This window comes from Megalobrama amblycephala, linkage group LG1 (genome assembly GCF_018812025.1).
Source record: "Megalobrama amblycephala isolate DHTTF-2021 linkage group LG1, ASM1881202v1, whole genome shotgun sequence".
NCBI classification, from domain to species: Eukaryota; Metazoa; Chordata; class Actinopteri; order Cypriniformes; family Xenocyprididae; genus Megalobrama; species Megalobrama amblycephala.
Window position 1 is genome coordinate 55,006,819 of NC_063044.1, and position 72,089 is coordinate 55,078,907.

A 72,089-nucleotide genomic window follows, 5' to 3' on the forward strand; every position below is an offset into this window, starting at 1 on the left:
GCAGCTTCAAAGGGCTTTAAACGATACCAGACGATGAATAAGGGTCTTATCTAGCGAAACGATCGGTCATTTTTTTTAAAAATAAAAAAGTTTATGTTTTATAAGCACAAATGCTGGCCTTGCTCTGTTCAGTGATGCGTGCTCGTGACGTCACGTAATAAGCAATTACGTTGAAAAGGTCACGCTTCGCGTAGGCGGAAGTACCGAATCAGTGTTTACAAATCGTGCGGAAGGAGGACCATATACACGTATTCAAATCGCTTTATGTCAGTTCATCGTTTAAAATGCCCATTTCGTGTGCGTATCCTGGGTGTTCTAATATTAGAAAGCCTAAAAGAAAATTTTCGTCAGGACAGAAATTTGTGTCTTTTCATCGATTTCCTATACAAAATCCTGAGCAATTGAAACTGTGGTTGCTCGCGCTGCACTTGGATATCAACACACCCGAACATGCTCTAATATGTAAGAGAGTGTGCAGTGATCACTTTTTCGACGATGATTTCAAACCCTCCCAGCAAGGAGATCGCCGTTTTCTGAAAGCGTCTGCTGTGCCCAATACGTTTTTACAGGAAACGGAGGTATGGATGTTTTTTTTAATATATTAGATGCATTGACGGTTTTTTTCCCTCGTCAATGTGTTTCATAACGTGTGCATGTTTATCACTAATATCTTCCTATTACTATAGACGTGTTAAAATGTTTTTTTTTACTCCCAAGTATCCGTCTCGTGGAAATATAGAGTCCCTAGCAAAAGACAATAGCGCGGAGCTGGAGGTCCAGGAAGCAGAAGTGTTTTTAGCTAATGTTCCACAGTCAACACCAGTAAAGCAACAGGACTCTGATCCAGGAACTACCACGAGGCAGTTTTCAGATGCTCAGTCTAAACTTCGTTTAGTGCTCACAAGTCCTGAAAGTGTTGGACACAGGAAAACACCCTCATCATCTGGGATATATTTTGCCCTCCCTGCAATTCACTCTCACCAGTCTGTAAGTACCATCATTTGTGACCAGTTTACAATGTGAAATTATGTTCAATTATGATTTTGTGTTAGACATTGGGAAAACATGAATTTCTAAAAATGTAGTATTTAATAATTTGGCGATGTTGCATCATTAAAAATACACAGATATACTGTACTAAATGTATTAAATCTACTATTTATATTACTAATTTATATTCAGTTATATTAAAAACCAACTTTAATTATCTAATTTCACAGCCCCCTGTGTATAATCAACCAGAACAGACGGAAGAGCAATTGGAAGAAAGTTTGGAGCTTGATGTCAGCCTGCTTTCCATAGATCCTCCATCAGACAAGAAAGATGTTAGTTTTCAGCCACTAAGTTCAACATCAACGTCTACCCCAAGCACAGAAGAGGAGGAATGTGAAGTTCATTGGAAACAGAAAAAATGGACTGTCAATGAGCCCAATGTCATGGAGCTGTTCAAAAGATGTCAAGAATGTGGATCAGTAATAAAAAAGACCACAAAAGCAACTGTGGGAAGTGGTCTCCGTGTTCACTGGGAATGTGAAAAAAAACCACAAGGGAAAGTGGAGTTCATGCAGTGATGTTAGGGGAATGCCAGCTAATAATCTTCTTGTTTCTGCATGCACACTATTCACTGGAGCAACATATACAGACGTTGCTGATTGGGCCACTTTGCTCAACCTTCAAATACCCCATAAAACCACTTACTTTGATATTCAGTCTTCCTACCTTATTCCAGTCATTGATGAAGAATATCAAGAACAACAGAAAGCAGCAATTAATGACTTACATTTGCAAACTGCACTCTGTAATCCAGTTCATTTGTCCAGAGATGGAAGGTCAGACAGGCAAGTAAATGTAGTTGTTATTATTATTATTTTTTTATTATTATTAATTTTTTTTTGGACAATTTTAGAAAATTTTAACAACACTGAAATGTTTTGTACTTGTGTTTCTTTTAGCCCTGGATTTTCGGCAAAATACAACACATACAGTTTAATGGATGACACAACAGACAAGATTGTTCACTTTGAATTGGTGCAGGTCAGTTTACATGACATAATTCTACATCCCGTATGTTATTAAATTTAATTAACCTTAGTAGGTGTTCAGTATTTTAAAGTGAAGTGCAGTAAAATTACTGGCAGTTTTTGCTATGTTATGATCAATATAAAATGGTTTTAATATTACAAAATAAAATATTTTGGTTGTTTTGAACATCAATGAAAATACACACACAAACACACCTTGTTTATCTAGCATGGTATTGCATTTCAGGTTACAGAAGCATCTAGCTCTGTGGCCATGGAGCCAGTAGGATTCAAGAGGGCTGTGAACACAATACAAGAACAAGGAATCAAAATAGACGTGCTGACCACAGACAGATCACCATCTATTAGAAAGATTATGCGTGTAGAATATCCCAGCATTCACCACGAATTTGATATTTGGCATGTAGTCAAAGGTAACTGTCTCACAAGAGACTGAGAGAGAGATATTAATTATGAATTATCCAAAAAGCAGCACAGTCCAAAGCTTATTTATTCTTATGTAGTAATATACAATGTGTTGTTTGCATGTATCCAAAGATTGCTACAATAAACCGTCAAGTAAATCATTAACCATGGTATTCACTGTATTGTCAATCCTTTTTAATTATTTTATAATTAAAATGATTGTTTTTCAGGACTTTCCAAAAAATTGTGCTCCATGTCAAGATAAAAGGACAATCGAGAGCTGCAACCATGGACACGAAGTATTTGCAACCATTTATGGTATTGCTCTGCAACTTGTGGCGGTGACCCTGACGTAAGTTCTTTAATGTTTTAATATTAAGTTTAATTTCTTTATGCACACACACACTGGTGTTATCTTTTTGGGGGGCGTTACATAGACTTAGCCTTTATATTGTACTGATGTTATATATGAGTCCCTGAACCACAACAAGACACACTCTGCATTTTTCTTATTTAAAAAAATAAGTACTATTTGTTCAAAATTGACTGTTCTTTAGAGGAAGCTAAACTGTGTTCTTGTAAGATTTTAATATTGTGGTTGCTGGACCATAAACATCTATTTTTCTATGTTTATAATTTATACATTTGTATAATAATGACTTTTTTGCGTATTTATGTATTTATACAGGAACTGATCGAGAATTGGAAGTCCATACTTCATCACATTACAGGTGTGCACAGTTGGTTTGAAGAAGGAAAGCCGAAAAAATGTGGACACCATGATCTCAGTCCGGAACAGCAACGCAGAAAAAAATGGCTTGGAAAAGACTCACGTGCCTTCCACACACTGCAGAGTCTTGTTCTGGACAAAGGACTTCAAAAGGATTTGAGGCAAATGGCTCTTTTCAAACACACTGGTAAGTTAGTTATATACACAGTAATGTACATACACGTTCATGTAGGTACACCGGATACAAATTTTTCCTTTATCTTTAGGACAACTGGAGGTGTTTCATTCTGTCCTGCTGAAATACTGCTCAAAGAACCTGCATTTTCATTATGCGTCCATGGTTGCAAGAACACAACTAGCTATCCTTGACCATAATGAAAATGTAGGTCGTCAGCAAGCAACCACTACTGGTAAGTGGGAAAACAACATATTGTGCCTAACTACTAAAAAATGTTCAATATGTAGGGTGATGACAATAGATTCTTCATCAAGTTGAGAATCAAATGTGAATATTCAATAATAGTAATGTAATCACTACAAATAGTGTAATTTATTATGTTTTCTTTTTTTTTTCTTTTATCATAGGTTTACCTCGGTACAACGTGGTTTTCCCCAAACATACCAAAGAGTGGGTAGCCAAAGCTATTTTTGAACCAACAACTCAAAAATTCAGAGAGACTCTGGTTGAGAAAGTTGTACAGCGGCGGCTGGACACCAACATTGTTTACAAGGACAGTTCTTCTCATTTGACTCATCGCCCATTGCCGCAGAACATAGCCATTACACCACGGCCTGACAAGGAAGTAGTAATTGCAAAGCAATTATCACGATTTGGACACTAATTTACTTTAAAATTGTTACAGTCTAATGTACAATTATTATTATTACTCGAGTTGTTTTATAGTTTTTAGGTTTTTCTTATTGAGTTGAAAACAGAATACACTATTGGTGAAAAAAAAAAATCTTGTGTTAGTGTGAATATATGGTCTTTACTGATGGTACTCATTTGTAATTAGTTGTAATTAAACATCGATGACTGTAGTTCTGAAATTTGTTTTATTCTTCCAAAATAAACATTTGTGTGAGACATCAATAAGTATGTAGTGTTGATGTATATACAACAACAAATAACACTGACTATGAAAATAACAAAACTACAGTAAGTAACAAATTCAAATTATTATTCCTACAAAAGACCAAAAGCCTCTTCTGCTTCTCTGAAGCCTACATACGGTCCTGATGGAGAAGGGTATGACAGTCTGATGGCACTGACAACACAGGATGGAAGAACCCTCCTGTTGCGTCTTCCCAACCTCTCCCCTTTCAGCATCCATTCCAGAACTATCCTGTATGCCACCAGCCTGTATTGACTGTAAAATAAAAGAAATGTGTGCAGTCAATCACTAAATAAATATATAACTTTATATAAAATATGTATTCATAATACACGAGATACTTACTCTACTGTTAGGGTGCCACCAGGTCCTTGGGGCCTCGGACGGCGTCTCCAGTTAATTTTGGGCAAACTAAAAAACACCTCTAAAACGCTGTTGCTCAGTAACGGTGGAAATCCATTTTGTTCGGTAATGCAGCGAGATGGAAACAGAGTCTCACCAGTTGACTCACTGACTGATTCTAACGGCGGGATTGAAATGGTCCAGTCATGGCAGCATTGAGATTCTTCATCTGTTGGCAATGGTGATCTTCGTCTGCCCGATGCTTGAGAGGTGTGTGTCGCCGCAGCAGTCTCTTCCATCTGTCTAATTTCTTCATCCGTATATTCCGGTTCAAAAAGGTAGGGCAATGCGAAAAACTCCATCTTATCTTCTCCTCGAAGTTCAAAATCGTCCGACATTGTTGTTTTACCTTTTTTTGTAAACGGCGTTTGACTTAGTATTTGCACGTTCGATTTGTAAACACTGATTCGGTACTTCCGCTTACGCAAAGCGTGACCTTTTCAACGTAATTGCGTATTGCGTGACGTCACGAGCGCGCATCACTGAACAGAGCAAGGCCAGCATTTGTGCTTATAAAACATAAACTTTTTTATTTTTTAAAAAAATGACCGATCGTTTCGCTAGATAAGACCCTTATTCATCGTCTGGTATCGTTTAAAGCCCTTTGAAGCTGCACTGAAACTGTCAATTGACCTTCAACCGTTTGGTGCCCATTCAAGTCCACTGTAAAGAGAATAATCCTGGAATGTTTTCCTCAAAAACCTTAATTTCTTTTCGACTGAAGAAAGAAAGACATGGACATCTTGGATGACATGGGGGTGAGTAATTTATCAGCAAAAGTTTATTTAAAGGTGAACTAATCCTTTAAACAAAGATCATGCTACCTTGCTTATAATCATAATCATAATCATAATTAATAATCATAATAACAAATATTATTGCTGCTGATCACAGAATAATAATTTGTCCAGAATTGGTAAAATTACTGTAATCTCAATTTTTCGGTGGACGAATAATTGATAAAGTAGTAAAATATTGATTCTGAATCATTCAAGGTTAATCTGGTTCTTATTCAGTGTAATTTAATTACACTTTTGATTAACTATTTGGGTTGATTCCCACAGAGCATAGCCTCAAACTCATTCAGAATGTAAATGTAAACATCAAAATAAATACTTTACTCACATAATTCGAAGCATGCATACAGCATGCATGACGAACATCTTGTAAAGATCCATTTGATCTGTGTGAACTTTGTAAATGCACTGTAATATAGTCGAGAGCTCGTGTGGCAGGGAGCATGCGATTTAAAGGGGCAGCGTGCTGCCAAAATCAGTGTATAGTTAGTGATGCCCCAAAATAGGCAGTTAAAAAAATTAATCTATGGGGTATTTTGAGCTGAAACTTCACAGACACATTCACAGAGACACCTTAGACTTGTATTACATCTTGTGAAAAAGCATTCTAGGGCACCTTTAACCCTTTAAGACCTGAAGGCTTTTTTAGAGTTTTTTTTTTTTTTCTGAGCGACACACACAAAAGTAAAGACTCATAACTCCAAAACTCTAGCAAGGAGAGTCAAAAGGTAGGTATCATTGAAAACATTTTAAATTTTAAGAAAAAATTTTTTAAAATAATTTTTCTTTTTTTTATTTGACATGGAATAATTCAGGAACACAATAAGATCGATAAAAAAAATCTTTTTTGGTGATGCTCTCCTATATGTGAGCTGCATCTGGTTCAAATTTCGTGGTGATAGCATAAAGAATAGTTGTTGTTCATTTTTTCCGCAGCCAGGTGGCACCAACGGGCGGTAAACTCCGGTTTAGAGTTGCTTCTCAGCACTCATTAGGAGTTTTTCAAAATGGTTAGATGCATTAAAAAGATGAGATTCTAAGCTTTAAAATTATATCTATTTTATGTTATTCCACGTTGGAAAATGAACATGGATGGGTCCGGGAACATTGGATACACACTGCATCCCGGAGAGATGAGAGACATGTTTTTAGCCAAGTATGTTAAATCATTCCGTGAGTAATATCTTGTGATCGCAATATATTATGTTGATTTTGGATTCATTTTAATTTTGAGAATCTGCTTTAAATATTGATGTGCCATTTTTTATGATCTGTGCATTTTTTATGAAGTTATGAGCACGTGAAATATACATACTTGTATTCAGTTAGCGGCTGTGCTATTTTTGTTATAAACGCATATTACTCAGACTCATTAGAGGGTGAAAACAACACAACAGAAGCATGTTGGAGGCTTGATATGAAAGCTTAAAGTCTCTGGTTTTGTATGCAAAAAGAATTTTTGTGCTATCTATATGGATTCAATTTTTATTGGCTTTTAAAGAGAGACGCGCAAATGGGAGCACAGATGCTCCATCCTGTCTTAAGGGGTTAACATGTACAGTATTGCATTAAAATAAAGTAATGAGAGGATAGCGAAGTATCGTACCCATATAGCGAAGTAAAAGTACAGATTTTTCATTACAAATGTTCTCAAGTTCAAGTAAAAGTACCCACATTTAAATCTACTCTAAAAAGTAAAACTTTTTATAAAAAAACTACTCAAGTAAATGTTACCTCTGGCTGATTTCTACATCAGTATAGATCTGCTATGGAAGCAGTGCAGTGATATGATGAACAGGTCAGAGTTTCTCCATCATTAATATAACACAACTGGAACACTTTTATAATCATATTTTGACACAAGGTCTGTCATATACACTGCTGCTGTTTCACTGAAAGACTCTGTGTTACTCACCACAGATGATAAGCCTGAAGAGTCTGAATGTTGAATAATCTCTGGTCTTGATCTCTAGTTTATATAATCCAGAGTGTTCAGGTCTGGTTTGTTGAATGATGAGAGATCCAGTCAGAGGGTTCAGCTTCATTTGGTCTCTGAATTCATCAGACCATTGAGGTTTCTTACGGTTCTCTCCAGTCATTTCAGCTATGAGTTTCTCTCCAAACTTCCACTGTATTTTATCATCCTTCTGTATTTCAGTATAATAGTTCGGAATGACAGGACGTCCCTTCAGCACTGATTTTATCTCTTGAAGTCCTGCAGCAGCACAGAAACAGAGAAATATAGATCAGAAATCAGAAACAGAAACTAACAACATCAGACAACAAAGCATTACTGATCAATTGTTTAACATCTCAAATCTATCATTCACTCAGTTTATAAAATAAGGTAAAAGAAGCAAATAGAGGGGGGAAAATGTGTGAAAAATTTTGAAATCATGTCAAACAACCAATAATTTGCTCAAAGAGCATCTGGCCTGTTCCTCTGCTCATTCCCAAATGCCAGAAAAACATTCATTGTTGATCACAGGACAGATAACAAGCAAACATCAGCCTGTTTCACACTAGACGAGTGAGTGAAGCGTATAAAATCTTGCAGGAACAGGATGTGAGTGAGTTAAATGATCAGAGAAGAGCTGCATTCATCACCAGAGAGAAGTCAGTTTTTTGGTTATGGCATTTTGATTAAAAATTACAAGAAATTATGGTCAAGAAATAAATAAATAAATTAAACATATGCATGGATAAAATATTGACAGAATCTTGTGATCAATAAAAGTCTTGTGGGTTTGGGACGACATAAGGACATTTTTGTCTGAACTATCCATTAAGAACAACACAATACTGATCTAAAATAAAATCATAATTACAATGAAAGTAAATATTTCACTCACCAGAAACAATAACACTGAATATCTTGAATGAGGATTTGCCATTTCTGATGATCTTTAGTTTGTATTTTCCAGTGAAGTCAGTTCTGATTGTCTTGATGGTGAGATCTCCAGTCTGATGATTCAGATCCACAATGGGTTTAAATCTAGAATCACTGAACTCAGACTCTTCTTCACACTTCTCTTCTGTGTTTTTAGCTAGGAGACAGTTGTCATCTCCAAACATCCAAAATATCTTATCTCTTGTCTGTATTTTGGCACGCAGACTCACATCCGCCCCCTTCGTCACTGGCACTGACTTCTCTTCATCTGTCAAAGAAACAAAAATACAGAAGAGAAATCAGAACCAGAAAACCAACAGCAGCAGAAATAAACAGAAGAAACATTGTCATATCACACCTGACATACTGGATCACAAACATATCATTTACTCTATTTTAAGATGAAAAGAGCTCAACTTGTCATTGTAGAAATCTGAATGTAAGTATAAATCTCTACAGCTCATGTGTGTTTGACTGATGAAACTGTGTTGAACTCCAGTCTGTGTTTCTAAGAGTAAAAATCCAGTGCAGTGATATGGTGAACAGGTCAACAGTTCTACATCATTAATATAATTCAATACAATTCACATTTATTTGTATAGCGCTTTTCAAGATGCATAACATTTCAAAGCAGCTTTACAGAGAATGCAAATCAACATCACAATTTAGAGAATGCAGTTAGCTAATAATGTAATAATTTAGGCAATTTATTTTACAATCACTGTTAGCAGATTAATTGAAGGTAGAAACAATGAGCTCCTGGAAATAATCTATTACATATTAACAATAATTAGGATATATAGAAATTTGGGAATGTGCATGTTGATCCAGTTGTTGCGTCATCTGAAGTCATCGCTGGAGTTGGCGCTGTTTCTTCAAGTTGTAATATAACACAACTGAACACTTTTATAATCATATTTTGACACAAGGTCTGTCATATACACTGCTGCTGTTTCACTGAAAGACTTTGTGTTACTCACCAAAGACGATAAGCCTGAAGAGTCTGAATGTTGAATAATAACTGCTGATGATCTCTAGTTTATATAATCCAGAGTGTTCAGGTCTGGTTTGTTGAATGGTGAGAGATCCAGTCTGAGGGTCCAGCTTCATTTGGTCTCTGAATTCATCATCAGTCCATTGAGGTTTCTCACGGTTCTCTCCAGTCATTTCAGCGATGAGTTTCTCTTCAAACTTCCACTGTATTTTATCACCCTTCTGTATTTCAGTATAATAGTTCAGAGCGACAGAACGTCCCTTCAGCACTGATTCATTCACTTGAGCTGCATCATCACAGAAACAGAGAAATAGAGATCAGAAATCAGAAACAGAAAACTAACATCATCAGACAACAAAGCATTACTGATCAATTGTTCAACATCTCAAATGTTTCATTCACTCAGTTTATAAATATCAGTAAAGAACTCAGCTTTCTCTGATTCTCTCTCCAAAGATTTATAATAGTAGTGAATTGGGTGTGTAATGCATCCATCCATCATAAATATAATCCATACGACTGGGTTAACAAAAGCCTTCTGAAGCGAGGTGATGGGTTTTTGTAAGAAAAATATCCAAATTAAAAATTTATATTCTAAAATAACTGGTCAGGTCATATCCTGAAGTTGTAGTGTATTTAAAGTTAAATTTGAGTATATATTTTTAAGTTTACTTATTCATCCTTGGAATTAATTTGATCACTTGTGCTTATTCATTTCAGTATGACTAATGCATTAAAAGTCCATTTAATATATGCGAGTATATAATATGAGTAAATTTGTTTAATAAGTTTACACTGGCAGAATCATTTTACAATCGTACACACAAATCTATATTAAACAACACACCAGCAGCAACAGTAACGTTACATGCAAAAAAATATGTTGAGTGGTTAAACTTGAGACTTTGGAATTCAAATGTCTATTCAACTTGGTCTGTAACCAATCAGATTTTGTTGCTCACTGCCTTCAGCCAATCAGAGATGCTGACGTCACGGTACTCGTCTGAATCACCCTCGTTCAGGTCATAGTCGCCAGGGTCGCAGTTTTCCCGCACAATTGGGCTATTTTGGAAATGCCCTTGAAATGGATACCTGGCAATCCAAGGACGGAGGAAAGACGGTATGGGGGTACATTTGATGTCACCACAAAGCGTGTCGCTTATAAGTCTGCATGTTTTGCGTGTCGCTGTGTGAATGAACAGCTTAGTTACTACACAAACTCAAACATATGTGAGATGCTTACAGTGTTTTCAACACCTGCCTTCTCAATAAATGAGGACATGAACTTTATCTCCAGAACTGCTTTGAGGCACTTCAGAGATTTTTTCACCGTTTCATTTGGAAAAAAAAACTTAATGACAAACCACCAAAATAAAAGTTTGCTTTAACTTAGGACACATTTTAACAGAAATATATTACTATAAATTAGTAAAATGTACTGCTCAAAGTAATAATAAGATTACCATTGTTTGTAAGGAATACAACCAAGATATTTTCCATCCATGTTTTAATATTAAACAGATCTGTCATGCAGCATCTTATTTGACAAAAAATAAAAATGCAATGTTTTGTTGTAAATTAATTGTTATATTTTCATTTAAGATTGATTAATTGATAATTAATTGTTACAGTTTAATTAATTGATTTCATTAAACACTATTGTTGATGGCAAATTTGTATTAAATCATAAAACACAGGCAAAATAAAATAGATTTAATGGGGTCCTAAATTAAAAGGTGGCTTAATGCAGTTTAATTGTGAGCAAACAGGCTATGTTTACATTCATTTTCAAGGTCTAACAAACACGTGGAGAGCATATCCTTCCCCATTAATGGTAAATTAATATTGTGATAAAAATCAATATCATATGATATTAAAAAAAATAATATTGTCATAATATTTCTGGTCATATTGCCCAGCCCTAATTTTGAAATTTATCATGAAAAATGCTGGAAATTAAAAAGAAAGAGTTCAAGAACAAATAAAAAGTAGTGAATGAAGAGGAATAAAATACAGATAAAATAATGTGCATATGTTACATATAAAGAAGTCTAGCTAAAATTATCAAAATAAAATTTAAAACAGAACAAATAAAAATAGTTTACTAAAGGCGCATTATGAGAATAACGTCTCTGGTTACTACACGTAACCCCAGTTCCCTGAGAGGTAGAACGAGACATTGCTTCATAGCAAAGGTGGAAACTCCCTTTTTCTTAGAATACTAAAGCCCTATTGAATAGCTGTGCACGCATCACGCCGGCCAATGACGTTCAAGCACACAAAAAAAAGGGCAGGCAAACGCACTATATAAAGCCACCGCTGTCGTCATTGCATCAGAATCTTTTGACTGAGTGAAGCGTAGGTGACCATGCTCCCAGACGCTGAGCGTAGTGTAACACGGCAACTCACACAATGTCTGGTTTCCTCCTCACAGGGAACCAGGGGTTACGTGTATTAACCAAAGACATTCCCTTTCGAGTGACATTGACATTGAGTCATAGCTGATGCTAAGGGGACCATATAACATCACGCTGTGTTACTAGCGAAGTCCACTCAGTTGAGGCGGAGCATCAACAAAAAAAATGTTAAAACAGCTCGAGACAGATAAAGGCGCAAGCTTAGCAACGCGGCGATAAATGCATGTTAATATAACATGGCAAAAAGCCAAACATGCTAGACTGTGAACATAAGCATCTGCTAACATACCCTGCAATGCACAACTGATTGGTGATGACACAGAGCAGGTGGGTGGGGATAAGGATGCAGTAACAGACTGCCCTTAACAGACCAGCAGCAGACCTGGTTGAACACAGTGTTCGCCAGTTCATATGAACGGGGGAGGGACCAAGAGGGCCCATTTACTGAAGTCATTCTCATGGCACAAACCAGCGCCGTTGCTCATAAAGATGACAGCAGTGGTCACGTTAAAACTTATCATGAGTTAAAACAATGATGGAACAATTCATCAGAATCATTTACATGCACAAGCAAGCAAGTTACACAAGCACAAGTCACGCTGGTATTACGGGCATGGCAGTGAGTTCATAAATCTATGAGACAGTCAGTAAGTAAAACAAAAATAGGCAGTGGCTTCACCGGCACCGTCACTCGCATATATATACAACCTAGTGGAAGCCACCCAGCAGTCTAATCAGTTGACGCTAAGATGGAGGTTGGGTTTCCAATTCAGATGTACTCTGCATTTGCACAGACAATACAAACGGTGCAAACGAAGGAACATTCAGGTTATAAAATCTGGCGAATGTATTTGGTGATGACCAGCCAGCTGCCAGACAAATGTCCTATAGAAAATAGAAATTCCCATGAGGATGCCATGCCTCTGGTAGAATGAGCTTGCAGTCCGCCCAGGCATTTCTTGACCTGCAATGTATAAGACAGGGCTATCGCGTCCACAATCCAGTGAGACAGTCTTTGTTTAGAGAGAGGCAATCCCTTAGAACGGTCCCCAAAGCATACAAACAGTTGTTCCGGCAGCCTAAAACAGCTAGAGCCCTCAATATAAAGTCACAGCACGCGCACAGGGCAAAGCACCTGGTGGGTACGCGAGCTTTCAGTGCTCATATTATGAACAACACGAATAGAGAGGAGATTTCATTCAGCCCACAGAAGGAGATTCCTCGCTAGTTTGTGAAGCATGCGTGAGCACACGCCGCTCTGGTGATTTATGTAAGCCACCACTGCTGTATTATCTCTTTAAATAAGCACATGGTGATGGCGAATATGTGGGAGGAAGCATTCTAATGCCAGCTGAACTGCTTTCAATTCCAGACAGTTTATGTGACATGTTTTCTCTACATCTGTCCAGATACCAGAAGCCGGTCTGCCATTTCATAGGGCACCCCAGCCCCTGCTTGATGCCTCTGTAGTGACAGCATTCCTCCTGACAACTTGCCCCATCATCACTCCATGGCTGTACATTTTGTAGCTGAAACAAGGTTTCAGTGCGTCTCTGCAGTTGTGGGTGACTTTGACGCGCAACTTGCTGCTCTGCCATGCCTGACGCGGAACGCAAGCTTTCAACCAGAGCTGAAGAGGACGCATGTGCAACAGCCCCAAGTGGCACAATCTTGACACTGCTGCCATTAACCCCAGTGTCTTTTGGAAACACTTCAGGGGTGGTGATCTCCCCAGCTTGAACATAGTGAGAGAACTGATTATAGCACGAGAGCGTTGTCGAGAGAGGCAAGCTTGCATTGACAGTGAATCCAACTCTATTCCTAAAAATGAAATGGTCTGACTGGGTTGCAACATGTTCTTCTGCACATTGACAGAAAGCCCTAGGCACTGCAAGTGGTGAAGGAGCTTTGATTTGTGACTGTTTGGCACATTCTCGGAATGGGCCAGAATTAACCAGTCATCAAGATGTTTGATCAATGATTGTTGTTTGATTTACATGAAAACAGCAGGTATTTATAGGTTTGTTGTATATTTCCCAGTAATAAACTTCACTACTGCCAAGTAATCTGCTCACGCCGTTTATTTACATACTTCACATACACTTTCTCATACACTTCTTCATGTGAACTCATCCTCGTGTCTTCTATGTAGCTGATAGACTATAGCGCCATCTACTGTTAATGCCTGTATCTCAATATACCACATATTCCCTTTTCTAGAGCAGAAGACTTGGATTCTAACTTAAATTAAACAAAGCACAGAACACAAGAAACAACAGTTATGAATGTCAACACAGCATAGTACTATAACACTGCATATTCCAAAACGCATAATTGTATAACTCAAATTCTTTATCTACTTCAGTTGTAAAGAAAAGGAGAATAATTAACTTTTCTTTTTCTTTCTTTTTTTTTTTTTTTTCAAAACCCCCCTTTTTTTTCTGTCTCCCTCCCCTGATAAGTTACTGAGTATGCCCCTTTATGTAACATAGTCCTTAGACCACACTGGAGCGCGACACATTCTACAAGGGCGTGAGGTAGTGGGGGAAGAGATTGACATTTGAGATGTCTGCGGTGCTTCAAGCGGTTTGAAGGAGTCCTCTGCTAGAGAGACTGTATCAGATGTGGTGACACACGGTGAAGTCGGAGCCAGGTGAATAGCATTCCAAGCTCTTCCATCCGCAAGGAGATATGTTGCTGGGCCTTTCTGAGCCACAACCTTCAGAGGCGGAGTAAACTTGGAATGTCCTTTCTTAACCCTCTGGAGTCTGAGGCTGATTTGGGGCCTGGAGAAGTTTTGACATGCCCTGACATTTGTGCTTTTTTCAGTTGTTCATAAACATATTAATGGAAAAAGTGTCATTACACTGTATTCAGCACAAACTAGGCTACAATAATATGTGAGGAACATGTATGTACATGTTTGTGTTTTTGAAGGAATAACATTTATGCGTGGTTATCGAAAAAACAAAAAACTTAAGTCACTGAAATAAGGCCAAAAAAAGTATAGTAAATCTGTGTTTACAATACTTTAGGGTATTGGAGGTTGTAGACTAGAGTTTTTGCTTCAAAATTATGTAAAAATTATGCTGCCTACTCCTTCATATAAAACAATATATTGATTTAGTTTTTGTAAGACACTTTTTGCCAAGAAACACAGTATGAGTGGAGGCGTGAATCACCACTGAATAATGGGCCATTCTCACCTGAGAAGACAAAAGAATTGGATAGTAATGAGCTGAAATGACTTGCATATTAATGAGGCATTTCAGTCAGGTAGGCTGTGAAAAAAACCTTCTGTGATGTCTCAAGCTCATCATGCTATATGAAACATACAGAAAAATATTATTACAATATAAAGTAATGGTTTTATATTATACTTTAAATATAATGTATTTCTGTGATGCAAAGAGTCTGAATATAGGCTTTTAGTTTAAAAGCATGCACATTTGGAGAAATATTGGATTCTCATATGCTTATGTCAATTTTCTATACAGAGGAGTTATATTTATTTCATATTCATTGTCATTACTATGAGCGCTGGTGTTTTCAATTCATCCTTGAAGTCGGAGGGTGCTCTCTGTGCATTTTTAGTCCACAAATTCATCTAAAAGAAGAAGAGGCTATTCCATGAATGGAGTTTCCAATTCATACTGCAGCCGGAGGGCGCTAAAGAAACAAAAACTCATCTAAAATTAATCTATAGAAGAAAAGAAAACAGGAACTAACTGCATGTCTTCTAGAGCTCGCTAACCATGACTTTTACATCCAGATAAACACTTTTCAAGACAATAAATACACGATTGAGACGATGAATGCATGTATTGCCTCTGAATTTGCGTCTGAATAGCACTCCCTCCGTGGGCGTGGCCGCATTAGCAGATAATGAGCTGAATCACGGACTTCTGACATGGCTCTCTTTTCATACAGATTACATAAACACAGAAGGTTTGTTTTCGATTTGACTTACATGATTTAAAACCTGACATCTTAATGTTTTTTTAGACATAAGTTTAATTTTTCTGTGATTAGTATTCACTAAGTTACAGTTCATTTTCTGAGAACTATCAGATTGGACTTCGTTCAGAGGGAGAGGAGAAATCACGCATCATGTTAGTTTTCTTTATTTTACAAAAGGCACAACATTGTGTTTTTACTCTGAGTGTACACAAATAAAAGAAGATATTCTATAGTTTCAATTGATATATTACTTATGTCTCTATGACAAAAATGACGGAGTATTTTAAGTCTGTTTTGCTGCAATGTGAAAAAAAACCTGCAAAACGCGCCGGCGCGTTTTCAGACCTCAGAGTGTTAATGATTCCAGGCTTCCTGATACGCACAAATGAACCAACTGGAATCTTTGGTGATTTTGCATGGCGTTGCCGATCCGTATACTCTTTCATTTTGTTCTGGGATTGTTGGATGATTTCTTTCAAGTTCTTTTGATCCTTTGGTGGGGCTACACATGGAAGACCACCCACATGCAATTTTGTCTTAATTTGTCGACCATGCAGAAGCTCAGCAGGTGACAGTTTTGTCACAGCATGTGGAGTTGCTCTGTATGTATGTAGGAATTCGGTCACAAAAGCTTTCCACTCTTTACCCTCAATGCTAGCGGTCTGTAAACAGTCTTTAAAAACCCTGTTAAAGCGCTCGATCTCACCATTCGCTTGTGGGTAATAGACAGAGCTACGGTAGTGTTTAATATCTCTGTCTGCAAGGAACGCCTCGAACTCACCCGAAACGAAATGTGAGCCATTGTCAGTTATAAGTTCAAGTGGATTCCCTTCACGACTGAATACAGCAGACAAGAACTTCCCAACAGTCGCAGACGTAATGTCAGGGGCAAACGCAATCTCGGGTAATTTACCATTTACTGTAGTAATCAATGAGTGTCAGAGCAAAGCGACAACCTGGAGGAGCATTATTTAGGGGCCCAACAATATCAATAGCCAGCTTTTCCCAAGCTGTAGTTGGAGTCGGCACAGGACAGAGTGGAGCTACATGAGTATTGGCAGTTTTATCATGCTGGAGGCAGGTGGAACAGGATTTGATGGCATTTTCTACTTGACAGTCCATACCAGGCCACCAGTACAAATCTCTCAACCTCTGCTTTGTGCGCACCATCCCTTGATGAGTGGCATGGGCCAGCTGGATGAACTTTGATTGCAATGCTTCTGGAATGATCACTCGATGTGTGCCACGAATTATGTAGCCAGCATGTACAGACAGCTCATTCCGAAGACGATGGTAAGGGGCAATAACCGACAGGCATCACACTTAGACTTAAGCTCCTGTAAAGTAACAGCGGCAAATTCAGGAGACAGTACAGCTACCAACTCAGGCTCCTGCTCTTGGTTATGCTCAGAATCTGGAAGCGGAAGTCTGGACAGGCAATCAGCTGTCACATTGTCTTTGCCAGGCTTGTATTTCATACTGTAATTGAAACATAAGAGGCGTGCAGACCATCTAGCAATCCTCATGCCTGCTCGTCCAAGGCCTTTAGTAGAAAGCAGCGTAGACAAAGGGCTGTGGTCGGTGCAGAGAGTAAAGTGGCGGCCCCAAAGGTAAGTACGCCATTTTTTCGTCGCCCATACACATGCCAAAGCCTCTTTTTCTGTTGTCGAGTACTTTCTTTCACAGTCTGACAACGTTCTAGATGCAAAAGCAACTGTTCTTTCTGTAGTGTCATGACACTGGGTAAGCACAGCACCAATGCCGTAATCTGAAGCATCCGTAGTGACTGTTGTCGGTAAAGAAGGATCAAATAAAGCAAGAGCTGGGCTAGCAGTGATTAGATGTTTCAGATGGCTGAAATGTTCCTGGGCTTAATCAGTCCAGCAAAAGTCTGTCGACTTTCGAAGCAGTGCACGGAGCGGTTCCACTAATGTAGCGTAATTGGGGATGAATTTGGAATACCATCCTGCAAGTCCAAGAAAGGAACGCAATGACTGTGCATCATGAGGAGGAGGTGCTTGTTGTAATAGCTATAACATGATCAGGATTCGGGTGCAGACCTGAAGCAGAAATAACATGGCCAAGAAATGGGAGCTCAGTTTGTCTGAAACGGCACTTCTCTACGTTAAGTTTCAAACCACAGCTTTGCAACCGTTGTAAGACGGCTTGAAGTCGTTTCTCATGTACCTCTGGGTTCTCACCATAGACAATGATGTCATCTAGATAACACTGTACGCCATCCTGACCAGACAGAATTTTAGACATCATTCTTTGAAATGCACTTGGTGCTGAGGACAGCCCATAAGGGAACCCGTGTGAAACGATAAAGTCCATCATGGGTGATGAAAGCAGTCAGATCCCTACTATCCTCATGCAGGGTCACTTGGTGGTATACATTCTGGAGGTCTATTGTAGAGAACATAGAAGCTCCACGCAATTCTGTAAAAACCTCCTCGATGTGCGGCAAAGGGTGACTGTCGATAACAACAGCTTTGTTCGGTTCTCTTAAATCAACACAAAGTCGAATGCCTCCAGTTTTCTTTTGGATGACTACTACCGGCGACACCCAAGGGGATGACTCCACTTTTTCTATGATCCCTTCAGATTCCAGCCTCTTTAACTCCTGTGAAACTGCATCTCTCACAGAAAACGGCAATCTGCGCAATTTCTGTTGTATTGGTAGTACATCTGAACGTACATTTACTTTATGTACGAAGCCAGCAGCCAAACCCAAAGGCTCAGTGAAGTTTACAGCAACTTGCCCGTTCTTTGCAGAAGATACAACTGATCCATTCCTTATATCCAGATGCAAAGCAGTGAAGAGATCCATGCCAAGTAATGGTGTTCCGCCTGGCACAATGAAGAATGAAACCTGCGTACAGTGGCATTGAAAACTGGCAGTAAGTGGTAAGGCACCCTAAAACTGGAATAGTCTTTTGCATGTATGTCACCAAACGAACATTAGGCACAGTAAGGGAAATATCCGAGAAGTACTGTCGGTACAGATGCTCTGGGAGGATAGAAACAGCTGAGCCAGTATCCACAAGCAGTTCAGTGTCAATTTCCATCCACAGTATGTAAAGAAACAGTACATTTAAGATTATGCTTCCGTTTTGCAGGCAGTGGCATTTCAATGCTTAAGACCGTTAACTCCGGCACATCAACTTCTTGTACAACGCATGTAGATGCAGAACTCCGACAAACTCTAGCAAAATGTCCAACTTTACCACACTGTCTGCATTTTGACTGTTTAGCTGGGCATTTGGGGTAGTTTGCTAAATGCGATTTAGTGCCACAACGGTAGCATGTCTTTGCATCCATTTTTTTCTGTGTTTCATTTGATGTTCTCTGATGAGAAACTGTGGACTTACGTGAAGCAGGTCTCTGTTGCCATCGCTGTTTTGCTCCGTCACGTGAGCCAGTATGCACCATGTTTACTGAAGTGTCAGTGCGCTCCATAGCTTTAGCTTCAGCTACCGCAGACTCGATTTGTCCTGCGATAGTAATCGCCTTTTGCAGAGTAAGATCCGTTTCCAACAACAGACGTTCCCGTATGCGAGGGGTGCATGTCTTCTCAACGATCTGATCTCTAATCATATCATCCGTGAGCGTGCCAAAGTCACAGTTCACAAGCAGTTCACGCAAAGCTGCAACATATTGCACGATAGACTCACCAGGTCTCTGAGCGCGCTGGCGAAATTTATTTCTCTCAGCAACTACGTTCACTTTCTGAACAAAAAATGCTCGCAAAGCAGTCAACGCAGTCTCATAATTGTCATCAGCCACCGTGAGGGTATAAAAAATCCTCTGTCCCTCCGTACCTAAGCAATGAATAAGTAAAGCACGCTTCCTTTTTTCTGGAATGTCCTCCGCCGACAGTGCAGTCACGTAGTTATCAAACATACGAATCCATGAATTAAACAGTATAGTCGGCTCACCCGGAGTATCCAAAAAAACAGGAGGGGGCGAGAGCGCAAGCATGGCCATCCTCGTCGCCAATATGTTGTATAATTCCCAGTAATAAACTTCACTACTGCCAAGTAATCTGCTCACGCCGTTTATTTACATACTTCACATACACTTTCTCATACACTTCTTCATGTGAACTCATCCTCGTGTCTTCTATGTAGCTGATAGACTATAGCGCCATCTACTGTTAATGCCTGTATCTCAATATACCACAAGGTTGCTGTCACTGCAAGCACACATCCGAGAGATACACATCCGATTTGTCGCCTCGTTCACTTAAGACATAACCGAATGTGTTTACAAGAATATTTGCTGAGAGGAGTATTTTAACTGACATAATGCGTGAATGTGTCCATCCAAGTGCATGAGGATGCGAAAGAGAAATCAATTTGGAGTTCGCGAGTGATCTGAAATGCACCTCTCTCTGTGTGTGCGTGCAAGCTTTGCGTCTGTGCGCACTGATAACAGCATGGCGCGGGATACTAAATTAAGTCCTCTTTTGTCTCTTCTAGCGCTGGAATGGTTTTATATCTATTTAAAATGTGTACTAGCTAGACAAAACACGTGCAAATGATAACCTTTCCCTCTATTCCGGAGGGAAAATGCAATCAATCCGTGAATCACATGCGTGCCAAACAGTGGGGCTTGGTCCGTACTGATCACAGATCAACAACGATCCGTTTAACCACTAATTTAAATTGTAGCACAATTGTAATACTGTATTGTGTAAGATTATGTAATTCAAAGTACAGTAGTCAACTTTTAAAGTGGATCAAAAAAAAAAAAAGTTCAGCAAAGTTGTCCTAAGAAGAAGGTCTATGGACCACTTTTATTAAAGGTTTTTATCCACTTCAAATGTTGACTATATTATACAAAGTATATTGTTATTGACTGCAAATACTTGTTACTGAGCATACAGTATTACTGTAAAATAATCTGTAAAATAATATATTCATAGTATATTGCTTGTGTGTTCGGAAGACACTTGTAATTATTTTTTAATGTACTTATAACACAAAGTATATTTATAACACAAAATATAATTATAACACAAACAAAGTATACTTATAACACAAATTAAATACACTTTAATATCACTGATCAAGAATGTAATTAGTCTCTACACAGGCATATTGTTACAACAGAGGGCACGGAGGCAGATGTAAAAGTCACAGTAGATGTTTTATTAACAATTTCAGCAGAGAAACAGGTGAGTTCGTTGTCAATGCAGAATATAGTGATATTAAGCAGAGAGATAATACTGTCCTTTCGTTGTTTGTAGAATGGAGTGGAAACACAGACGTTGGAGACTGGAGACGAGGAGCACTCACACACACTGAGGTAATCACACGAGGAAGACTTGGAATCACTGGAGACGTTGGAGGTAAGTAGCGAACAAGAGTCCTTGAGGTAAGCATACGGAGCGTATAGCAAACGAGACCGGACAGTGAGTGTGTGTGAGTGCGGGTGTGATATAGTCCATGTGATTAGTGCAGTAATGATGTGCAGGTGGCGGTGATTAATAGTCCGGGGATTGTGAGCGCGGGTATTGGAGGGTGAACCTGATGTGTCTGTGACAGTACCCCCCCTCCCACGGCCTGCTCCTGAGGGCCGAGGACCCCGACGTCGTGGTGGCCATCCTCTAGGTCGTGGGGCAGGTCTGTCTGGATGGTTGGCATGGAAGATCTGGAGCAGACTGGGATCGAGGATGTCATTTCTGGGGACCCATGAACATTCCTCGGGACGTAACCTTCCCAATCCACCAGGTACTTCAACAGACCACCACGGCGCCGGGAGTCCAGAATCTCACGAACCTCGTAGGCTGCACCGTCATCCAGGAGAAGTGGAAGGGGGGGCTCGGCGGCTGCCACGTCAGGTTCTGTGGAGGGAAGAACAGAAGGGTGGTAAGGTTTGACTAAGGAAACATGGAAAACTGGATGAATTTTGTATGAGGGTGGAAGCTGTAGACGGTAGGTGACAGGGTTTATCTGTTCGGTGATGGTGAACGGGCCAATGAAGCGGAGACTCAGCTTCTTGCAGGGCAGATGCAGGTAGATGTCCCGGGTGGAAAGCCAGACCTTCTGTCCCGGTTGATAGTTGGGAGCGTTGGAGCGACGATGGTCAGCTGTGATCCTGTGTCTGCGCAGGGCTCTCTGCAGATGGTGATGTGCTGAGTCCCACACCCTCTCGCTCTCCCGGAACCAGTAGTCGACAGCGGGAACATTGGAGGGTGCTCCATCCCAGAGGAACAGAGGTGGTTGGTAGCCGAGTACACACTGGAAAGGTGTTAAACCGGTGGAAGGCTGTCGCAGGGAGTTCTGTGCGTACTCTGCCCACCCTAGGTACTGGTTCCAGGAGTCCTGGTGGCCGTGACAGAAGGTACGCAGGAAGCGGCCGATCTCCTGGATCTTCCTTTCCGTCTGCCCGTTCGACTGAGGGTGGTATCCGGACGTCAGGCTGATGGTCACACCCAGGAGTGAAAGGAACGCCTTCCATACTCGAGAGATGAATTGTGGTCCTCGATCTGAGACGATGTCCTTGGGAATTCCATAATATCTGAAGATATGGTTAAACATGAGTTCTGATGTGATCATAGCAGTGGGTAGACCTCTCAGGGTAATTAGACGGCAGGCTTTGGAGAACCGATCTACCACCACTAGAACACATGTGTGACCGTCAGATTCTGGGAGGTCGGTGATGAAATCCACCCCCAGGTGTGACCATGGTCGCTCAGGAACGGGCAGAGGATTGAGCTTGCCGGCTGGCAGATGACGAGGGCTCTTGGAGATGGCGCACTCCCTGCAGCCCTGCACGTACCTTCTGACATCGCTGGCCATGTTGGGCCACCAGAAGCGCTCCTTGAGCAGCGAGAGGGTCTCACTGACCCCCGGGTGACCAGTGCCAAGTGATGTAAAGAGTGGACGAGTGGAGTGCGTCGTGTCCGTTGGATATACGTGCGGTCTGGAGGACAACCCGGCGGAGTGTTTGAGGAGGCATTGGTGGAGGGTAGAGTCTCCTCAGACCACTGGATAGGGCTCACAAAGAGTGATTCAGGCAGAATAGTAGAAGGGATTTCATTATTTTCCTCTGGAGCATGGATACGGGAGAGAGCATCCGCTTTGAGGTTTTTTGATCCTGGACGGTAGGAGATTGTGAAATTGAATCTGGAAAAGAACATTGCCCAACGGGCCTGACGAGGATTGAGTCTTTTTGCAGCTTTGAGGTATTTCAAGTTCTTATGGTCGGTGAGTACTTGGAAAGGATGGTTAGCTCCCTCCAACCAATGCCTCCATTCCTCCAGCACAAGCTTGATGGCTAGTAGTTTGCGGTCACCGATGTCATAGTTGACCTCCGCCGGGTTGAGTTTCCAGGAGAAGAAGGCACAAGGATGGCGTCTACTTGGTGTCCCCTGTTGCTGAGATAAGACCGCTCCCACTCCTGTGGTGGAAGCGTCCACCTCGACAATAAATGGAAGTTCAGGATCTGGGTGGACGAGGAGGGGAGCGGTGGTGAAAGCAGTCTTGAGAGCTTCAAACGCATTGGTGGCTTTGAGTGGCCAGGACAGAGACTTGGGCTTATCCTTTAACAGGTTGGTGAGTGGATGAACGATGGAGCTGTAACCTTTTATGAAGCGGCGGTAGAAGTTGGCGAAGCCAAGGAATCTCTGTAATTCTTTCATGGTGGATGGAGTGGGCCAGGATCTGATGGCTTCTACCTTTCCCTCGTCCATCCGAGTGCCACTGTGGTCAATTACATATCCCAGGAACTGTACAGATGACTGATGGAAAGAGCATTTCTCTGCCTTGAGGAATAGATGGAACTGCCGTAAGAGTTGAAGGACCTCCGCAACGTGGTGGCGATGTTCGGCCAGGCTCAGGGGGTATATCAGGATGTCATCGATGTATACCAGAACAGTCTTGTGGAGAAACTCCCGGAGCACCTCATGGATGAAGTCCTGGAATACGGAGGGGGCGTTGGCCAGGCCATACGGCATGACAAGATATTCATAGTGGCCGGTAGGTGTCACAAAGGTGGTCTTCCACTCGTCCCCCTCGCGTATCCGGATGAGGTTGTACGCGCTGCGGAGGTCCAGCTTTGTGAACACAGTGGCACCACGGAGATGTTCCAAAGCCGCTGGGACGAGGGGAAGTAGATAGCGGAACTTGACGGTGATTTTGTTGAGTGAGCGATAGTCTATGCATGGCCGCAAGCCTCCGTCCTTCTTGGCCATGAAGAAAAAACTCGAAGCAGCAGGGGAAGTAGACGGGCGGATGTATCCTTGGTTAAGGGCCTCTTCTATGTATTCCTCCATGGCCTTCTCCTCCGGCACTGACAGGGGGTATATCCGTCCCCGAGGCCCATTATGTTTAAGAGTTTCTCCTAAATTGGCAAGTTAGGAGCTACTTTTAGCCTTAACACTCTCGGGTCGGCGGTCACGCCGGCGTGATCACCGCTTTTTTTTCTAACCAGTGTGAAAGAGACTCAAAATACTCTGTCAATGTTGCACATACAAGAGAGCTATACACCATTTTAATCTGTGGAATATCTTCTTTTATTTGTGTACACTCAGAGTAACAACAAAATGTTGTGCTTTTTGTAAAATAAAGAAAACTAACATGATGCGTGATCTCTCGTCTCCCTCTGAACGAAGTCCAATCTGATAGTTCTCAGAAAATGAACTGTAACTTATGAATACTAATGACAAAATAAATGACACTTACGTCTAAAGAAACGTTGAAATGTCAGGTTTTAAATCGTGTAAGTCAAATCGAAAACAAACATTCTGAGTTTATGTAATCTGTATGAAAAGAGAGCCATGTCAGAAGTCCGTGATTCAGCTCATTATCCGCTAATGCGGCCACGCCCACGGAGCCAGCGCTATTCAGACGCAAATTCAGAGACAATGCATGCATTCATCGTCTCAATCAAGTGTTTTGAATAGCCATAGTTAGCGATCTCTGGCCTCTGTTAGTTCAGTTATTTCCTGGATTGCCTATTCTTCTTTAGTGCTCAGGCATTTGTGGACTAAAGGTGTACAGAGCACCCTCCGGCTGCAAGTTCAAAACACAGTATCCAGCACTCATAGTAATGACAATAAATCCTGAATAAATATTACTCCTCTGTATAGAAAATTGACAAACATATGAGAATCCATCAGTATTTCTCCAAATGTGCATGCTTTTAAGCTAAAAGTCTATATGAAATGCCATAGAGGTAACATAATTGTTCAGACACTTTGTATCATAGAAATGCATTATATTTTAAAGAATATAATAGAATACCATTATTTTAAATTGTAATAATATTTCACAGTATTGCTATTTTTTCTGTATGTTTGATTTACACCATGATGAGATTTGAATCATGATCACAGAGGGTTTTTTCACAGCCTACCTGACTGAAAGAGCTCATTATTTATGCAGCTCATTAGAGCTCTTTATGGAATTCTTTTGTCTTTTCAGGTGAGAATCACCCATTATACATGAGGATTCACACCTCCACGCATACTGTGTTTCTTGACCAAAGATGTTTTAGAAAATTTAAATCTCTCTATTGTTTTATATGAACAAGCAGGCAGCATAATTTTTACCTCATTTTGAAGCAAAAACTCTAGTCTACAACCTCAAATACCCAGAAGTCTTGTGAACAAAGATTTAAAATATATTTTTTGGCCTTATTTCAGTGACTTAAATTTTTTGTTTTTTCAATAACCACGCATAAACGTTATTCCTTCAAAAACACAAACATGTACATACATGTTCCTCACATATTATGGTAGCCTAGTTTGTGCTGAATACAGTGTAATGGCACTTTTTCCATTAATATGTTTATGAACAACTGAAAAAAGCACAAATGTCAGGGCATGTCAAAACTTCGCCAAGGCCCCAAAAATCCTCAGACCCCTGAGGGTTAAGATGTTTTGTGAATAAGACCCCAGGGGCCATTATTCACAAAACATTTTATCTTACCACTAAGAGTTCTCCTAAATAGCAGTAAAAGTTCTTAGCTAAGAGTTTTCTCTTAAAACCTATTCACAAAGCTGCTGAGACAAACTTTTACTACAGAATAGACTGAAGCCTTGAGCTAAGAGTAAGGGCGGGGTTGACCTCGTTGCTATGGAGTAAACAGACAGTGATTGGCTGATAGGGGAGGAGTCAGTGATTTAATCATAGAAATATTGTAGAATGAGGTGTCATGTTTCCATATTAAAATAAAGGTTTTAAAAATACAAATGTTGCCCTATTCAAATAAATATTTTAATAAAAATGTTGCCATATTCAAATAAAGGTTTTAAAATGTAAGCTAAGTGTCACTAATTAAACTAGTATATACAGTTAATTGTCCACCTCTTGGATGTCTGCATCTCAAAGAGAATTCAAAATTCAAGCGGCAAATTATGTTTTATAAACAAAGTTTGGGAGGAATACATTCAAACGGTAGCTTTAGAGGAGGAATATATATATACACAGATGAGAGCCGACTCGCCTATAGTTACTTCGACAGCTTTCTGCATCCCTCCGCCACCCTATCCCATACTCTCGGGTGGGGATACGGGGGAGAACTATTGGGCTCAATTCCAAGCTCGGAGCCCTCAATCCCCTTGAACAGCACATCAAATATGCTTATTATATATATTTTTTACTCTATTCAATCATTTGTAAATGTGAGTTCATGAAAACCACTGCAACAGGTAATTGGGCAATATTTATTTATTTGTAAAATAAATTTTAATTTTTGGTGTCTCATCATAGATTCAAATCTATAAATCAAAATGTATTGCATTTATGAAGAAAAAGTTGAGCACCTAAGGCTCTATCGCTATTGCCTCATGGTGTTCAGTGTCTTTGGGTGGATTAGGACTGTTTGTAATTTGGTTTTAGTGACTAAGTGAGTCCTCTTGACTACTCCTAACGTTTCACAGATTTAGGAGCTAGTTTTAGTACTAAAATGCTTTGTGAAATACTCTTAGAGCAAAAATTTAGGACTCTTAAAATTAGGACTAACATGCCCATTATTTTTAAGAGTTTCTCCTAAATTGGCAAGTCAGGAGCTACTTTTAGCCTTAAGATGTTTGTTAATACGACCCCTGGGGCCGTATTCACAAAACATTTTATCTTAGCACTAAGAGTTCTCCTAAATAGCAGTAAAAGTTCTTAGCTAAGAGTTTTCTCTTAAAACCTATTCACAAACCTGCTGAGACGAACTTTTACTAAGGAATAGACTGAAGCCTTAAGCTAAGAGTAAGGACGGGGTTGATCTCGTTGCTATGGGGTATACACACAGTGATTGGCTGATGGGGGAGGAGTCAGCAATTTAATCATAGAAATATTGTAGAATGAGGTGACATGTTTCCACATTAAAATAAAGGTTTTAAAATACAAATGTTTTTCCCCAGTCTGTCTGATTAGTTAATTTGATCCACCTGTGTCTTGTTAATTATTCCATCACCCTGATTAGTTCCCTTATTGGTCACATGTATTTATAAGGATTGCTAATGTGTCGTCATCATGACGTATTCCCAGTGGTGAACGCAAAGCATTTTGGGAATCCGCGGCACAAACATACATAAGGCGCCAGACTTCTTTGCATGGAGGGAAGAACGCAGTGTTATACAGTAACTTACTTCAAGTCGCTGCAGCAGGCTCAGGTCTTTTTTTACAGATGGATGGGTCCAGGACCTGGAGATTGTAAAAGTGGGGCAGAAAACTGTCGTCCGTTCAAAGGTATGCTAATGTTTTCATCACCACACTCCTCGCTCTCTCTCATCTATCTGCGTGCAGTCAGCATTCAACAAACCAGCGCGTGTGAGATTTTGGTTGGGTGACAGTTGTAGGTTACAGTTTGGCAAATATAAGTAAACACTTTGCAGTTTGAAAGATGTCCTGTATGAACAAAATGACGGAGTATGTTTTTATGTTTCCACTGTTCGATCGCATCCACGCCTCTCTCTCTCACACACACACACACACACACACACACACGCTGGTTTGTTGAATTCTGACTTCACACAGATAGATGAGAGAGAGCGAGGAGTGTGGTGATGAAAACATTAGCATACATTTGAACGGACGACCGTTTTCTGCCCCACTTTTACAATCTTCAGGTCCTGGACCCATCCATCTGTAAAAAAAGACCTGGGCCTCCTGCAGCGACTTGAAGTTACTGAAAACTTTGTGTGTGTATGCACTAACTCTTAATATCATGTAGTTGTGTGTGTGTGAGATTATAAAATAAGATGTATATAAAATATGGGTGCTGGAAGTTGGGCAACAGTTTGATGTCTATATGTGTGATTGCTGTCTATATCCTGTTGGAATCACCTATGTTTAATTAAAGTATTATATCGTCATCTTTGTCTGCATCGTGCTTGCTACTACAGCTACACGTAACAGAAGAACGGACCAAAACAGTTTTTTTTTTTTTTTTTTTGCAGCGTTTTACTTCAGTTTTAATTTTTGTTTTTCCCTCATGGCTCTACCCGCAGTCCAGCTCCTCTGCCTGGAGCAGGGAGACCGAGGATCTCCTGGCTCCGCCTCCAGCCTTCGAGTCCAACACTCCACCGCGGCCTGTCGACGCATCACCTTCGCCGTGGCTCCTCCCTCCCTCGGCTCCACCGGAAACCCTCAGCCTCAAGACTCCACCGGGCTCCCTCGTCCCACAGTCTCCGACTTGGTCAGACAGCATCCAGCCTGCACCTGCGGTTTCACCTGGCTCCCCCTTCCCCTCATCTCCTCCTTCGTCCTCAGTTGCACCGCCTCCATCTCAGTCTTCAGGTTCCCGGATTCCACCTCGGATGCTCGTTGTCCCGGCTCAAGCTCGATCTCCAGAGCCAGCAGTGTCGTTTGGGCTCTCCGGCATTCTAGCTCCACCTGGATCTGCAGCATCGGAGGCATCTCCATCAGCCGTCCCCTTGGTGGCGCCTCTCAACCGTCCACTATAGTTTTCCTGTCCTAGACTCCACCCTGGGGCCTCATCATGGTTGGTCTCTGGACCAACATCTGGCTCCTCCTGCTCCAGGCTTCCCCATGGCTCCTCCCACCCTCCACTCCCCCTTAGACAATTTTTGTTTTCTGTGGACTTTTGATTATTTCCTTTGCCCTTCACCCTCCTCCAGAACCCCACCCCCCACCCCCAGTTGGACTCCATATGGCGCGAGGTACTGTGTTCTGTGACCTAGGGTGCTTCTCAATTCTTATTTGTGCATCCTCGTTTCCTTTCCTCGCTTCCTTTCCTCGCGTCTTAGCTCCACCCCTTCAGGATGCGAGGGAAGGATGCAAGGAAAAGAATGCGAGGACGGAGGAATTGAATCAAGTGAAATGATATATCCTCGCTCCCTTTAACGTCACTTCAAACCGTCATCAGCTGCGCTCAAGGGATCTACCCATATGTAGTTAAAGTTTGGTTATTTAAAAAATTATAATAAATATTAATAAAGCAAGATGCCCCGTTGAAATATATGAGGTATAAAGTTTATTTAAACTGTAAAAGTAAAGCATACATTTAAATTATTGTGACAGATATGAAGGGGGAGGAGAATGTATGCGTGCGTCACGTTTCTCGACGAGAAAGACTTCTGCAAAGGATGCACCTGTGTATCCTCGCTCATGACTCCTCAGGAAGCCTCCTCCTCCTCGATCCTCACCTCCTCGCGGTGCAATTAGAGAATTGAGATATCCTTCAAGATGGCTGAGCTCGATCGTTTTCCGGGTCATAGGATGGAGGACGGAGGAGCGAGGAGACGAGGAGGGATATTGAGAAGCACCCAATGTTTTTCCCCAGTCTGTCTGATTAGTTCATTTGATCCACCTGTGTCTTGTTAATTATTCAATCACCCTGTTTAGTTCCCTTGTTGGTCACATGTATTTATACCCTGTGTTTGCCTTCACTCCTTGTCTGTTCTCGTTGATGTCTATATGTGTGATTGCTGTCTATATCCTGTTGGAATCTCCTATGTTTAAATATAGTATTGTTATATCATCATCTTCGTCTGCATCGTGCTTGCTACTACAGCTACACGTAACAGAGATGTGTTCATGTGTTGGCTCTAGGTGGATCACTGAAGGATTTGCACAGGTACAAGGCACCGGTATTCATGTGACTAAACGGTGAACTGGTCATTAGTTTAGGAGACTGTGCACAACAATTTCAGTCCATGTGAGGAAAACTGAGGCAGTCCACAGAAAGCAGATACTGATCTGAAGTTTAAGATCTTCATTTCCTGAAGGTGAGTTGAGGAGAGCCGTCTGCTTTACTCACCTTCAACTCAGAATCAGCACAATGTTGAGCATAATATTGATACAGAAAATATACCATAACTTTTAAATAGAGGGAAAGGGTTTTAAATTTTCTAAAATTATATATAGTTAATGTCATTCCAAACCTGTATGACTTTCTTTTCTTTTGTGAAACAAAAGAACAAAAGAAAATATTTTGAAAAATATTTGGTTCAAACAACTTTGGATACCATTATATGGAGAGAAAAAACCTTTGGTGTTCCATAGAAATTCATCTCCAACGCATACAAAAAGGAGCTGTGCTGCTGTACACTCTAATATGAACAGGGAGTGTTTTTTTTTTTTTTTCCCCAGACTTTTAATAGATGCACAGAAATCTTGTAATGAATAAAAGTCTTATGGGTTCAGGACGGCATTACGAAGGGTGACTTAATGATCAACAAACATTTTTGGCTGAACTATCCTTTAAGAACGACACAATACTGATCTAAAATAAAATCATAATTACAATGAAAGTAAATATTTCACTCACCAGAAACAGTAACATTGAATAACTTGAATGAGGATTTGCCATCTCTGATGATCTTTAGTTTGTATTCTCCAATGTGGTCAGGTTTGATTATCTTGATGGTGAGATCTCCAGTCTGATGATTCAGATCCACAATGTCTTTAAATCTAAAATCACTGTACTCAGACTCTTCTTCTGTGTTTTTAGCTAGGAGACGGTTGTCATCTCCAAACATCCAGAATATCTCATCTCCTGTCTGTATTTTAGTATTGGCACGTAGAGTCACATCCGCCCCCCTCATCACTGACACTGACTTCTCTACATCTGTCAAAGAAACAGAAAAATACAGAACAGAAATCAGAACCAGAAAACCAACAGCAGCAGAAATAAACAGAAGAAACATTGACATATCACACCTGACATACTGTATCACAAACATATCATTTACTCTATTTTAAGATGAAAAGAGCTCAACTTGTCATTGTAGAAATCTGAATGTAAGTATAAATCTCTACACCTCATGTGTGTTTGACTGATGAAACTGTGTTGAACTCCAGTCTGTGTTTCTAAGAGTAAAAATCCACTCAAATGACATGAAATATGAGTGTGTTGAATTGTGTTTGTGTGAAGAAGCGCTTCTGAATGTTTGATTTGTGATCAGATAATGACTGTACTGCAGTTCAATAATGATCAGGAATAATGAGGAGGATTGTGACTGATAAAGTTGATCAAACAATCCTGCAGACAGAAGCAACACAGTCTGTGTGAAGAACAGTTTCAGAACAGACAACAGCATCTGAAAGAAGACTGTCTGAAACTGCTTCATTGAGGAACCACATCTGTCTGAAACACCACAAACCAGCTCTGACTAAATACATTAATAAATAAATTATTATTCAATTAAAATTAATTAATCTGCAACTGCCTGTATTTACAGTTGACTTCAGTTGTGTTATTTCTACATCAGTATAGATCTGCTATGGAAGCAGTGCAGTGATATGATGAACAGCTCAGAGTTTCTCCATCATTAATATAACACAACTGGAACACTTTTATAATCATATTTTGACACAAGGTCTGTCATATACACTGCTGCTGTTTCACTGAAAGACTTTGTGTTACTCACCACCGACGATAAGACTGAAGACTCTGAATGCTGAATATTTACTGCTGATGATCTCTAGTTTATATAATCCAGCGTGTTCAGATCTGGTTTGTTGAATGGTGAGAGATCCAGTCTGAGGGTTCAGCTTCATTTGGTCTCTGAATTCATCAGAACATTGAGGATTCTCACGGTTCTCTCCAGTCATTTCAGCTATGAGTTTCTCTTCAAACTTCCACTGTATTTCATCATCCTCCTGCATTTCAGTATCAGTATTATTATCATAACTCAGAGTGACAGAATCTCCCTTCAGCACTGATTTATTCTCTTGTTCTGCAGCATCACAGAAACAGAGAAATAGAGATCAGAATTCAGAAACAGAAACTAACATCATCATGTGACCTTTCGGTTTTGTTTTTTTTTCTTCTCCGGCCCGGTTTGTATCACTCTTCAATGACACGCAACTCAGAATGCAGATGATTTCAGTATTTATTTATCCTGCACAGAGCAGTGGAATAAAGAGAAAGCAGTGAGTACAGTAGCTTCAGCTCCATCTGTACGAGACATTTCACTAGTTCGGGAGCACATGGAATGACGCACATGGAAAGATTCGGTTCATTAAAAACGGAAATAAAACTATCAAATACACAAAAATATGAACAGAAAACACACTCTATAAGTCAACTAGTGTTCAATGTGTGCAATCCCCTTCATACATCGTCTAACATTCAACATGAAACTTATATTTTTAACTTTTAATACGGAGCTGCAGCAGAAACGACTCACCCACAGCAGTTCTCTCTAGCTCTGCTGCAGATTGTTCGAACTCGGTGGGCTATAGCGCCACCAGCGCAACCAATAGGAAGCGTGAACACATTACAGCAGGATTTATTTAAAGAACCCTTGAACTATGATATTTATCCCGTTACATACACCCCCCTTAAATCCTGCTTAATGTGGAAATACCATAACAAGAAAAACCAGCAGTGAAGAAAGATAAAGAGAAAAACAGATATGGAACTCACACTTCATGTTTCCAATTAATAAAGAAGAGAAGAAAAACTGCGCACTGAGTAGGATTATCTGTCAATCAAAAGATTCTTCCATAAGAAGTACCTACAAACAAGGGTGGCGCCTAACCCCAGTCTGAAAGTAGACTAAAGAGATGCCTGTTACACCTCAAAATTTCATAACGTAATAACTCATTTGATTTCTAATCTCTGTATCAATCAGCTTCTTTTTTGTGTTCCCCACTTTGCATGAAATCAAATGTAACATTTTATGTGAAAATGCTTTTAACTAAATAAACAAAAGAACTCACTGTAGAGTCTGGACTGTCTATGTGTTGTTTGTTCATTTCACAAATCAGTCTTTTAGTAGGCTTAATGACTCTGCCAAATCTAGTTTGAGTTACGACAGCCTCAACATGTCTTGGCTGTGTGCACACCACAGGTTCCTTTATGACGTCATTTGTGAACTGCTCTCTTTGAGTCGAGTCAGAATCTTGACCTTTCACTTCAGGTAAATCAACATCACTTGTTACATTTTGATCACTTCTTTCGACATCAATTTCCATTCTGACATCACTTCGGTCATTCAGGTTCCCAGCACCAGCACTTGCAGAGTCCAGCATCACTGACACACAATCTGACGCATCAAGTGAATCTGTATGGATTGTATGAACATCCTCTTCAGCAAAATCATTAGGATTACTTAATATCCAGTTTGCAGTTCTGTCGTCATGGTCAATTCCATCTCCTTGAACTTCAATTTCATCATTCACATCATTGTCCTTTTGATCTGATTCCTGAGGTTCATCAACTGGTAGGAAGTTCACAGGTAACAAAAGATTTCTATGGACCACTCTCACTTTGTCTGAGTTGATTTCTCGAATCCTGTAAACATTGATATCAGGACACACAGCAATGACTTCATACGGAGATGAATCCCATTTGTCAGAAACTTTTCTTCTACCTTTTTCACCTCTGTTCGCAACCAACACTCTATCTCCGACAGCCAGAGGACAGCCCTTCACCTTTCTGTTGTAAAGTCTGCCATGTCGTTCCTGTTCTTTCAGAGTGTGCATCCTTGCTATGTGTGCTGCTTCACGCAAATCTTTCTTCAGCTTGGACACAAAATCTTTGTAATCCACCACATTCTCATTTGAAAGCACATTTTGAAACAGAATGTCAATTGGGAGACGAGGAACTCTGCCAAACATAAGAAAGAATGGCGCAAAACCCGTTGTCTCATGTTCCGTGCAGTTGTAACAGAAGGTAAGTTGCTGCAACATCTGCGGCCATTTTGTCTTTGCTTTAGAGGGCAATGTCCTGATCATGCTACCAAGAGTCCTATTGAACCTCTCAGCAATGCCGTTCCCCATTGGGTGGTACGGTGTTGTGTGGGACTTGTCTACACCTGCCATGGTCAATAGTTCCTTGATTAGCTTGCTCTCGAAATTCGCCCCCTGGTCAGAATGAATTCTTTTGGGGAAACCATAAACTAGAAAGAAGTCATTCCAGAGTCTTTTTGCAACTTGTTTGGCCGACTGATTCTGGCATGGAAACGCATGGGCCATTTTTGTAAAATGATCCGTCACAATCAGCACATCTACAGACTTTCCTTCTTTGACCTCTGCCGACCAAAAGTCGATGCAGACCAGCTCGAGCGGCTCAGATGTTCGGATACTTTCTAAAGGAGCACAAGCATTGGGTTCTGAGGTTTTACCAACCACACATCGATGACAATTCTTCACATAATCATCAATATCTTTTTTCATTCCAATCCAGAAGAATCTTTGTCTCGCCAATGACAGTGTCCTGCTACGTCCTTGATGACCTGCCGTATCATGGATTCCATGGAGAACTTGCGCTTTTAATGAAGCAGGTACAACAAACAGGTAGATTTTCTTGTTTAGCTTTGGATCTCTTTTCACCTTATACAGCACACCATCACGGACAACAAGTTTATCATGGTGTTTCAACAGTTTCCGCACACTTGTGGATTCCTTTGTTTGTTCTCTCTTAGATGGTTTCCGACGTCTTTCAATATAGTACAGAATCCGACACAAGGTGCTGTCCTTCTCCTGTTCATTCACGATGTTGCTGTGCTGCAAAGGAGGGCTAAACTGTTGTGGTTGTGAGATGGCTGGCACTGACCCCAATACTTCACTCAAACCCCCAGTAGTGTGTGCTGCTAACACCGCAGAAACTTCCTGGCTCCCAGAAGAACCTGAAGGCAAGAGTGTATCACTGGTTGGGTCACATGAACCTTTGCCATCCTTCTGCACCACCTGATGGTTACTTGTGCACTTGAAAGCATCTTGGACAGTGTCGTCAACTATACCACTGACATCCTTCAAGAGAGATAAGTACGGTTCAGTGATAAGGCGATGTCCTATGCAAGACTGGACAAATGGCTCACGGCTCAAAGCATCCGCAACAACATTTTTTGTTCCTGGGACGTACTTCAGATCAAAACTGTAGGAAGCAAGTTTTGCCACCCATCGCTGCTCACATGCATCGAGTCGGGGTTTAGTCAGGATATATGTAAGAGGATTATTGTCGGTCCATGCCGTAAAGTGCCGTCCTCTCAGCCAGTGGCTAAACTTTTCACAGATAGCCCACTTTAAGGCAAAGAACTCTAATCTGTGAGCTGGATAGTTCATTTGTGAGCGAGACAGAGTTCTACTTGCAAAGGCTACAGGTCTGGCAATTTCTTCACCTGGCAGAACCTGTGACAATACAGCTCCCACTCCATCGAAAGATGCATCAACAGCCAAAATGAAAGGTCGTTCAAAGTCTGGATGAGCCAGCGTCACATTTTTAGTAAGTTCTAGTTTTAGGGTGTGCAAAGCTTCTTCACAATCAGCCGTCCAGTCAGCGGGGGAAAGTTTGAGGTAACTAATTTTCTTTCTTGGTCTATGTCCTTTTGTGACAGGAGTCCGTTTGACTGAGCCTGATGTCAACTTGAATAAAGGCTTAGCTTTTGCTGAACATCCTTCAATAAAATGTTGATAGTACAGAACCATTCCAAGAAAGGACCTGATCTTTTTTTGACATGGTGTTTTTCCATCAGGTTCCATCAAATCAGAAGCTTGAATATTGTTAATTGCCTCAACTTTACCAGGATCAGTCTTAATCCCTTCTTCACACACAATGTGCCCAAGAAATTTCACAGATCGTCGCAAGAAACAACATTTCTTTGGAGCCAACTTCAGGTTGTGATGTGACAAGCGCAAGAGAACCATTTCGAGACGTTGGAGGGCTACAGACTCAGAAGAGGCAAACACCATCAAATCATCAAGGTAACAGAGAACGCTGCTAAAATTCTCATCTCCAAAGATAGACATCATCATTCTCATGAAAGTGGCTGGGCTATTAGAAAGACCCTGAGGAAGCCTATTGTACTCATGGAGTCCAAATGGTGAAGAGAATGCAGTGTACTTTTTATGTTCTTCTTCTAGGGGAACATTATAATACCCTGAGGTAAGATCCATGGTTGAGAAGAAGGTGTTTCCTCCCAATGCAGCTAACACATCGGACTGGTGTGGCAAAGGGTAGGCGTCTCTGACAGTCCTCGCGTTTAACCATCTAAAATCAGTGCAGATCCTGAGATCGCCATTTTTCTTCCAAACTAGTACGAGAGGGGAAGCATAGTCACTATGTGACTTGCGAATGATTCCTTTCTCCTCCATCTCATTTAACGCTGTCCTCAGTTTAGCATACTGGCTCGGTGGTATACGCCTATATGGGAAACGGAAGGGTCTGTCATCAGTTAAGTTAATTCGATGGACAACGCCTTTAGCTTCTCCGCACTCCATTTTGTCTCTTGAGAAAACTGACTCGTACTTCTCAATGATGTGCAACAACTTGTCTTTCCAGTGGGATGACACTTCACATGACTCTAAATCAAGTTCACCAAGGTTCAAATCATTCAAGACACGCTTCATCTCTTTCGCTGGATCTGTGTGGTAAGGGTTCCTCAGTACACTGCAGATTAGACTGAATTTGTTTCGGCAGCGGCAAATCTTGCACAGCAATACACGGTGACACGTCAGCTATTTTTGCATTTCTCTTCAACACAACACGGTGATTAGTGGGGTTGATGACTTTCAAGGGGATAGAACCATCTCCCCATAGTGGTGTTATGACCCTCCCGACCAATATCTGTCTAGGTCTTGATTTGGACTCGGTCGGTTCTACAATGACAGTGCTTCCCACTGACAAAACAGAAGACTGAGGTAGCTTACCCCAAACTAGATGTTCAGTTTGTGGCTCTAACGTCACACTCCTTTGTAACTTTACAGTACCGATTTTCTCAGGTATGGATTCGCCTCTCCATCTTTCTGCATTTGAGAAAAGAGATAGAAACATACAGCACTCATCACTCTCATTGTTACTTGACTTAGACATGAGCCTCCAGTAACCGTCAGTTTCTCTCAGTTGCATCAGAAGTCTCTTTATAACGTTTGTGCCCAAAATCATCTCTTCGGTCTGCCCAGGCACAACTAAAGCAGGAATTATCATGGGGCAGCCGTACACTGTAGCTTTAAGATCATAGACTGCAGTAGGGGCAACACGATGGCCACCACAACCAACAATGACAATATCTTGTGCTGACTGGCTTGTCATATCTGGAATACTTTTCAACAACCTTTCTTCAGCGGACTCGCTAATTGTACATGCCATTGATCCACTATCAATTAAAGCTTTAAGGGTGATATCATTTTCAACTGAGACAGATGTGTAAAACAAGCTATCAGCTTTGGGAACTCTCTGTACACCTTGGAAGATGACTGTTTTGTCTGAAGTTACATCACTGAACATTTGACATAAAGACTCATAATCCATTTCATCTTCAAAACTGGATATGGGAGATTCACTCTCAAGATCTACGTGATCCTCCCTCACACGTAGATCACTTAGTTTGACTGCTGGTTGACTGAGGAAGCATTCTTCCTTTCCTGTGGACACCGGAATCTGGGATGGTCAGGCGAAAAACACTGGAAACAGAGCCTTTTGTCTCTACAGTGAGTAAAAGCAGAATGTGAGGTGTCCTTGCACACTAAGCATGGTGTATCATTCAAGCCTGGAATTCTAGACATGGTGCTTCTCTTTCTATACTCCTTGCTCGCCTGCGCATTACCACTATTATTCATCAGAACTCTCTCCAGCATATCGATCACTTTTTCCAGAGCCATGTTTTCTGACTGTTTTGACTGAAGTGAATCCTGTTCAGCTTTCACTGGGAATGGGCTAGGACTTACACGCATTTCATTCATAGCGATTTTCTTTTCACATTCAATCTGTCTATTTCCTTGTCCAGCAGCTCTGAGACATTTCTCTGAATGATACTCGTTCAGGATCTCTTGTACTTCATGAGCTGTCCATTTATCAATGGTTTTTGAACGAAATGTCAGCGCTAGATCTGAGTTTGGACAATTCCTAATGAACATGCGTGTGACTTCGATCAGTTGGTTGTCTAGCACCTTTCCTTGTTGTTTCAGACACTCAGCTGTGATGTCAGCAGTATGGTTCAGGCGTAACCAGTAATCAAAGGGATCCTCTTGAGGTTCTGGAAGAGTGGTGTAGAAATCTTGCAAAGGGACAGGAGAATACTGTTGGCAACTGAAATGCTTCCGTAATAGGGTGTAGATTGCAACAGGATTTGTTCTGATATCTAATCCGCTAGACAACATCCCCACTTTAACAACATCTTTGGCTTTGCCTCTCAAGTGGATTAAAATTTCTTCACCCTGCTCTTCAGTAGGCAGGAACCCCTTTCTTATGAAGTTTTTCATGAGCTCCACCCACTCATCGAGTGTAACAGTGTCTGATGCGTCACCTCTGAAAATTGGAGGATCTTTAACTTCTCTCTGACGCACTACTTGAATCTGCGATGCACTTGACATGGAGCTCTGGTCAGGCGTGTATCTACTATTGTGGTTATTTTGCGTATGCTTGGATGTAACTTCTGTTTGACTGTGCAAATTCAAATGTGCAAGTATACTGTCCGCCAGTTGCAGGCCTACTTGCTGCACTATGTTACCCATCTGACTCATCATATCACTGGTAAGGACTGGAGTTGATGTACTAATAGGCTGCGTATTTACAGAACTGCTTAAATTTACATGAGCTGCGTTCTCATTGACATTTGGGGCAGGAAATGCGTTCGCTTCTAACCCATTGTTGGCACCACACATAACAGAGCTAGGGCTAATGTCTGGAAAGGGAATTGGTGTCGCTAACAGACCTCTCCCTCGACCAACACTAACTGGAGTTTCTAGATACTGAGATCCAGTCAACCTTGTGTTTTCCATAATCAACTAATAGGAGTAAAAAAAAAAAAAAGAGGAAAAAGAGAGAGAAAAAAAAATGTGTACACTATATTCTATTATGATACCTGGAGTCAATAAAAATATTAAACCACTTCAAAGTGTCCATTCAAAAGTCTCTTCCCAGGTATTCGTTTTCTAAAAGTCCAGGGATAACTAATAAAATCTTAGCTGAAGGTCCCGTGCAGTGAAGAATGACGACAGGCCCACCGGTCCGACGTTGGGATGATCTTCGACCACCTTGATTGAAGTCCTGAGTCACGGCACCAATGTGACCTTTCGGTTTTGGTTTTTTCTCTCCGGCCCGTCTTGTCTCACCTCTTCATTAACACGCAACTCAGAATACGGATGATCACAGTATTTATTTGTCCTGCACAGAGCAGTAGAAGAAAGAGAAAGCAAGTGAGTAAAGTTGCTTCAGCTCCATCTGTACGAGACATTTCACCACAGCAGTTCTCTCTAGCTCTGCTGTATACCAATATAACAATAAACAATTTGGCTTCTTAAATTTAATGCTTTGTGATCGTATAGTAGTTTTTCAATATCAAATAGTAATATGCATAGACAGAAATATTATAATATATTAAATATAAGATATAATAATCATCCACTTTATATTAAACAGAATAAAATGAATAGAAATAACATTTTTTTCCGTAAAACAACATGTTCTACAAAATAGTAAATTACTTAAATACAAAAACAATTACCTGCACAGAGCAGTAGAAGAAAGAGAAACAAGTGAGTAAAGTTGCTTCAGCTCCATCTGTACGAGACATTTCACTAGTTCGGGAGCACATGGAATGACGCACATGGAAAGATTCGGTTCATTAAAAACGGAAATAAAACTATCAAATACACAAAAATATGAACAGAAAACACACTCTATAAGTCAACTAGTGTTCAATGTGTGCAATCCCCTTCATACATCGTCTAACATTCAACATGAAACTTATATTTTTAACTTTTAATACGGAGCTGCAGCAGAAACGACTCACCCACAGCAGTTCTCTCTAGCTCTGCTGCAGATTGTTCGAACTCGGTGGGCTATAGCGCCACCAGCGCAACCAATAGGAAGCGTGAACACATTACAGCAGGATTTATTTAAAGAACCCTTGAACTATGATATTTATCCCGTTACATACACCCCCCTTAAATCCTGCTTAATGTGGAAATACCATAACAAGAAAAACCAGCAGTGAAGAAAGATAAAGAGAAAAACAGATATGGAACTCACACTTCATGTTTCCAATTAATAAAGAAGAGAAGAAAAACTGCGCACTGAGTAGGATTATCTGTCAATCAAAAGATTCTTCCATAAGAAGTACCTACAAACAAGGGTGGCGCCTAACCCCAGTCTGAAAGTAGACTAAAGAGATGCCTGTTACACCTCAAAATTTCATAACGTAATAACTCATTTGATTTCTAATCTCTGTATCAATCAGCTTCTTTTTTGTGTTCCCCACTTTGCATGAAATCAAATGTAACATTTTATGTGAAAATGCTTTTAACTAAATAAACAAAAGAACTCACTGTAGAGTCTGGACTGTCTATGTGTTGTTTGTTCATTTCACAAATCAGTCTTTTAGTAGGCTTAATGACTCTGCCAAATCTAGTTTGAGTTACGACAGCCTCAACATGTCTTGGCTGTGTGCACACCACAGGTTCCTTTATGACGTCATTTGTGAACTGCTCTCTTTGAGTCGAGTCAGAATCTTGACCTTTCACTTCAGGTAAATCAACATCACTTGTTACATTTTGATCACTTCTTTCGACATCAATTTCCATTCTGACATCACTTCGGTCATTCAGGTTCCCAGCACCAGCACTTGCAGAGTCCAGCATCACTGACACACAATCTGACGCATCAAGTGAATCTGTATGGATTGTATGAACATCCTCTTCAGCAAAATCATTAGGATTACTTAATATCCAGTTTGCAGTTCTGTCGTCATGGTCAATTCCATCTCCTTGAACTTCAATTTCATCATTCACATCATTGTCCTTTTGATCTGATTCCTGAGGTTCATCAACTGGTAGGAAGTTCACAGGTAACAAAAGATTTCTATGGACCACTCTCACTTTGTCTGAGTTGATTTCTCGAATCCTGTAAACATTGATATCAGGACACACAGCAATGACTTCATACGGAGATGAATCCCATTTGTCAGAAACTTTTCTTCTACCTTTTTCACCTCTGTTCGCAACCAACACTCTATCTCCGACAGCCAGAGGACAGCCCTTCACCTTTCTGTTGTAAAGTCTGCCATGTCGTTCCTGTTCTTTCAGAGTGTGCATCCTTGCTATGTGTGCTGCTTCACGCAAATCTTTCTTCAGCTTGGACACAAAATCTTTGTAATCCACCACATTCTCATTTGAAAGCACATTTTGAAACAGAATGTCAATTGGGAGACGAGGAACTCTGCCAAACATAAGAAAGAATGGTGCAAAACCTGTTGTCTCATGTTCAGTGCAGTTGTAACAGAAGGTAAGTTGCTGCAACATCTGCGGCCATTTTGCCTTTGCTTTAGGGGGCAATGTCCTGATCATGCTACCAAGAGTCCTATTGAACCTCTCAGCAATGCCGTTCCCCATTGGGTGGTACGGTGTTGTGTGGGACTTGTCTACACCTGCCATGGTCAATAGTTCCTTGATTAGCTTGCTCTCGAAATTCGCCCCCTGGTCAGAATGAATTCTTTTGGGGAAACCATAAACTAGAAAGAAGTCATTCCAGAGTCTTTTTGCAACTTGTTTGGCCGACTGATTCTGGCATGGAAACGCATGGGCCATTTTTGTAAAATGATCCGTCACAATCAGCACATCTACAGACTTTCCTTCTTTGACCTCTGCCGACCAAAAGTCGATGCAGACCAGCTCGAGCGGCTCAGATGTTCGGATACTTTCTAAAGGAGCACAAGCATTGGGTTCTGAGGTTTTACCAACCACACATCGATGACAATTCTTCACATAATCATCAATATCTTTTTTCATTCCAATCCAGAAGAATCTTTGTCTCGCCAATGACAGTGTCCTGCTACGTCCTTGATGACCTGCCGTATCATGGATTCCATGGAGAACTTGCGCTTTTAATGAAGCAGGTACAACAAACAGGTAGATTTTCTTGTTTAGCTTTGGATCTCTTTTCACCTTATACAGCACACCATCACGGACAACAAGTTTATCATGGTGTTTCAACAGTTTCCGCACACTTGTGGATTCCTTTGTTTGTTCTCTCTTAGATGGTTTCCGACGTCTTTCAATATAGTACAGAATCCGACACAAGGTGCTGTCCTTCTCCTGTTCATTCACGATGTTGCTGTGCTGCAAAGGAGGGCTAAACTGTTGTGGTTGTGAGATGGCTGGCACTGACCCCAATACTTCACTCAAACCCCCAGTAGTGTGTGCTGCTAACACCGCAGAAACTTCCTGGCTCCCAGAAGAACCTGAAGGCAAGAGTGTATCACTGGTTGGGTCACATGAACCTTTGCCATCCTTCTGCACCACCTGATGGTTACTTGTGCACTTGAAAGCATCTTGGACAGTGTCGTCAACTATACCACTGACATCCTTCAAGAGAGATAAGTACGGTTCAGTGATAAGGCGATGTCCTATGCAAGACTGGACAAATGGCTCACGGCTCAAAGCATCCGCAACAACATTTTTTGTTCCTGGGACGTACTTCAGATCAAAACTGTAGGAAGCAAGTTTTGCCACCCATCGCTGCTCACATGCATCGAGTCGGGGTTTAGTCAGGATATATGTAAGAGGATTATTGTCGGTCCATGCCGTAAAGTGCCGTCCTCTCAGCCAGTGGCTAAACTTTTCACAGATAGCCCACTTTAAGGCAAAGAACTCTAATCTGTGAGCTGGATAGTTCATTTGTGAGCGAGACAGAGTCCTACTTGCAAAGGCTACAGGTCTGGCAATTTCTTCACCAGGCAGAACCTGTGACAATACAGCTCCCACTCCATCGAAAGATGCATCAACAGCCAAAATGAAAGGTCGTTCAAAGTCTGGATGAGCCAGCGTCACATTTTTAGTAAGTTCTAGTTTTAGGGTGTGCAAAGCTTCTTCACAATCAGCCGTCCAGTCAGCGGGGGAAAGTTTGAGGTAACTAATTTTCTTTCTTGGTCTATGTCCTTTTGTGACAGGAGTCCGTTTGACTGAGCCTGATGTCAACTTGAATAAAGGCTTAGCTTTTGCTGAACATCCTTCAATAAAATGTTGATAGTACAGAACCATTCCAAGAAAGGACCTGATCTTTTTTTGACATGGTGTTTTTCCATCAGGTTCCATCAAATCAGAAGCTTGAATATTGTTAATTGCCTCAACTTTACCAGGATCAGTCTTAATCCCTTCTTCACACACAATGTGCCCAAGAAATTTCACAGATCGTCGCAAGAAACAACATTTCTTTGGAGCCAACTTCAGGTTGTGATGTGACAAGCGCAAGAGAACCATTTCGAGACGTTGGAGGGCTACAGACTCAGAAGAGGCAAACACCATCAAATCATCAAGGTAACAGAGAACGCTGCTAAAATTCTCATCTCCAAAGATAGACATCATCATTCTCATGAAAGTGGCTGGGCTATTAGAAAGACCCTGAGGAAGCCTATTGTACTCATGGAGTCCAAATGGTGAAGAGAATGCAGTGTACTTTTTATGTTCTTCTTCTAGGGGAACATTATAATACCCTGAGGTAAGATCCATGGTTGAGAAGAAGGTGTTTCCTCCCAATGCAGCTAACACATCGGACTGGTGTGGCAAAGGGTAGGCGTCTCTGACAGTCCTCGCGTTTAACCATCTAAAATCAGTGCAGATCCTGAGATCGCCATTTTTCTTCCAAACTAGTACGAGAGGGGAAGCATAGTCACTATGTGACTTGCGAATGATTCCTTTCTCCTCCATCTCATTTAACGCTGTCCTCAGTTTAGCATACTGGCTCGGTGGTATACGCCTATATGGGAAACGGAAGGGTCTGTCATCAGTTAAGTTAATTCGATGGACAACGCCTTTAGCTTCTCCGCACTCCATTTTGTCTCTTGAGAAAACTGACTCGTACTTCTCAATGATGTGCAACAACTTGTCTTTCCAGTGGGATGACACTTCACATGACTCTAAATCAAGTTCACCAAGGTTCAAATCATTCAAGACACGCTTCATCTCTTCGCTTGATCTGTGTGGTAAGGGTTCCTCAGTACACTGCAGATTAGACTGAATTTGTTTCGGCAGCGGCAAATCTTGCACAGCAATACAAGGTGACACGTCAGCTATTTTTGCACTTCTCTTCAACACAACTTGATGATTAGTGGGGTTGATGACTTTCAAGGGGATAGAACCATCTCCCCATAGTGGTGTTATGACCCTCCCGACCAATATCTGTCTAGGTCTTGATTTGGACTCGGTCGGTTCTACAATGACAGTGCTTCCCACTGACAAAACAGAAGACTGAGGTAGCTTACCCCAAACTAGATGTTCAGTTTGTGGCTCTAACGTCACACTCCTTTGTAACTTTACAGTACCGATTTTCTCAGGTATGGATTCGCCTCTCCATCTTTCTGCATTTGAGAAAAGAGATAGAAACATACAGCACTCATCACTCTCATTGTTACTTGACTTAGACATGAGCCTCCAGTAACCGTCAGTTTCTCTCAGTTGCATCAGAAGTCTCTTTATAACGTTTGTGCCCAAAATCATCTCTTCGGTCTGCCCAGGCACAACTAAAGCAGGAATTATCATGGGGCAGCCGTACACTGTAGCTTTAAGATCATAGACTGCAGTAGGGGCAACACGATGGCCACCACAACCAACAATGACAATATCTTGTGCTGACTGGCTTGTCATATCTGGAATACTTTTCCAGCAACCTTTCTCCAGCGGACTCGCTAATTGTACATGCCATTGATCCACTATCAATTAAAGCTTTAAGGGTGATATCATTTTCAACTGAGACAGATGTGTAAAACAAGCTATCAGCTTTGGGAACTCTCTGTACACCTTGGAAGATGACTGTTTTGTCTGAAGTTACATCACTGAACATTTGACATAAAGACTCATAATCCATTTCATCTTCAAAACTGGATATGGGAGATTCACTCTCAAGATCTACGTGATCCTCCCTCACACGTAGATCACTTAGTTTGACTGCTGGTTGACTGAGGAAGCATTCTTCCTTTCCTGTGGACACCGGAATCTGGGATGGTCAGGCGAAAAACACTGGAAACAGAGCCTTTTGTCTCTACAGTGAGTAAAAGCAGAATGTGAGGTGTCCTTGCACACTAAGCATGGTGTATCATTCAAGCCTGGAATTCTAGACATGGTGCTTCTCTTTCTATACTCCTTGCTCGCCTGCGCATTACCACTATTATTCATCAGAACTCTCTCCAGCATATCGATAACTTTTTCCAGAGCCATGTTTTCTGACTGTTTTGACTGAAGTGAATCCTGTTCAGCTTTCACTGGGAATGGGCTAGGACTTACACGCATTTCATTCATAGCGATTTTCTTTTCACATTCAATCTGTCTATTTCCTTGTCCAGCAGCTCTGAGACATTTCTCTGAATGATACTCGTTCAGGATCTCTTGTACTTCATGAGCTGTCCATTTATCAATGGTTTTTGAACGAAATGTCAGCGCTAGATCTGAGTTTGGACAATTCCTAATGAACATGCGTGTGACTTCGATCAGTTGGTTGTCTAGCACCTTTCCTTGTTGTTTCAGACACTCAGCTGTGATGTCAGCAGTATGGTTCAGGCGTAACCAGTAATCAAAGGGATCCTCTTGAGGTTCTGGAAGAGTGGTGTAGAAATCTTGCAAAGGGACAGGAGAATACTGTTGGCAACTGAAATGCTTCCGTAATAGGGTGTAGATTGCAACAGGATTTGTTCTGATATCTAATCCGCTAGACAACATCCCCACTTTAACAACATCTTTGGCTTTGCCTCTCAAGTGGATTAAAATTTCTTCACCCTGCTCTTCAGTAGGCAGGAACCCCTTTCTTAATGAAGTTTTTCATGAGCTCCACCCACTCATCGAGTGTAACAGTGTCTGATGCGTCACCTCTGAAAATTGGAGGATCTTTAACTTCTCTCTGACGCACTACTTGAATCTGCGATGCACTTGACATGGAGCTCTGGTCAGGCGTGTATCTACTATTGTGGTTATTTTGCGTATGCTTGGATGTAACTTCTGTTTGACTGTGCAAATTCAAATGTGCAAGTATACTGTCCGCCAGTTGCAGGCCTACTTGCTGCACTATGTTACCCATCTGACTCATCATATCACTGGTAAGGACTGGAGTTGATGTACTAATAGGCTGCGTATTTACAGAACTGCTTAAATTTACAGGAGCTGTGTTCTCATTGACATTTGGGGCAGGAAATGTGTTCGCTTCTAACCCATTGTTGGCACCACCATAACAGAGCTAGGGCTAATGTCTGGAAAGGGAATTGGTGTCGCTAACAGACCTCTCCCTCGACCAACACTAACTGGAGTTTCTAGATACTGAGATCCAGTCAACCTTGTATTTTCCATAATCAACTAATAAGAGTAAACAAAAATAAAAAAAGAGAAAAAAAGATGTGTATACTATAGTCTATTGTGACACCTGCAGTCAATAAAAAAAAAAATTAAATCACTTCAAAGTGTCCTTTCAAAAGTCTCTTCCCAGGTATTTTTTCTAAAAGTCCAGGGATAACTAATAAAATCTTAGCTGCAGGTCCCGTGCAGTGAAGAATGACGACAGGCCCACCGGTCCGGCGTTGGATGATCTTCGACCACCTTCGATTGAAGTCCTGAGTCACGGCACCAATGTGACCTTTCGGTTTTGTTTTGTTTTTTTCTTCTCCGGCCCGGTTTGTATCACTCTTCAATGACACGCAACTCAGAATGCAGATGATTTCAGTATTTATTTATCCTGCACAGAGCAGTGGAATAAAGAGAAAGCAGTGAGTAAAGTTGCTTCAGCTCCATCTGTACGAGACATTTCACCACAGCAGTTCTCTCTAGCTCTGCTTATACCAATATAACAATAAACAAGTTGGCTTCTTAAATTTAATGCTTTGTGATCGTATAGTAGTTTTTCAATATCAAATAGTAATATGCATAGACAGAAATATTATAATATATTAAATATAAGATATAATAATCATCCACTTTATATTAAACAGAATAAAATGAATAGAAATAACATTTTTCCGTAAAACAACATGTTCTACTAAACAGTAAATACTTAAATACAAAAACAATTACCTGCACAGAGCAGTGGAATAAAGAGAAAGCAGTGAGTAAAGTTGCTTCAGCTCCATCTGTACGAGACATTTCACTAGTTCGGGAGCACATGGAATGACGCACATGGAAAGATTCGGTTCATTAAAAACGGAAATAAAACTATCAAATACACAAAAATATGAACAGAAAACACACTCTATAAGTCAACTAGTGTTCAATGTGTGCAATCCCCTTCATACATCGTCTAACATTCAACATGAAACTTATATTTTTAACTTTTAATACGGAGCTGCAGCAGAAACGACTCACCCACAGCAGTTCTCTCTAGCTCTGCTGCAGATTGTTCGAACTCGGTGGGCTATAGCGCCACCAGCGCAACCAATAGGAAGCGTGAACACATTACAGCAGGATTTATTTAAAGAACCCTTGAACTATGATATTTATCCCGTTACAGAAATACGCGTTAGGTTGCACAGAGGAAAGCCGATTTATGACATCTACTGATATGGGGCAGAGGACTATTATTTTGTTGAACGAGCTGAAGATGACGTCACCGGCTCAGAATTGATAGACCAATCGGCTGAAAGGGGCGTGTATTGACCGCCCACATGTGAAAAACGAGCTTTGAAGTCGTGTTTCCGTTTTCTATTTGTGACCCGAAAACACGAAAATCGAGTCAAAATCTCTTTTTTCCGTTTTTTAACAAACGAAAAAACGGGAAACGACCGTTTTCTCGTTTCTGCATATTTCATTTCAAATTGGAAAACAAACTATCAAAACGTACACGGACCATGCGGACACCACAGATCAGGTTACTACGAGACAGGCCCGCATTCCAAACAGCCATAAAAGGGAAAATACACGCACGCACCCCCAGACTAGGGCTGGGCAATATATCGCATGTCACGCGCATTTTGTCAGTAAAGCTGGTTCCCTGATTACCGCGAAATCGCCATCACCTGCTTTCAAATGGAGCGGCATTTAATATACAGAGCCGTAGTTCACTGACAAGCTATGCAATATCGCGTTCATTATCAAAGGCGATTCATCTGCGATATGAACGCGATATTGCGTAGCTTGTCAGTGATCTACGGCTCTGTCTATTCAATGGCGCTCCATTTGAAAGCAGGTGATGGCGATTTAGCGGTAATCAGGGAACCGGTGTTACGAGATTTTCGGTTTCTGAGAGCATACATGAATATTAATGAGTTTCCCAGACATGCGCGATTGCACGTGCAACTGAGAATTTTAGTTCACATTTAGTGGATTATCCCATAAAGGTAATATTCTCAGCGTTGCGGCTGATTTATGCCTAAACTACAGTTGTTTACTTCTAGGTAACAGTTTATAATGTTTTCATTAGTATGCACGATTTGTGCATTGGTCTGTAACAATGACAGATACTTCATGTAACAACCTTCAGCTATCGTCTATAAGTTCAGCTAGTTGTGCTCTTCCATAGGCTACCTTGCGATGTAACAGCTGATCCCATAAATGTATTTGGACATAATATTTTTTGTAACCTACAGACTACTGGTGTGATTATACATGTGCTTACGTGTTCAGGCTAACATTCTCTGGTTTTCCGGTTGGTGACAAATTCTGAAAATATTGCTGAAACTATATTGTCTTTTCATGGTTTCCGTTTATATACTGTATATTAAAGAAAGATACACTGACACCACAAGGTTTAATTTTTCAATTACACAATTAAACAAAGCATCCCAGAACACCTGAATGAGTTGAAGTAGATTATACTGATTTCATATAACAAATAAATGGGAAAATAAATAAATTGTTAAATTTATTGTTAAAAAAAATATGCAGCTTCCATTTCAGTGATGTATTCCTATGTTCTTCTGTTACCTAACCTTATGAAGATTTAAAATTAGGTCATCATCCCTCTGGAAATGAAAGAAATAATGTCTGAAATCAGTGGCCTAATAAAGATTTTTGCAACCTTTTGTTATTCTCTGCCATGCTTTGTTTTGACCATGTGTGACTTGTGTACCATATACAATGATGATCAGTGATATAAATGGAAAATTTATTTTGATACACAAACATTAATTATTTGACATATATTAAGGTTGATCGGGAAACTTTTTCCCAGTCTTATCAATGGTAAAAAGTGTCCTAGGTCAACCTGAATTCACTAGTCATTAATGTTCATAAACATTCATGTTCTTCATGGGGTTTTAATTAGGGGCACATGAAATTTTGAAATTGAAATTTTGAAAGAAATTATTTTTAAACTATGTCAAAACATATATCACAAATCCTGGAATAAAGATGGCAATATGGCCTTGATTTGCTTTTGATTAATAGATGCTTTGTATAATGTGTAATGGAGTGAACATATGATATTATGCGAGACATTTAATGACATTTTGTTTTTGTACAAAAAGATGGCCATGGACTTGCCAACAACAAACTTTAGCTACTGTAGCAGTCCCTTAATATATGAAAATATGACACATAAGAAAGCTATTCTAAGATCAAAAAATTACATTTTTAGTCAAAGATTTTGACATTTTTACCACTCTTTGAATTTTAATGACTTTTTTATTTAATTAAAACTATTTTTATAACAACAAAACGTTATCTTTTTACAGACAGTGGCCCCCAAATAATTTGCACAAATGCATTTGCATCAAAATACTATTTGAATGTCTGGAATCACTGTAGTTTTTTAAGAAATGAATTTTTAAAAAAAGACATTTCTAATGTTACAAAAGATGTCAATACTGTTCTTCAAACTTGCTGTTCTGTAAATCAACAGGCACTGTATCAGGGTTTCCTTGTTTTCAGCACTGATAATATTAGCTAAGGATGTTTCTGAAAGCTGCATATCATAATGATTTCTGAAGGATCACGTGACACTGAAGACTGGAGGAACAGGAATAAACAGCCATTTGAAATATATTAAAATGGAAAACAAATTGCAATATTACCGTTTGGCCTATTTTTTGATCAAATAAATGCAACCTTGGTGAGCTTAAACATAAAGAATTTTGTTAATCCTTTTGAAGAGCAATAGGCCTACATCATATCAAAATGAACTAGAATTTAAGAACAATACCAGAATAGATATAAACATTTACAGGTTTATTTCAGTTGTTACAGGCAGTGATGTACTTAATGATAACAACCAATAAAATACAGAGTTTTTCGTGTTTTTTTTTGAAGCTTTGATTGTGTTTATTGTGCAATATAACATGTGTTCATGTTTCGCGTGTAAAAAAACACAGTATTTTTCACATAATTTACTTACCGGTATCTGTATACCGCTGTTTCCACTGTCATAAAAACGGGCTGATGACTTCCTTGTTCTATGATGTCCCTCCTTCAGAAATACGTAACGAGTTCTGATTGTGCCAGCGGTTCCTGTGTTGTGATTCGACAGCAGTTTAGCGCATCTTGCCCGGAAAGGTCACGCCTCTTACCATAACGTGGAGATGCACGCGCTCAGTGTTATTGTAAACATGTCTTTAATTTTACCCTGTCAATTTGAGCCGGAATCAGACCCGGTGATTGGACTGCGGGATGAAAATAACAGCGTTTCGACGACATGGCGACAAACACACTCTACAAACGCAACTCTTGTGTATTCCTGTGGGCGGAGGTTAGTCAAAAAACTGTTTTAGTGACGTCATTAAAGAAGGAAGTAGAGGGATGTAGTCCAAACTGGCCGTTCGATGTAGGCGACTTCTGTTAAATAAAATATCTCGCTTGGCATTGAACTTTGAGCTTTAAAATTTTACAGATTTTATTTATACTCTAACAACAACATTACACACTAACTAAAGTTTGAAACATGGGATCACGAAGAACGGGACCTTTAAAACACAGCAAAGGAAGAGCACAACTAGCTGAACTTATAGACGATAGCTGAAGGTTGTTACACGAAGTATCTGTCATTGTTACAGACCAATGCACAAATCGTGCATACTAATGAAAACATTATAAACTGTTACATCTTACCTATAAGAAAACAACTGTAGTTTAGGCATAAGTCAGCCGCGACGCTGAGAATATAATTACCTTTATGGAATAATCCACTAATGTCTTGAGATACAATGTGAACTAAAATTCTCAGTTGCACGTGCAATCGCGCATGTCTGGGAAACTCATTAATATTCATATATGCTCCTTCTGAAACCAAAAATCTCAGAAACCGAAAATCTCGTAACACCGGCTTTACTGAAATGCGCGTGACAATCGCATGCGATATATCGCCCAGCCCTACCCCAGACACACACACACAAAGACCTACATAAAGACTGTATGCACACATATGATTGTACCTGCAAATATGAATGTATCTGCCATTGTAGTGCTTGTTGCATGTATGTGTTACTAGTGTAGAAGCGTAGAATTGACTGTAGTAGGTTAGTTTTCATGTTAAACGATAGTATTAGAGTATAAAGTGTATCTTCTTTGGATGATGGGCGACACCTGTCGAGTTTGAACTCTCCATAAAGCTGTGAGTTCGAGCTATTCACTCATGTATGTTGCATTTCTGTCAAATCGTTCAATTTTTAATAGTACTATGAAGAAAATACACCCAATTTGACATACCATAAATTATGCAAATTAATCCGTGAGACTGGACAAAGGAAGGTGGAAAACCGCCAAAATTGCAACGCTATCATTGGCGGACGTTATCAAGAAGGCGTTCTGGTCTGTTGTCTTTAAAACACCATGACACGCATCTCTTGGTTGCACAAGTTTCCTGCCGTCGAGACTGGTCATATTACTTTCCAGTTAAACCTTCGTTTGAAAAACCCGCCGGAGAAACAACCTCCTGAAGAAAGACCATCACCAAACTGAGGTCAGGTCACCAGGTCACTTTAACGTTTTTCGATCGCTTTATGCTTTGATGCTATAATAGGAAATTATTCTTGTGGCCAAAGAATAACTCCGTTATAATATTCTATGAGAAGTTAACTGCTTGCTGGACAAACATAGTTTCTCTAGATAATTATTAAACTAGAACTAATGGTATATATAATTTATTATAATTCGTTGTAATTAATTCACAATATATGTTTAATTCCCCCTTGGGTCGGTATATGCATCATCATAAATCTTTATGATTTATCATATTCATATATCTAACCCATACATTGATTAATAACTGTACAACCGCTACACCACTCTGCTGTCGTTTGCCGATCTTCGTCTTCGCGCTATTCAATCGGACCTTCTAGCTGGCGGGTGAGTCTCCACTCCCTCGTTTATCTATCGTGGACAGTACCCTGACAGCAACATAGTGTCGGGCCAGATCCGGCCCACATCTGGTCCGCGTGTAAACCACATGTACCAGATGTGGGCCGGATCTGGGCCACACTATGTTGCTGTCTGGGTATTTTGGATGGTTGGTAACCCCCCGCCATTCAATCTGACTGAAAAGGTCCCCATACTGCGCTGATCGTGCTCAATTAGTGACGAGATGCTGCGGCTCTCTTGCGTTTTACTGCAAGAGAAGTGTGTTCTTCAATCACCGGTGATGTTGTGTTGTTACTGCCTGTCAGTGATTTAACCATGACTATCATTGCTCGCAACTTAGAGTTTTAACTCTGACTGATTTACATACACGCAATGTGTGCGCGTTTCATCTCGCATTTGCCTTGTTTAACTGTCGTTCTCTCACGGATAAGGCCACTGCGCTTTCCGCGTTACTAATGGAAAAAAACCTTGACTTCCTGCTGCTCGCTGAAACATGGCAAGTTCCTAACGACTATTTCCATCTAAATCTCCTCACTTCGTCTGGACACACCTGGCCAAACCTTAACATCTAGAGGTGGTGGTCTGGCTGCTGTCTACCGCAGCAATATCCCACTTAACACAATTGATCTTCATGTGACAAACTTTTGAATATCTAGTTCTCAAAATATCTGGTACTTCTCCATAGCTTGTAATTCTCCTGTATCGTCCACCCAAATCAGTGTCTAATTTTTTCAGTGAACTGCATGAACTGTTATACACATTGATAGTGATTGTGCAGATTCCTGTGAACTCATATCAGTGTTTGAATGTTTCAATCTCGTACAGCATGTTGATTTTCCTACACACTCAAAAGGTCATACACTGGATTTAGTCTGTACTGCTGGTTTACGTAATGTTTGGCTCTCCAATTGGACTTTCTGATCACCTCTTCATTGATATACACACTCCTCTTAAATGTAGACTTGTATCTTCTACACATACATCTCCCTGGTTTACTCCTGCACTTCGCAAACTGAAAACTACTATTTTCCACCTTGAACGCCTTCACAGGAATACTGGTTTGAATGTGCATCTTATTGTCTACAAGGAACATATACAGTTATACAAATCCGCTCTAAATACTGAACGCTCCAGCTACTACTCATTACTAATGCATCCTCTCGTCCTAAAACACTGTTTTCTGTGGTCAATAAACTCACCAACCCTCCTGCACCTGTCATGAGTAACTCAGCGGATCTCTGTGAGTCATTCTTACACTTCTTCCAAAATAAAATAAATCACATGTATGATCTCTTTTCACCTACTAACTCCTCTCACCCCTTGCATGACTTCCCCTCTGATTTGGTACTTTTACTGACTTTAACCCTCCAACCCTGCTTTTATCTCTGAGCTAATCAAGAAATCAAATGCATCTTTCTGTCGTCTTGATCCTGCTCCTACTGCTTTTGTAGCGGGTATTTACTCACTCACTAATGGACCAGAGAAATACAATCAGAAGACTGCATGGTACGTAAAGGGAGGCGGCGGTGATACTGAGCAAAACGCAGAGACAAAAGGTAAGTTGAATCAAAAATAACTTTACTTTGAATATTCAGTTATTTCTTTTCCTTTGAGTATTTCCTTTTTTTTTTTTCCTCTTCAATTCACAGAACAACAAACAAAAAGAGAAAATATACAACAAACTATATATATACCCTGGGTGCACCCTCTAAATTACTTTTAATTTACAGTAATCACAATCACAATCAATGTGAATACAAATGAAACCAAATCTCAGTGATATCACATATAACCCACACTGAAATCAGTGTCTAGTTTCAAAGTTTTTATCAATTGAAAGATTGATCAGTTTTAAAGTTTCTCAATTGTGCTACTGAAATGTTTCAGTCCCATAAAAAAAAATACAAAGAACCAGTCTCTGGGAATGTGTTCTCTCTTACGTGTCTGAAGAAAAACAACGGAATGGAAAAATTGTCCTTTCCTCTAGGTTCGTGATCCTTTCAGGGTCGAAGTGGGAGGCTCGCCATCGATTAGGGAAATCCAACTTGGAAATTGTTCACACAGAAAAAAACCTGGCCTGATCACAGACCAGAATATGCATTCAATATTGTATATCAATAATGATCAACAATTATACATAACACAGGAAACAAATAAAATACTTCCATGAATGAAATCACTGTAAGTGACATTATATTCAAATACCTGTCCATTCACGTCTTTCTCTCTTTTCTCTTTCACAGGCACGCACAAAATGGCGTCAGCGAACGGCAGTGAACACTCAATACACCATGCGGTCTGATATAATCCACTGCAAATTACAATCCAGCCCATACAATATTACAATATAACACAATTTTGTCTCGTGTGCATGAAACAAATAAAATAATGTGTTGTCAATTGTTTTTTTGTTTTTTTTTAAAGACTAATTATAACATTGTAAACTCACCGAGTCAAAATCAACAATCATGCTGAATCGTCTAATATCTTGAGGTTGAGCTCTAATTTGTCCAGTTTATGTGAACCTTAAACATTATTAGGAATCGTATTTTTCACCATTTAACACACACACGTCTGATCAACTTTCTCCGTTGCTCCCCGTCTCTCATCTGAACTGTGCAACGCGATCCGTAGGAAAAGGGGCGGAGCTGACAATGCAACGCTCCGATTGGCCATTGCTCATTCCTTAACTTAATTCAGATATAAATATTTACATATATTTGTATATTTATAAAGAATTTCTGCCATATGAATAATCATATTCTATTTAAGCAATCTTATAATAAATAATACTAATCATAAACAATTATTTAACAAGGGTTACACTTTCCCCCCCTGAAATCATGCAAGTCCCTTTGCATGCTCTGAGTGGCTGATTAGTCACTACATTTGGTGAAGCATCAGGTAAATTGGAAAGGGGGCCTGTATTTTCAACACTATTGAGGGAGCTAACAAGGGCAGTACTTAACCCCTGGAACAAAGATTGAACAACATAAGACAGGGGGTTTCCAAGCTGAAAGTAGGTAAGTCTCTCAGGTTCCTCTCTCTGCCTACTAGAGCATCTGAGTGGAATATTTGCATTCTGTTTCCCCTCATTTCCTGGCTGTTGTTCTCCCCTTTCCACAGAAACAGTAGTTTTAGCAACGTTTGTCGCTTCAAATTCATCTTCACTTCGAACAGGTAGGTCCTTTTCTTTTTCAGTTTGGTCTTTTTCAGGTACATTATTTGTTTCAGAAACTCCTGAAGCATCAACAGGTGAGTATTCGTCGGGAGGATCAACAGGTGAGTGTTCATCGGGAGGATCAACAGGTGAGTATTCGTTGGGAGGATCAACAGGTGAGTGTTCATCGGGAGGATCAACAGGTGAGTATTTGTTGGGAGGATCAACAGGTAGGTGTTCAACTGGATGTCTTTGCACAGTATCAACATCTGGAGGTTCTTGGTTAGTTAAGTCAGCATCAGAAGAAATATCCACAGCTCCGTCTGACCTACCGATGTCATGGACCGCTGAGAACCGTACTGTTTCCACAACTGGAAAAACATCATACCTCCCATTAAGATCTTCATCCTCCGAGTCAGGGAATGGATTATCATCATCAGATGACTGAATACCAGGATTCTGGCGTGTCCTAGGTTTGGAGGTAGGCTTGGTCAAGGTAGGGCTTGAAATTTCTGGTGATGGCAAGAATCCACAAGGAAGCAAAAGGTCTCTGTGGAGCGTACGGAGAGGACCATCCTTTGTTTCAGGACGAACAGTGTAGACAGGTAAGTCTCCTGCTCGCTTTACTACCACGTACACCTCGGGCTCCCACTTGTCTGCTAATTTGTGCTTACCACGCAACCGAACGTTTCTCACCAGCACACGATCATTAACTTCCAAGGAGGAATTTGTCACATGTTTGTCAAACCTGATTTTGTTCCTTTCCGCACTCTTTAATGCTCTACGGGAAGCAAGCAAATAGCTTTCTTCCAGGTGAGACTTCAGATGTTTGACATATTCAGAATGGGATATCTGTGGACGGTCCTGGTATGGTAATCCAAAGGCAAGGTCGACAGGCAACCGAGGCTGGCGCCCAAACATCAATTCGTAGGGGGTGTACCCTGTAACTTCATGCTTTGTGCAATTATATGCATGAACTAATGGCTTGACAAAATCTCTCCAATGAGTTTTGTCTTTCTCATCCAATGTGCCAAGCATGTCTAGTAGAGTCCTATTGAAGCGTTCAACAGGGTTTCCCCTAGGATGGTAGGGTGTTGTTCGAAGTTTCTTAATGCCTGATATGTCACAAAGTTCTTTGATTGTGCGCGACTCAAAATCTGGGCCCTGGTCACTATGTAGGCGTTCAGGAAACCCATAATGCACAATAAAGTTCTCCCAAAGACACTTTGCTACTGTTCTCGCCTTTTGATTTGGTGTAGGGACTGCCACCGCATACTTAGTGAAAAAATCTGTGATCACTAAGATGTCCCTCGTGTTGCTCCGGTCTGGTTCCAACGAGAGAAAGTCCATACAGACTAATTGTAATGGTCTGGTGGCCTGGATGTTGACCAGTGGTGCTGCTTTTTGAGGTAAGGACTTTCTTCGCACACAACGACCACATGTCCTGACCTTTTGTTCCACTTCAGCTGCCATTTTTGGCCAGTAAAATCGGGATCTGGCCAGGTCCAGAGTTCTCTCCATCCCCATGTGACCCATACTGTCATGTAAACTACTCATCACAGAGGATCTTAGCTCTTCAGGGAGCACTAGCTGGTAAGTGATGGAATCATTGTCTTTCCGTCTTCTGTAGAGTACTCCGTCCTTTAACTCAAGACGATTCCACTCTTTTAAGAAAAAAGAAAGACCAGGAAGTTCTTTCCTTACTGCTGGTGAAGGTTTTTCTCCTGATTCCAAGTGTGACATCACCACTTGAAGAACTGGGTCGGCCCTTTGTTTGTCACCTAGGTCTGAAAGGTGAGGTATAACAGGTAACCAATCAGAATTATCTTCTTGTTCATAACAGGTGGGTACAGCATCGGAATGGAGTGCAAGCGAGCTTATGAGAGCAATGCCTGGCCCGGCATCAACTGACTGCTGAACGAGGTGCTTCTCACAGATGGCCCGAACTACCTCCGTGGTGCTGACAGAACCTTCTGCGTTGGAAAGCTGATGCTGTACGAATTGTTGTATCCTTTCATGCTCTTTTTGAGACAAAGGGTTTTCCGGAAATGGCTCTTGAGGTCGCCTTGAAAGACCATCGGCATCCACATTCAGTTTGCCTGCCCTATACTGCAGCTTAAATGAAAAAGTGGACAGAGCTGCTAGCCAGCGATAACTTGTAGCATCTAATCTTGCGGTGGTAAGAACATGAGTGAGAGGATTGCTATCAGTGATGACAGTGAATTGGCTGCCATAAAGGTAATCACTAAACTTTTCAGTTACTGCCCATTTAAGGGCAAGAAATTCTAGTTTGTGAGCAGGATACCTTGACTCACTGTGTGACAGCCCTCTGCTCGCAAATGCAATTGCACGCATCTGCCCACCTTGCTCCTGATACAGTGCAGCTCCCAACCCCTTGGTGCTGGCATCTGTATGAAGAAAGTAGGGGAGTTTGGGGTCAGCAAAACCAAGGATAGGTGCACTAGTAAGCTTCTCAATGATGGACTGGAAAGCTTCCTCACAAAAGGATGTCCAACGACCCCCAAAAGGCTCCTTAGGATTGTAGTACGGTCCCTTTTTATCACTCCTTTTACTACTTTTCCTTAATGGTGGATACCCTGAGGTGAGGTCATTGAGTGGTTTCACGATCCTCGAATAATCCTTAATAAACCGGCGATAATAGCCTGAGAAGCCCAAAAATGACCTCAGTTCTTTAAGATTCTTGGGACTCGGCCAGGTTTTTAAGGCTTGGATCTTTTCCGGGTCAGTCTCTACCCCATGCTCCGACACAATATGTCCCAGATAACGAACAGAGGTTTGGAAAAATTTACATTTTTCCAGAGAAAGTTTCAGCCCGTACTCTTTGAGGCGATGTAGAACATTGAGTAGTCGTCTCCCATGCTCCTCTGGGGTGTCAGAGAATATTATTAGGTCGTCCAAAAAGACCAGTACTTCTTTCAGATTAATGTCCCCCATACATTTCTCCATTAATCTTTGAAAAGTACTTGGTGCGTTGGTGACACCTTGGGGCATACGATTGAATTCCCAAAACCCCAGTGGGCAAACAAAGGCAGTTTTGGGCTTGTCAGACTCCTCAACTTCTATCTGGTAGTATCCAGATTTCAAATCAAGTACGGAAAACCATCTGGAACCTGTCAGAGCTGAAAAAGTTTCCTCAAGATTGGGAAGGGCGTACGCGTCTTTTACCGTCTGGAGGTTTAACTTTCTATAATCTATACATAGTCGCACATCCCCGTTCTTCTTTCTCACCACCACTATGGGTGAGGAAAAGGGTGATTCAGACTCTCGAATGACTCCACTCACAAGAAGGTCACGCAAATGCTTGCGGACAGCCTCAACATCTTGTGGGTGGATTGGCCGTGCTCTTTGTTTAAAAGGAGTCTCGTCATTAAGATTTATGCGATGTTTCACCTTTTGGGTGTGTCCGAAGTCTAAGTCATGCTGACTGAAAACTTCAGGCATTTCTCTGAGCTTTTTAGTGATACGGTCCTTCCATTCTTGTGGTAGTGGTGAATTGCCAAAATTTAAAGTGAAATCAAGCTCCTGCACAGGTAAGTGTTTATTTTGTGAAGGGGTGATTGGCGGAGGGAGTACAGAGTCAACCACATGAAGCTCAGCTATTGTGCACCTTGGCGGGATTGCTATATCATGTTCAGTTTCATTCGTAAGCACCACTGGTAAGCGGTAAGATTGGGTTTTAGGAAAGGTAAGTAGGCAGCGTTTGACAAATACCCCACCAGGCAAAGAGGAATTAGATGGATGCTCTACCATGACACACTTATCAACCCCACAGGGCACTGCAAGGGAACCTTCCACAACTACAGTCTGACCTGCAGCCATGACCTCAGGTACTTTACTCCTCAACCGCACATGACCAAGAATGCCACTTGTGTTTTGTTTATGTCTCGTCTCGAGTGTCCTCAGAACCACTCTGTAACCAAATGAAGATGGTTGAAACATTGGGGAATTCATGTTCAAATGTTGCTCGTAGAGAACATCCAAGGTATTTGTGCCTATTAGAATCAAAGGCTGATTGTGAAGGTTCACATCAGGAACTACTAGGGCTACAGTAGGTACTTCAACACTCACACCCAGAAACTCCTCTGGAAAGGTAATGTCCACTTCTACAAAGCCTTCATATGGGACAGAAAGGCCATTGGCACCTTCTACTTCCAAGATGTCATTGACAGAGTTAAGGGGATATTCAGAGAGGTGCTGCTCATAAAAGGACTTGGGGACGGTTGTAACTTGTGACCCAGTGTCCAATAAACAATGACACTTTTCACCAGCTATGCTGATTTCTGCAATGCATCTAGCACCCACCAAACCCTTTGGCAGGTTAATGCTTCGCTTCCTAGAAGATTGACATTTGTTTGAGATACATTTAACAGCGGGACGGTTTGATTTCAATTCAGCCCCCATCTGTCCCTCAACAAGGGCTGGCTCTAGTTTAAATCAGGGTTGGGGGTGGAGTTCTGAGAGTCCCACTGAAGCTGCTTCTCTCTTAGAAGTTTACGTTTGGTAGTGACAAGTGCAGGGTTAGGTTCGGAAGTGCAAGAAGATGCAACGTGGCCATCCTCCCCACAAGAAAAACAGTACCATGGCCTCGGCCTGCCTGTTGGTTTCTTACTAAGTGGAGTCACACTTGCAGCACCAACAGTTCCTGTCTTCTTTTTGTCCTGTTTATTTGCTGCTTCTTGCATTGAGAAGTTCTTATGAGTTTTTGGCTTGGCCGTGAAACTGGCTAACTGACTTTGGAGCTTAGCTATTTGCTTCTTGAGCTCTTGTGTTTCAGTTGTAAGTGTAGCCACATTTGAAGTTTCTCTTTGCTCCATTTCAGCAGAGACCCACGTTCGTTGGGAATGTATCAGGGCTCTCTGTTTAGAAGACCCAAGATGTTGTTTCATACGAGTGACCTTCGCTGTATGTTTGTCTTCTTCCGTACGTAACATGAGCAGAAGCTGCGCAAAAGAAGGAGGATGGTTGCGCTTTTGCTCAAGCTGCAGATCAGTAATTAAATCATTATCCCAGCAGCCTCTACAAAACTGCTTGAGGAGGTGCCTGTCTGCCTCTTCAGGAGTAATTCCACCTCTTTTGATAGTCACCCTCAAGGCTGTCTGCAATCTATACAGGTAAGCGGATGGTTTCTCTCCGGCGTCCTGTAAGGTATTCATAAATCTTGCAAGGAGTTCATCCCCATCCTCGACAATTCCAAAAGCAGAATCCAGCAACTGAAGGTAAGCTGAGGAGGGAGCTTCAGGGTTTAGATGTTTTATAACATCAGCTGCAGGTGGCAAGAGACTGTCCACTATCTTCCTGGACACATGCAGATCAGATAAGCCAGGGTCTTTTAGAACAAGCTCCACACTGGAGCGCCAAGTATCATAATCAACCTCGTTACCAGGTCTGGGACATTTACCGGAGAATACTCGGAGTCGGGATTGTACAGGCCCCTGGGCAGCCACTTCACCACTCCTCACAACGTGTTCAACTATGAGTTTCTGGACCTCAGGTGGATTGAGTACCTGTTGAGAGGTAAAGAGGGGTGGCCCATTCGATTTAATAGGCGTATACTGTGACTGGGGTTCATCTACCTGACTTGGCTTAACAGGTGCTGCACCAACGCCCTCGTCAGGGAGTGCTGGGGATGGTGGCTCATTTGGGTTTCCATCTCCAGCTGCAAGATCAGTGGACACTGGTGTAAGTTCTGCACTCATTTGAGATAGCATCTGGCTTAAAACTGCTTCAAAATTGGTTCCACTCAATTTTGCAATCTCTTTCAATCCTTCCAGGTAGGATTTAGTGACGCTACTGCCCAACTGCTGTGTATAGACGCTAGACAATGCCCTCACTTGGTAAGTGATATTTGGATCACTGGAGAGCCGGTGAGTATAAGGCAGCTGGTCTTCAAGAGATTGTAAAGCTTGACCACTGTTATATTCAATTATTGTGCTCTGGTAAAACTCTGACTCTTTGTCGCTAATGAGAAGCGTTCTGGCAAAAGAACCGTATCTTTTCAGAAGGTCAATTAATTCTTCATCACGCTCGCTGTTAGTTAAACCACTAACAATCAGAGAGTTTGGAACTTTAATGCCCTCTGCCTCAACTATATCCATTTTTTTTTTTTTTTAAAAAAAGAGTCACAAGGTGAAAATTTAATTGTTCAAAATCACAATTGCTAATACTCAGCAACAGCGTCACCTCCTTGGCTGGCTCGCCACAATTGTAGCGGGTATTTACTCACTCACTAATGGACCAGAGAAATACAATCAGAAGACTGCATGGTACGTAAAGGGAGGCGGCGGTGATACTGAGCAAAACGCAGAGACAAAAGGTAAGTTGAATCAAAAATAACTTTACTTTGAATATTCAGTTATTTCTTTTCCTTTCAGTATTTCCTTTTTTTTTTTTCCTCTTCAATTCACAGAACAACAAACAAAAAGAGAAAATATACAACAAACTATATATATACCCTGGGTGCACCCTCTAAATTACTTTTAATTTACAGTAATCACAATCACAATCAATGTGAATACAAATGAAACCAAATCTCAGTGATATCACATATAACCCACACTGAAATCAGTGTCTAGTTTCAAAGTTTTTATCAATTGAAAGATTGATCAGTTTTAAAGTTTCTCAATTGTGCTACTGAAATGTTTCAGTCCCATAAAAAAAAATACAAAGAACCAGTCTCTGGGAATGTGTTCTCTCTTACGTGTCTGAAGAAAAACAACGGAATGGAAAAATTGTCCTTTCCTCTAGGTTCGTGATCCTTTCAGGGTCGAAGTGGGAGGCTCGCCATCGATTAGGGAAATCCAACTTGGAAATTGTTCACACAGAAAAAAAACCTGGCCTGATCACAGACCAGAATATGCATTCAATATTGTATATCAATAATGATCAACAATTATACATAACACAGGAAACAAATAAAATACTTCCATGAATGAAATCACTGTAAGTGACATTATATTAAAATACCTGTCCATTCACGTCTTTCTCTCTTTTCTCTTTCACAGGCACGCACAAAATGGCGTCAGCGAACGGCAGTGAACACTCAATACACCATGCGGTCTGATATAATCCACTGCAAATTACAATCCAGCCCATACAATATTACAATATAACACAATTTTGTCTCGTGTGCATGAAACAAATAAAATAATGTGTTGTCAATGTTTTTTTTTTTTTTTTTTTAAAGACTAATTATAACATTGTAAACTCACCGAGTCAAAATCAACAATCATGCTGAATCGTCTAATATCTTGAGGTTGAGCTCTAATTTGTCCAGTTTATGTGAACCTTAAACATTATTAGGAATCGTATTTTTCACCATTTAACACACACACGTCTGATCAACTTTCTCCGTTGCTCCCCGTCTCTCATCTGAACTGTGCAACGCGATCCGTAGGAAAAGGGGCGGAGCTGACAATGCAACGCTCCGATTGGCCATTGCTCATTCCTTAACTTAATTCAGATATAAATATTTACATATATTTGTATATTTATAAAGAATTTCTGCCATATGAATAATCATATTCTATTTAAGCAATCTTATAATAAATAATACTAATCATAAACAATTATTTAACAAGGGTTACTTACTTAATGCTTCACTCATTACTTCATCTCATACTCATGTGAAGTGGAATTAAAAACTGCAGCTGTCACAACTGTCTTAAAGAAACCTGTCTGACATGGTCAATTACAGACCAATCTCGAATCTGTTTCTTTCAAAGCTGCTTGAAAAAGTTGTTGCTGCTCAACTTCAATGGTATTTGTCATCTCACAACCTCTACGAATGTTTTCAATCCGGCTTTCGCACTCACCACAGCACTGAGACAGCACTTCTCAAGGTTGTCAATGACCTCCTTATGGCCACTGACTCATTAGCATTTTAATTCTGTTAGATCTTTCCTCTGCTTTTGACACAATCTCTCATAGTATTCTCATTTCACGACTCATTGCTCTTGGTATTTCTGGTACTGCTCTATCCTAGTTCATTTCTTACCTGTCTGAACGTCAGCATTACATGTCTATTCACCAAGCCAAGTCTGCTCCTGTTTCTCACGGTGTTCCCCAGGGATCTGTTCTTGGACCTTTACTGTTCTTCATCTACATGCTCCCATTAGGTAACATTACCCGTCATCATGGCTTCAACTTCCACTGCTATGCAGACGACACCTAACTCTATATTAGTTTTCAACACAATTTCCTTTTCTCATCAACTCCATATCTGCTTGTATTAATGATATTAATGCTTGGATGACCAGTAACTTTCTCAAACTCAACACAGATAAAAACAGATCTACTAATGATGGTTCACTGAAATCTGTATCTCGTTTCTGTCTTGACAGTGTTAACGTCGCAGGAGTCTTGGTTCAACCTTCCACCTCCGTTAAAACCCTGGGTATAATCTTTGACTCATCACTCTCCTTCCTTCCACACATCTCTTCACTCACTAAGTCTGCCTTATTTCACCTCCGTAATATTGCACATTTACGTCCCTTCTTACATACCAATGATGCTGAGACACTGGTCTGAGTATGCAGAAAGGCACTATATAAAATAAACGTATTATTATTTTTTATTATTAGAAATGAATGGTTTTCCTTGTTCAGTTCAGAAGTAGATATTGGGTTAAAGGTGGTAAAGAGGATGTTTTGTTTTATACATTTTTGTCTTTACTACTGTCTTTACTAAGGGATAAAAGACTATTTATTAGGTGCACTGAAAGGAATATTATTAATATAGCTACATCATCTGTGCACGAGGTAGGGCCTTAAAAACATCAGCCAATCGTTCACTGCCATTGTGAGAGACGTGCGCGGATTGGCCCTCTGGCTTGTCAATCACTGCCATGACGTTCCTTGTGAGAGACGCGCGGCTGCACATTCTAGTAACTTTCCACACTCTACATGCGCCGCATGCAATGTTTTTGTCAGGAGACAGGAGTAACAACTGCAGATTATGAGTTACCTGCGGTGAGTCCGACATAATGAATCCACTAAGTGTGTGCGCGGCTTAACGATTGTAAGGCCGATTATGAATGTAAATTGATACTTATGAATGATCGCGCTCAAAGGCGTCCAGTCAGAGCCAGTTGCGTTCAGTCTGCGATTACAGTCGGTGTTCAAATTCCATGTGAAAGTATATAAATCTGCTTCAGGAGCAGGAAACTATCGCTGTATGTTGAGCACAGTCAGAATGTTTTAGCTAGTCGTAAAATGTGTGCCCGGCTTAATAACACAGCCAATGCCAGTGGTAAACAAACACTCGTGCACGAGTTTTGGGAGGCGTTCACTTGTTTTCAAAAACTCAGTCGACGAAAACATCCCCTGTACACACTCATATGACATTCTTCAAAAATATCATTCATTTCTGTGGAGCTGGACATTTTAATAAAGATCAAATGAATGAGTTCAGCTTTGAGAATGAAACCAGCCTGTTTGTTCCTCAGTATCTTCATGTTTCACTCTGAATGTTTCTTCATGTATGTGGTGTTGTTAAATAACTCTGAAAAATAATTGTATGAACTGCCGTGTAACCTCTTTATTTCTAAAGCTCTCTACTTTAACGTGCTTAGCTTCTCTAATACTCTTTTATTATCTACCCCTGTAACGTTGGCTATCCGCCACTTGTATATTTTGTACTACTGCCATCTAGAGGACAATAACAGGAACAACAACTAATGTCTTCAGTCTACAGTATAATAACAATATAATACAATATAATACTACAATATAATAATTTTGCCACTCAGTGGGCGTAACCGCAGTTGTATCGGTTGTTATGACAGCGTGAATGCCGCGAAAAACACACAAAACGCTTTCAAAACGGGAAAGAGCTTTGCGACTGACTGTACAAATAGCTTTGACACAAAACCTGAGGTATATATTTAAAAACTGCTGAAAGCTACAGAAAAAAGAAGCAAATGAATTGCTGTAATTCACAGAAATAGCTGGATTCAGAGAAACATGGATTTGCAGTTATCATTTTGTGTCAAACTGTTGGATTTTGAGGTAAAATCAGTGGCGTACCGCACATCTGGCCCCCCGCAAAGCACGAGATGGGGCCCCTCCCACCAGCAGTGACGTCATGTATGAAAATTTGTCATGCATGCACCTGCTGCTGTCTGTACCCCATATGCAGTTATCATTGTATTGATGCTTCCAATGTTATTATTAACATTCATATAATGTAATTTTTATATGTAGGCATAGGTTATATGTAGCCTAAGTTTTTTTTTTTTTTAGTTGAACTAAAATCCCGGCAGGAATAATATTTTATAAACTTGCAGCCAAAGATGCTTCTGCTCCAGTTTAAAAATAGCAGGTTTCTTCAAGATTCCTTTAGAAGAAAATCGTTTTTATTAATATTAAACTTCTTAATTAGTTCAATAAATTTTAGTGTTAAACCGTTTTTTTTTTTTTTTTACAGAAACATAAATTAAAATAGCCTGTTAGTTTAGTCAAAAACCTAAACGGAAAACGAAAATAAATTTAGTTAATTAAATAAAATGCGTTTAATAATCAACAATCGAATAAAAATTTGAAAATAAAACATTTAGCTATATAAGGAATTTTTATATAAAATTTTTTAATATTATTGTTTCTACTCCAATTTGTTGGTTAAATATAAACATTTAAATGATGGCGGTATACTTAACATAGCCTACATTAACGAATTCAACAACAGGTTAAGTAAAAATATGAATACGCAGTGCTGTATCTTAAATGCTATTTTAGGGTTATTTCTAGCTAACTATCCAGTTTATGGTCATTGAATGGCTTTTCTGAGGTAAATGTGGCGTTATTCTTTTATGCAGTTGAAACACTGATCGATCGATTGCTCAATAGTTTAAGACGCAATAGTTTGATACGCAATACATTTCGGGAAATTGTTCTGTATCTTTCAGCATTCTTTCTGCTGTTCATTCATGTTTAGTTGCTGCTGTAATAGTAGTAAAGAGGAAGATATTATTAGTTCAGCTTGATCCGTACTATTTCTGAGCTGAGCCTGCCCTGAGGCGCTATGGAAAAAATTGTTTTCCGTCACTGAACAATAAAAAAGTTAACTGCAAATTTATCTCTCAATTCTGACTTTTTACCTCCTCAGAACTGCATGAAATAAAGTTGCAAATGCGTGCATAAATTATTGTGAGATATAAACTTGCAGTTCTGAGAGAAAAGCCAGTCTTTTGCCCCTCAGAATTCGACTATATATCTTTCAATTCAAAAATGTCAGAATTGTGAGATTAAAAATTGCAATTAACTTGAATTAAATTATCCTTCAATTATTTTCGACAGAATTTAAAACTCGAGAAAGACTTTGTTTGATATTAAAGCAGAGTTTATTGTTATTATTGGATGGGTGTGCTAAAAATTTGTGTAGTTTTTTTTTTTCACGCATCAACAGGAAAAAAAAGACTGAAAGATTGATCTTTAAAATACATAGCTATAGGCTATCAATAGCCTAATAATAATAAAAAAAGAAAATCGACATATTTGTGGTTTATCACGATGTTCACGAATTAGAACAGTCAAAACGTAAAGGAGAAGCTACAAACCTCGCTATTTCGGTCAATGATTTCAGCCCTCCAAAACTATTTCGATCGAAAACAGAAATTGCTTTCGGCCGCAAATTTTCAGTAATTTCATTCGGTGCATCAAAAGATATATGATAAACTAAATTCATGTATTTACAGTAAAAGAATTAACTCCAGACTTATTGGCTAGGCTACATTTGGAGAAGAACTTCAGATTCCGGTAGCATTAGCAGAGCTGGCAATAGGGTAGGCTAAATATGATTGTGCAAAATATAATAATAATAATAACAATAATAATAATGTCTCAGCAAAGACCAAACATGTTTATTTGTCTCAGTTCACGGCACATGTCGGCTAATACAGCGCGTCAAGGCTTGCTGTTGTCTTGGCTACCTTACAAACTGGCGATGGAAACAACGGTCAATTTTCCCCCTTTTGTGGTAATTTAGCACTATTTTCTATGGTCTTCTGCTTGCATTTTTGCTTTATTTTCATCTTCATAGTCAATTGAGTTCAGTTCTTAAAAAAGCAAAGGTTAGGCTATAGGCTATAGTAAATAGGTGAATCTGCGACGGGGCCCATCATAGGGTGGGGGCTGCGAGGGTGTCCCGTACGCCCATGGGTAAAATCATACCGTATATATTTTATTGTTATATATTGTGTTGACAACTGATCAGTTAAATATTTACCATCTTATATTCTGCATAATTTGGTGTTTTTAAATAAACACTTACAAAAAGTTTTAGGGCTGGACAATATGACGATATATATAACATTGATATAAGTGATTACTCGGATTTAAACCTACCTATATTGTAGTTATATAAAATATTCACAGGCAGATTTACTTTATGTATTTCCCCCGCGTCGAAATCAGGCACATATAAATGTCAGGAAACACGATTCCTGGCTGCTTGTCAATATCCATGGATTAGGTTTATTTGACAAGCTGTAAGAAGCACATTCGAGTCCAACCTTTAGTGTCATCTTTTGTTTTACTCGTGTTTTCGCAGTTTCCTCTATTAAATCCAGTCATGCAGCAGGTTCTTTTGCCACTCAGTCCAGCTGAAGGGAGCGCGTTCCGGCGGGAAAGTGACGTCGATGCTTACTCTCTATTTAGGACGAATTGACGTTCGCAAAGACCCGCCCCCTTTAGTTACTGTTGCTATGTCCGACAAGCCATGCCGATGTCTCGCCACACATCATGTTCTCACGCAGTGAAAAATACATCGCGGAGCAAAGAGGACACTGACAACGCGTCGACAGACAAGACAGAGCAGGTTAAAATAAAGTCTAAATTTTCAAATTTTGTAATTTTTAAAGAAATGTCAAGTCAAGTCAAGTCAAATTTATTTATATAGCGCTTTCTACAATTGGTAATTGTTTCAAAGCAGCTTTACATATTAGAAGCACAGAAAAAAAGAGAAGTGGTTAAAAATAAGCTGTACAAGCAAGCGTGGTAATATGTAACATATACAAGATGGTGCTACATTAAGCCAATGTCGGCTGACTCCCAGGGGTGGAAAAAACCCCCTAGGAGAAAAACCCAGCGTGCTAACACTGGGAAAAAAGTCCTAGGAGGGAAAAAACCCCTTGGAAGATATATATAATATATGTAAATGGATATGGAGATCAAAATCTGAATTATACATTTTTATTATAGAGATTAAAAATAGATTATATATAAATATATGTAAGCGGATACGGAGATTAAAAATCTGAATTATAGATGCAGCCAGAACTGGATCTGTAGGCCCATTGTCTCCTGGGCTACATTGTAGTCAGGTCCAGACACAGGTTCTCCATCTGATCTGGATACGGCCTGGATCCAGCACCCGGCAAACCTCAGGATAAGCAGAGAGACAGATATTAGCGTAGATGCCATTCTTATTCTGATGTACAGGTATATCTAGTGTTATAGGAAATGTTCTCGGTTCCGGCCGACCTAATTATTGCAGCGTAACAACCCTTTAACGGATTTGAAAAATGTTAATGTATTGATAATGTGTTATGTGTATGCAAGAGCAAAGAGATGTGTTTTTAGTCTAGATTTAAACTGACAGAGTGTGTCTGCTTCCCGAACAATGCTAGGAAGATTGTTCCAGAGTTTAGGTGCTAAATAGGAAAAGGATCTGCCGCCTTCAGTTGATTTTGATATTCTGGGTATTATCAACTGGCCTGAATTCTGAGATCGCAATAGACGTGAAGGACTATAATGCACCAAGAGCTCGCATAGATACTGGGGAGCTAAACCATTTAGAGCTTTATAAGTAAGTAGCAAGATTTTAAAATCTATACGATGTTTAATAGGGAGCCAATGTAATGTTGACAGAACTGGGCTAATATGGTCATACTTTCTGGTTCTAGTAAGAACTCTAGCTGCCGCATTTTGGACCAACTGTAGTCTGTTTAAAAGCCGAGCAGAACAACCACCCAGTAGAGCGTTACAGTAATCTAGTCTTGAGGTCATGAATGCATGAACCAACTGTTCCGCATTTGTCATTGAGAGCATATGTCGTAATTTAGATATATTTTTTAGGTGGAAGAAGGCGGTTTTACAGATACTAGAAACATGACTTTCAAATGAAAGATTGGTATCAAAGAGCACACCCAGGTTCCTAACTGAGGACGAAGATTTAATGGAGCACCCGTCAAGTGTTAGAGAGTATTCAAGGTTTTTTCGTGAGGAAGTTTTTGGTCCAAAGATTAGGATATCAGTTTTTTCTGAATTTAATAATAAGAAATTTCTTGTCATCCAGTTTTTAATGTCAGCTATGCATTCTGTTAGTTTTGTGAATTTGTAGGTTTCGTCAGGGCGCGAGGAAATATAGAGCTGAGTATCGTCAGCGTAGCAGTGAAAACTAACGCCATGCTTCCTAATTATCTCTCTTATAAGCATGTACAGAGTGAAAAGCAACGGTCCTAGTACTGAGCCTTGCGGTACTCCATATTGAACTTGTGATCGATACGACATCTCTTCATTAACTACTACAGACTGATAACGGTCAGATAAGTAAGATTTGAACCATGCCAAAGCAATTCCACTAATGCCAATATAGTTTTCAAGTCTTTTTAAAAGAATGTTGTGATCAATAGTGTCAAAAGCAGCACTGAGATCTAATAACACTAATAGAGAAATACAGCCACGATCGGATGATAGGAGTAGATCGTTTGTAACTCTAACGAGAGCAGTCTCAGTACTATGGTATGGTCTAAATCCTGACTGGAAATCCTCACAGATTCCATTTCTTTCTAAAAAGGAGCACAGTTGTGTTGAAACTGCCTTTTCTAGTATCTTTGACAGAAAAGGTAGATTCGAGATTGGCCTGTAATTTACTAAATCTCTCGGATCTAGTTGAGGTTTTTTAATAAGAGGTTTAATAATAGCCTGCTTAAAAGTTTTTGGCACGTATCCTAGTGTTAAAGATGAATTAATTATATCAAGAAGTGGACCTACGTCCTCTGGAAGCATTTCTTTCAGTAGTTTAGTCGGCATTGGGTCTAACATACATGTTGTTGATTTTGATGATTTGATAAGTTTAGATAATTCTTCCTCTCCTATAGCGGCGAATGATTCTAGTTTTACCTCAGGGACACTACAGTGCACTGTCTGAAGCGAAACTGTAGACGGTTGTATGTTTATGATTTTCTCTCTAATATTGTCAATCTTGCAAGTAAAGAAGTTCATAAAGTCATTACTGCTGTGCTCTTTGGAAACGTCAGCAGTTGAATCTCTGTTTCTAGTTAATTTAGCCACTCTGTCAAATAAATACCTAGGATTATGTTTGTTTTCTATTAAGAGATTTGAAAAATAAGTAGATCTAGCATTTCTTATAGCCGTTCTGTACTCAATCATTTTTTCTTTCCACGAAAGGCGAAAAACTTCTAGTTTTGTTTTCTTCCAACTACGTTCAGCTTTTCTCACAGCTCGTTTTAGAGCCCGAGTGTGCTCATCATACCACGGCTTTGGATTAGTTTCCTTAATCTTCTTTAGACGTAAAGGAGCGACTGCATCTAATGTGCTGGAAAAGAGAGAGCCAATAGTTTCTGTTGCAGCATCGAGTTCTTCTAAGTTGTCAGGTGTACTAAGGCGATGAAACTGCTCGGGGAGATTATTTATAAAGCAATCTTTAGTGGTAGAAGTGATGGTTCTACCATATTTATGGCTGGGTGGTGGTTTTGTAGCCTTGGCTAACTGTATTATACACGAGACTAAATAATGATCTGATATATCATCGCTCTGCTGTAGAATTTCAACAGCATCAATATCAATTCCATGCGACAGTATTAGATCTAAGGTATGATTACGACATTGAGTGGGTCCTGACACGTGTTGTCTAACTCCAATAGAGTTTAAAATGTCTGCAAATGCCAATCCAAATGCGTCTTTATTATTATCTACATGGATATTAAAATCACCAACAACAAGGACTTTATCCGCAGCCAGTACTAACTCTGATAGAAAATCAGCAAATTCTTTGATAAAGTCAGTATGGTGCCCTGGTGGCCTGTATACAGTAGCCAGCACAAATGTCAACTTACATAATGTTACATAAAGCACCATCACTTCAAAGGAATTATATTTGAAAGACTTTTGACTAATACTGTAAATATTACTATAAATTACAACAACACCTCCCCCTTTGCCTTTCTGTCGAGGATTGTGTCGATAATCATAACCTTGAGGACTAGACTCATTTAAAATAATGTAATCGTCTGGTTTTAGCCAGGTTTCTGTCAAACACAGCAAGTCTAGTTTATTGTCTGTGATAATTTCATTTACAATAAGTGCTTTTGAAGAAATAGATCTAATATTCAGTAACCCAAGCTTTATCATTTGTTTATCTGATTTATCTGTGATTTTCATTTTTTGAACATCAATTAAATTTTTACCCTTAAAAGGTTTCGGAAGTTTTTTGTATTTACTAGTTCAAGGTACAGACACAGTCTCTATGTGATAATATCTAGGTGAAAGAGTTTCTATGTGCTGTGAATTATCTGAGTTCTGTGACGTG

The 72,089-nt window shown here is 40.2% G+C and overlaps 1 protein-coding gene and 1 long non-coding RNA gene across 2 annotated transcripts; both read right to left on the reverse strand.

Annotated features, from left to right (window-relative positions):
• Window positions 1-7,128: 7,128 nt before the first annotated feature.
• Window positions 7,129-31,895, reverse strand: LOC125275318. The gene is made up of 5 exons (XM_048202158.1): window positions 31,591-31,895; window positions 30,489-30,788; window positions 9,362-9,661; window positions 8,344-8,649; window positions 7,129-7,706 (listed from the first exon to the last, which is right to left on the reverse strand). Exons 1-5 carry the CDS (start codon window positions 31,826-31,828, stop codon window positions 7,399-7,401), a joined length of 1,452 nt encoding a protein of 483 aa, XP_048058115.1. The 5' UTR covers window positions 31,829-31,895; the 3' UTR covers window positions 7,129-7,398.
• Window positions 31,896-61,940: 30,045 nt separating this feature from the next.
• Window positions 61,941-63,117, reverse strand: LOC125275325. The gene is made up of 3 exons (XR_007186423.1): window positions 62,753-63,117; window positions 62,508-62,613; window positions 61,941-62,379 (listed from the first exon to the last, which is right to left on the reverse strand). It is a non-coding gene; the product is annotated as an uncharacterized LOC125275325 (long non-coding RNA).
• Window positions 63,118-72,089: the final 8,972 nt, after the last annotated feature.

Coding starts and splice junctions, on each gene's coding strand:
- LOC125275318 (XM_048202158.1), bottom strand. CDS start 31,828: ATGCAGGAGGATGATGAAATACAGTGGAAGTTTGAAGAGAAACTCATA. Junction 9,662..30,488: donor ATTCAATGTTACTGTTTCTG/GTGAGTGAAATA, acceptor GTGATGATGCAG/CTCAAGTGAATGAATCAGTG. Junction 8,650..9,361: donor CTTCAGGCTTATCGTCTTTG/GTGAGTAACACA, acceptor TTTCTTTGACAG/ATGAAGAGAAGTCAGTGCCA.